The following is a 72,089-nucleotide window of genomic DNA, read 5'->3' as shown; positions in this document are numbered from 1 at the left end:
TGACTTTTCCACTGTATCTTCTTAGAGATTTTGTTGAATCATCCATTACCTTGACAGAAATAGAAGACAGTGTTAAAAATAATCCAAAGAAATAATTCTAGACCATTTTTAATTCTAAATGATTCATAGAGCAAGTATCAGCTAATGTGAATGAAAACATAGTTGTGCAATCCAAGTAAGAGAATGTCAAGAATAACAACTTTGTAACTAGATTTGGAAAAATAAACAATGCTTTCCTTTTTTTTACATAATAAATATGATGTGGGTAGTTAAAAATATAATTTTAAAAATGCTGTAATGTGTTTTTATTTCTACTCGTTCAAAACAGCATTTGTTTCTTGAAATTAAATGGAATCTGATTGAGGTTCTGTCCTTTCAGAGACTTGTCTGATATAAGGTAATGCATTGACTACCCTATTGATATTGTAATTTTTCTAGTATACATAGAAATTCTCATATTGCAAGTTGCTGAGGCCCTTGATATTTCACAAATTTGGGATCATTAAGAATGTTTTCCATGTCAGAACTATACTAATTGTGACTGTGTTGATGACATTCACCATTCTACTTAAATTGAAAATAGCTACTTACTAAAGAAGTTGGGCTCTGAGCTTAAGTCCTTGGTGACTGATTTGATTAGTCCATTTGAGTGAGAATAGGGCAACACAGGGGCTATGTTAATGGAACTTAAACAATAGGCCATCACTAATCAGAGACCTCAAGGTTGAAGTGAGGTTAATTGTTATGCGGGTGGTATTTGAAAAGAAGTGTTGACTGGTGTAATGCACTATGGGACTGTAGCATTTGAACATGCAGCCCTAAGGCCAGAGGTTTTGTTTAGTTTCCCAATGAAATTTAAAGCTACATTATGTACATCTCTAAACAACAGCCTATATGCTACTGCCTTTTGATACATCACAAGAGCAACTACTAATTGATAACAGAAATGAGCCCCCAGGCACGAAATTCAGATCCAAATCTGGTACTGGATTGAAATCCCTTTCTAAACTTGGCGAGGTGGGAATTGATTGAGTTTTGATTAAGCCCTTCATGAAATACACATACAAGATTCAAATGACTGCTCCTTCCCCCTAAAGTTTAGGAAATTCTAAATTCACTTTCAGTTTAGTTCTAGAGTGCACATTTGGTGGAAACGCATGAGCCAACAACTACAATGTCAATGAAAAAACGTTTTGGCATAATGGAGAAAAACTGTTATTGATAATGCTGTGCAGACATGGATTTATATCTCAATATGAATGGCAGAGGTTTTAGCTAGTTTTCTGAGGAAATGCAGCTTGTGTGATAATACTGGTCTTTCATCCATCCAGAAACTGTGAACCTGTAGAGACGAAAGTTTCAAACTTTGTGAAAATAGCCTTAGAGAAGACAGAGGTTGTTAGTAATCCAGCTGAAAGGGAGGCTGAAAGGGAGACTTGGCAGACTTTAGATGTAATATATACATTACATGAGCCTGCAATTCAATGCAATAGAAACAGATCTTGTAAACTGGATTGATACGTGCTTAGGCTCCTTACAGCTTCATTTCATGTGGTTCACAGGACTTATTTTTAATTAAATAGAGTTTGGACCTCTGGGTTGAACGCCTCCACTGCACATGTGATGTAAAACTTTCTGTAAGGGATGTATTAGCTGTGCACTGGAAGACTGGCCGATGGTGCAGTCCTCCTGGTTGTTTCTCAAGTATCACTTTGGTGGTGGAGCATGGCTATAGGCTTAGTTTTCTCCATTTTCTCTAAAAGAATCTGGTTTGCAACCACAGACTAGCGGATGAAGCCCCTCTGGTGTGAATGCTTTCAAGGAAATGAATGAGATGAGAAAGAAAACCAGCCAAACTGGGCAAGGGACGGGAGGGGAGGGAAGACGAACAACTCCAGAATCACTCAGGAATAAATATGACCACTGTTTCTTCCAAAATATGGAAAATTATGACAAAGACAAGGGGACAAGAGGTGGTATAGGTGGTAACAAGAGACTTTCCCCCTCTTTTCCTATCAGTCAACCATTGTTTTTCAAAATGCAATTTTTTTTAGGAAGACAAATTTTCCATTTCCATGGATGTATAGTGGTATAGGAGCAGGGTCAGGGAGAACATGCTGGCACACATAAAAATCTAGAATGAGCATGGGAAACACAAGGACATTTTTACACAATCACATATGGAATTTACAAGGTCCTAAGTCATGAATAAGTGCCTTATTCACAGGAAGCCAATATTTTGATGTATTCCCACAGCAGAAACAAAATGATGGGCAAGAAATGGATAGACACATAATACACACTCCAGTTGTCCTTTGCAGTCAGTGCCTTTCCCTAGAAAGAATCCTTTCTCTATTTTCATTTCTTCTATCTAAATAATCAGTCCTCCCAAGCATACCCAATATTAGCAAAGTCTTCCCAACGTGATCAGAAGAGTCACTGGATGCTGTAGATAGAGCAGCTGGGGGCCTTACAAAAACCAGTGATTCAAAGTATTTTAGCATAGTATCCCACACACCAAATGACTACTTAAATGAAAGTTTAATTGCAACCCCTAGGGAAGGATGGAGGAAGGGTCAAACTGTTAGACACATGTGCTTTGTTCTTTGTAACAAAAGCCTTTGAGTGTAAGTAAATGAACTCTGAAAAATAAAATGAAATTGTGTTTTGATGTTTGGGATATCGACTATATGGGAGCAGGGGCACACAAAAGGAAACAAAGAACACGTTAAAAAAAGCAGTTTGTTATCTACTGCATCATGTATATTTCCTTTAAAAATCCCAGCAGTGTTCAAACTACCTGCTTATATTGTACTCTGGGTAAATTCAGGGCTCAGGGTAAACTTGGCAGGGATTTGTTTACTCGCCTGTTTATTAATGCAGCTATTGCAATGTTTAAAAAAATTCACATGTTTTGGGTAGTGTCTAAAGCTCCACACTTCCACTAGGATAGAATGTGCTCAGGGCTGTACAGATGCAGAAATAGAGTCCTATTCTCAAAGAGCTGAATGTTCACAAAAGGACCCGGCAGCCGACAGGTGGTTGCAGACTGGTTTTCTCAACGAGCATCCAGCCCAGCCAAGCGTGCCCTACTGAAGAGTTGTCCCATTGAAGTCAAATGAGAGTATTTTCAAGTTCAAATGAGCTTGAAAATTGCAAGGGACATTTCTCACTGTGTGGAGGCACTTTCTTTCTGAAAAAAAAGGAGAGCAGAACTGAGTCCTCTTCTTCCTGAAGGCATGAAATCCTTCTCCCCTGCATAAGACAAGTGGTAAGAGGAATGAGGAGGGAATGCATGTGGCAGAACAGGTGGCTTGTTCTCATTGGGATTAAATCTTTCAGGTCCACCTTTTTCTCTGGAAACCACCCTTGCTTTCCATTCTCACAGCCTCAGGGTGAGTCTGTCTTCTCTCTGTTGTGCTGTGAATGATCAATTATTCTAAATGTCTTTAGTGCTGGAGTTTCCTCCACACCTTTTCATTCTGCCCATAAGTCACTGAGCTGACTTACAAGTCATGGGGGCATTCAGGAGGACTTAGACGAGCTTGGTTATCCGATCAAGTGCCACTAATTGAACGATTATGGAGATGCCAATTACATCTGTTTGGAAAGTATTCTGAATTCCAGTCCCTCTATTTATGCAGTTCCACTTCTTTGGCTTTAAAGATGTATACAAACAAGTGTTATCCATGGCAACTAGTGGAATAAATAGACTTTTTCTGGAACTCGGAACTTTCTCAACTTTAGAACACACAACAGCTACAATGCCAGAACTTGAATTCAGAAAGCCCTCTATAAATAAGAAATACTTATGGCTGCCCTCTCTAGGGCTCCCAATTTGGGTTCTAAGTTTCTGTCCCTGTTTCTGTTTTACCAATTTTCCCCTGGCAATGAGGTACAAGCCATCTGCCATTTTTATGCACCATGGCTGTTTTCACTACAGCCCATGTCATTCCAGCCTTTAGTCTCACTCAGCATTCATATCTGGGGATACCCATCTCTTTGCCAGGAAAGGCTCTTGGAGTTGTCAATTCATTATCTAGATCCATCTCATTACACTGTGACCTCCAGCCTCAGCCAAAACTCCCATGGGATTCAGGGGGAGATCTGATAGTGCTGAAAAACTACATGGCTGGGCCCATGTGCTCATGCTGGAAAGGGTGACAAAAGAGGCATTACTTTTAACACCCTTACATGAAAGAGGAACACTGTAGTGCATATGAGCCATGCCAGAAGTTGTGGTCCTCTTTCTACGTTATTTTCCTTTGCAAAAAGCTTGAAAATACATTCGTTTAAATCTTACAGACATCAGAAGTTTATTTAAGGATTTACTATTATTTGGGGATAATCAAAACTTTCAGTAGTGCTACATCTTTTAAAAAACAACAGTAACTTAAGAAAGATCCTTCTGATTCACAGCTGAGCCTTAAGTTTCCTCAGCACACCACTCACCAGAGCTTTGATTCATTGTCTAATGTCAGTAAAAGCTTTCAGATGTTTAACTAACTAAATATAAAAGTTATTCTCTCTGATCTAGATACCTTTTGTGAGGCTGGTTTCAGCTAAATCATCTTATTTTTATACCAAAATCAGCACAAGCCCAGTAATGAAATAATTTTTTTCTGCTGAACTGTATTTGTTGTTACTTTCTTCTGTCTCATCTGTCTGTGTTTCCAGGTAGTACAAAACCCCTCACACTACACTAAGCAAGCCAAGTTTAAAAATCCCCCGAAAACTACAGAGTGCACTCTGTATGATGATTTAGGGTTTTCAAATCAACCTTCAAAGATACAGTTTATATCCCCACATTGCAATCTGCAAATTAAACAAATTTTCCCTGAGGTGAAGTAAACTTACACTGGACAGCAGACATTGCTTAACATGCCAGTGTGCCTGCTATATGGCCAAAGTGTTTATTCAACAGAAGCTTGGACGACAGCCACCACATCAATGTCACAGCCTCTCAGCACATGCGAAGAAAATACATGTGATACATAGCAAATTAGGTGTCCTGCTCTAGAAGGAGTGGAATGGGATTGATTTGCCACTTTTAGCAATGCTCTTTTACTGTCAGCTTGGCTTTGAGAAAAGCATTAAAGATTCTTGTCACAGATGTTTCTTTCATAAACTGTTGTGGGAGAATGACATTCTGCAAAAATGGTTTACTACTCTGCTTTCTTCTCCTGGGAAAACAAAGTGCGCTAGTCAGCCCAGCCAAATGGGCTCAAGGAACGCTCTTCAGTTATACCACAATAGCATTAAGGATCATGACATTTACAGAGCTGATCTTAGAAGCTCTCTTGGCAAATGTACAGTGTAGAGGTATTTATCCAGAGTGTGTGCCATTGAGGTTTTGTTGTTTTTTTTTTTTTTTTTTTTTTTTTTTTTTTTTTTTTTTTTTTTTGTTTTGTTTTGCATTAGTTCAGTGGGGTAAAATTGGCCAGTTGGGTGTTCAAAACAGAGAAGATAAAAAGGATTGAGCTTACACACCGTGTATTAAGTGAATGGTTCACACTGCATTTGAGTAATTAATCACCTTTAAACAAAACAGAAAAAAAGAGGGAAAGCAAAAAAAGAGGGAAATCTAGTACAGTAGTTAACATATGAAGCCTCATTTGTGTTTACTCGAAGTTACTGGATTGCATAAAATGTAGTTTTGAGGTGAAATCACTCTTTAGATCACAGAGTAAGTCTTTGATCAAGGAAGCATAATTTTAATTGCTTACATCTAGCTAGGAAAGATGGGAGAAGGGAAAGACAATGAATCTATTATTTTTAGGTCATCAACTTTACTTGAAAACATTTTGAGAATACAAATTTTCTTACTAAAAGTCAAAAGGTTTTGTATGAGCATTTGCCATGCCGTAAAAAAGAGTTACTATAGCAACAGCAACATCATATAGAATCTATGACTTGTAAAGCACATTGTGGAGAGAAGAAGTTATCCACATGTCACATTAATTTTCATACTTTACATAAAGTTAAATAATCAAAAAATTCCTATAATGTCTAGGTTTTTCTCATTTTGGAATGTTTACTTAAAGCAATATTTTTTCACTATGCAGGCCTATATTTGCAAAATAGTTTAAAATCTAAGATTTTGATGCTTCAAATGCACCCCTTGTTGTCCTCCATACAGCTCTCTGAGTTACTGAACTAATTCCTGCCAGAATAAAACACCACTAGGAGAATATGAAAGAAATTCCAAGTTTGCTGTGATTATGAGCAGGATGAGTATTTTGCAGAAAGGGACATCTCTTTGTGTTTGAACAGCATCTAGCACAAACCTCAATATGTGATCCTGGGCTGCCCAGAAATGCTGCTGCTGGCCAGGGGAGGTTGCTGGAGTGGGTGTGCAGGGGGAGAGGGAGCAGAGGTTCACAGCTCCTGTTTCTCTTTTCCTGAAGCAGTGCTTAAATAACATCATTGTTAATGGTGCCAAAGTGCATGCGGCTTGATAGATAAAGAAATGTTTACTGAAATAAGGGTGTCATTTTGGCAAAAGAAATCTATGGTAGCTGCAGGCCTAGCTGCAAGGTGAATGCTTAGAGGTGGGGTGTTAGCAACGTGTTGTACAGGTTTAGTGCAGTGTTGTACAAGTATGTAATGAGTTGATGAGACTTGGTTTTTCCAGTAAGACAGACTAGCACACATCCATTAAAAAAAGAATGGCTAAGTAAAGGTGATGCAGAGTTTGCAGAAGTGAAAAATTGTTGGATTTACCGCCCCACCAGGTGGAAGTCCCACAGGAACCTCTCTGTGCTCCAGCTTCCAGCACTGTACAGGCCTCCATCACCAGCTCTCTCAAAGAGTATCTTTCTTTCTACTAACTGATGTGGTTTGTCTTGTTTTGAAAGGTACTGCCCGGTGTCCTAGAAATAGGACAGTAAGAGACAGATCTTATTTAATTTGAAGCTGTGACCATGTGGTCCTGTCATTATGAACACAGTTATACTGAAAATATATGTTTTAGTTTCTAAGCTGGCTTGATTCCCAGATTGCAATGTGGTAAGACTTTTGATTTGAGATATTAATCAAATGACAAGAATTTCATGCAAGATTTGCTTCTATAGAGGGCCCATGTAATCTATATCTTTCTTTTCTACACTGTTAATATATTCAGGGGAGCCTTTTTTTTTCCCTCCATCTAAATGTCAACAAGTCTGATTAAGTGTAAGCAAGAAATCAGTGTTCCTTCTTCAGTAGTATCTCAGCACAGAGAGGACTTTCCAGAGAAGACGATGTCATCATTTTTAGACAGACTGTTCCCCAAAACCAGCATTTCTGGAATTCTGTGGCAGCTCAAGACCGACTTTCTGACTGGGGGAAGGATAATTCCCTGGCCGTAACCCACAAAACATACCCTTGGTGAAAGTATTCTCCAGTCAGAAAATCAGTCCATAACCACTTGTGAAATAGTTTCAGTGCACACTGACATGGCTCCTGGGGAGGAACAGCAAACAATAGCCTGCATCCTCCCCGTGTCTGCACGGGGGGAGAAAGAGCCAAGCGAGCGTGTTCATTACTCATGACACACACACGCATGAGATGGCAGCTGACAGTATCTGACAAGCTACAGTCACAAGCACCCCCCAGCACATTGATCAGGTCCTGTGTGACTTTGCCATGTGAGGACAGACACCACCACTCCCCAGCTTGTGAGCTGGGTGTACCTGGTGTCACATGTGGCACTGGGTACCTACTTTTGGGCTTTACCCCATCGCCTGAGCATGGGGCATGGGACCTTTAATAAAAAAATTCCCAGTGAAGTGCTGGTTAAAATATGTTCCACGTGTTTCTGTAGAAAAAAAAATAAAGTGGAAAGGATAAGACTAGAGGCTACTGAGCAGACCTATCTGGTGACATGAAAGTGATTTCTCCATGAACATCAGGAGTAACACCAGGCTTTAAAAACCAAGCAACGGAGTGCTAACATACTGCTGTTGACAAACATGAAAGGAAGTGGATCACCATTCAGAAGTCCTTTTTCTTACCCCATTTTTTGATTTTATATACAGTCTCCCCTTATCTATACACTGCTATTTCCTCCAAAAAATGTGGGGCTGTCTATCTTAAAATATTCTTGAAAGGATTTTGTTAAATTTGTGATTCAACACAGACACTGTCTGAAATTCCTTTCTTGGTGCTGCTATTTTGTTAGGTAACAAAAAGGGGAGAAAACAGCTATTTAAAGACTTTTAAATTATGTCACCACTGAAAATAATGTGGGAACATCTAAAAGAATCTCGGTTATAATATCTGTCTGGTTGCTTTGCTTTTATTAGTTTATTCCATACCACCATTTTGTCTTAATATTTATATTTGGTTACCACTTAACATAAAACATGATGCTGATAGAAAATTTTGATCCTTCATTTAGAAAAAAGCGGGGCCTGGTTTTAAATAAAGTAAAATGAAATCTGCAAAAACATTGAAAATGTCCACAGATGTTGTAAATTGTCTTTAATGAAGTTCATAAACTTGAATTAAAGTCCCAAATGGCTGTGTAGTTTGACTACAGCCATCCCTCTTTCTGTCTCTAAATGCTTATTTAGGCAGGATTGTCCTGAAGGTAATATTCCAGAACAAGTATTCTTTAGCTGAAGGTCCAGGCTCTCTCCTATTGGCCTGAAGATCATGTCTTGTAACCAATTACTCTTTATTAGACGTTAATTATTTATTCATTTTCACAACTTCCCTTCTTACAGTCTGCCTACACAAACAGCAGAATGTGAATTTAAAAAAATACATGATGAAACAGGTACAGATACCTGGCGGTTGAACTTTGAAAGCTATGCAGTTGTTTACATATTTACTGCTGAGTCAGTGAAGAAGAGACTAGGGGAAAAATCGTCTGTGCATGAATTTTCTTTCAAAACAGAAAGAAAAAGGGATGAATATAGCTGATAAATTGTTCACAGTGAATGATGTAATATACATCTACCTCAATTTGTAATATTTTCATTGTTAATGAAAGCAGATTTCAGGTCCTTGTGTCAGTATGTGTGTCTTTTGCTTTCCATAAAGCACTACGTAGCTGTTGAGTCTAATGGTAGCTGGAAAACTAGCATAAACTCATAAATGATAGACATCTATATTGTAATGAAAAGGTCCAACCAATTGATGAGTGGGCATAATGCCATCCAAGCAGATGGGTCTGAACAGCAGCATCCAAAACATCAAGTAAGTCCATCAAATGGAGATGTTGAGGATGGGTACATTTCACAGCCAGGAACATCGACTGTTAAGACTGTGTAATTAGCAGAATATGACACTATTAAACCAGCTCTGGGCTAGATTAATTCTGAAAAATCTAATAAATACCTTCCACATTATAGAAGGGAGAACCTGAAAAGATGCCCGCCTTTACCAGGATATGACAGATGGAAGTCAGGATTTCCAAGCTAGGAATTTGAGGTTTCCCTTTCAAGCAGATTCATAGCACAGTGCTGTATTTAGGTATTTCCAAGGCTATATAAGGGCAAACCCTTGCTTGCCTAAAATGAATGGCATGCTACTGCTATGGAAGAGGCTGCTTTCCACAGGAAGGTCCCACCTAACAAAAACAAAGCTCTTCCTCCTGGCTAGCACTTGCAGAATAGCACAGTGTCTGAACACAGCTTTTAGTGATTAAAGGCTAATTTACTATACATCATAATTTAGTCATCCAATAAGAGAGTTAAAACAAGAAAATGTGACTTTAACTAAATGAATTGTGAAGATTATATCTGATAAACCCTACAGGAATTCAAATTATATTTCAATTCCATAAATTTGCTGCCCCAGAAACTGTGAATTACTCTGATTTTCTAACACAAAACATATTTTCTTTGAGATTAATGGGAAATGTGCATTGTTTATAATAACTCAGATTTCATAAATTAGCAATGATCATATTCTGGTTTCCATTTGCATGCTTAGATTTTATGCCTCACAGGGACACAGAGAAAACTACTGCTCAGATACCAGCTAAAATGGCAAAGAGATGCACAGTTGCTTTCCAAGTGCCACCCTGGCAGGGTTCTTTCTTGGAATAGGAGCTTTGAACTTTGCTTGTGGCACAAGAGGAGCTTTCCTGGAGAGGCAGTAGGAAGTCTAAATGATACCTCCCTCCCTTACACTGTCTATTGCCTAGCAAAAAATCCCAAGGCCTTAACAAGTGAGTTATAGTGAAACCCTGTGGAAAATCACATGAGCGGTGAACTGAACAGTGCTTTGAAGAAGAAATTTAGTGCCCAGAGAGTGTATTGGTCAAGCTGGAGGAACCAGAGCTTTGTGTGTAGTCACAGAGCTTCACCATTGTTGGAATGGCTGAGGCGTGATGGAGAAGTTGCGTAGGTGCAGCGATGTGATGGATGCTCACAAGCTCTTCAGAATGAGCACCAGGACAGGGGTTTGCCTTGATGGGAAGCAATGTGTCAGCTGAACAGATATCCTCTGTGGGATAGGCAACAGATTGGGTGACAGTTTGAGGGTCAGGAGGAGAAGAGAGGGCAGTGAGGGTGCCATCATGGTGGTAGTGAGTTGCAGACCAAACAGTCATGGTGAAGTTGTGAATGGAGCCTCCTTTAAACAAGTCATGAAAGTCTTTGTATCCCAGACTCTGGTTCTTAGGGCTGACTTCAAGCTTGATGACATCTGATGGAAGGCTGATAGTCAGATTTCTGGAGGGTGTCAGGGATCGCTTAGTACAAGGAAAAATCTTCTACCTTTTGAGAACAGTTAACCATTGGAACAGATTGACCAGAGGAGTGGTGTTGTCCCAGGATGTTTCCAAGATGCGACTGGAAAAAATTCTGAGGCAACCTGGTAACTGCTACTTCTTTGAGCTGGGATGTGGGCTAGAGACCTCTTGATGTCCCTTTCAACTGATGTCCCTTTGCAGTCTGAATTACTCAGTTTTAAATTTTAATGTGGCAATAAGGGTGGTGGACCCTGTCTGTGTGCAGTGGATCATGTATTTCAGCAGGGCTGAGACAAGGTCATGGCAGACCACGAGCTCAGAGTACAACCCTCCTTGGCAGCTATCCAGCTGTATGTGTGATATGACCAAGATAGCCAGGAAGAAGGTATGATAACACACGAATGTGAGCGCATGGCACAAGGGTTTGGAAGTGCGGGTCAGAATCCAACATTTTCTACAAATCCAGGAGATCTTTGTGGTGCTACATGGAAAGGAAAGAGGTCTCAGGCACTCTGAGATATAGAGCAGACCTCCTTTTCCCTCTAGGACCACTTCCTTACAGAAAGTGTCCTCTGGCTAGAATATAGCCAAACCAAAAGGTGAGTCTTCAAGAGGCTTATTGCAATGGATGCTTGTTCTGGCTGCCCAGAGAATTTGTTAAAGAGTGAGGGACATGAGATAGAGTGAGAAATAAAAACATATCATCACAGAGAACAGGAGCAAAAAAAAAAAAAAAAGAAAAGAAGTTTATTCCTCTTTGTGTTTTAATGCCTTCCTCCTCCACCCCGAACATTTATGTATATCCTTAGTCATTTAATAGGCTTATAATGTCACCATGGGAAAGCAAGATGATATAGCCACAGTGCACATTAATAGACCACTAATCAAAAAGCAGCAAGAGATTGGTTGACCTGAGGATATTCCAGCAAATGGTGAATATTTACATTTTTCCTTATTTGTATGGCATTATATTCACATGTAATTTTCAGAAGCAAAAGCCAAATCCTGGTCTGGCCCTAGATGACCTGTTGAAAATGAGTTACAAAGGCTGCTCTCAAAGGTGGTTTACAATTTAAGGTGGGATGTGACAAAAACAAACCTAGCACAGCATGGTGCAGTCTTTATGGATGATGGTATGTTAATATTAGTTTTTCTAGAAACTGGAAGCTTGAGAAACCACAGCAAATTGATATTTTTTTTTTTAATTTACATTTTGCTTAATTTTTCATTGCTTAATTTGAACTACTTTGTGGGTGGAGCTGAGGTGGTGAGGGTAAACCGCTCTTAATTTTTTCATCCACTAAACCAATCTAAAATATCATGACAAAAGCCTAGTATCATTACTGTAACCATACTGAAGGATATTTAACCTATGGCTTTCTATTTCACAACCTACCCTAGGTGTAGTGATATTTTCATGGTGTCATGTTAGCCAAATTTATCTTCTTAATAGTTGTAAAGCTTCATCCCATCCATTGGAAGTTATGCTAATCATGTGGCTTCTTCAAAATATGTTTCAGCTGAGTTTTGTGAAGGAGGCCAAATAAGGCAGAAGGCTAATTCAGAGAAATTTGGAGAAAAGGGGAAAACTAATACTAAAAAGACTAAATATATAACATATTCAAGATAGCTTTAGCAAGTGTACTTGGAATAACCTTGTTTTTTGGCAGAGTGATATATGTTTTCAACTGAAATGTTGATAAGGCCAGCTTTTATTTTGAATAATCAAGATGCAAGACTAAACCCCACAATTTCAGTCTTCTCAAGACCTGAAACACACAGTTTGCAAAAGGTGGCCTAAGGTCTTCTCTGTGTTATACTGCCACATTTCTCTTGAAATCAGCAGTGGTGTTTCTATACAGACTGTTTAATATTTGGCTTGTGAAAAGTTCTCACCGCCCTTCATTTTTTTTTTCATTAAAAAAATATCTGGCTGAAACATGCAAGTCATGTTGTTCGTTGATCTTTGTGGGCTTGGGAGCATTACCTTACCAGCTATAATCATGGCACCTGGCTGCATCCCTGGGGGCAATCCCAGGGTTAAAACCACTGTACTGCTTTGGTTTGCTTACCCCTGCCCTCGCCTCCCTCTGGCTCACCTGCCTTGCCGAAATGCGCTTTTCAGGACACAGCTACTTGTAATGACACAGCAACATCTCCTCAAAGACTGTCTTTTGTAAATGTTTAGCCACAAGCACACATAGCTGCTCTGTCACTTCAGTCTTTAACACAGAAAGTGCCTGGTTTGTATTAATGGACCTACAACAAGCATGAAGTATTGTACGAGCAGAGAAACTGTTTTCTGTGTCTCCGTCTTATTATTTCATTTGTGCTAAATAAGAATAGGGCTAGCAGATGAGTTATTCATGTGAAGGTTGGAAGAAACATCACTTTTAGTTCCAGAACCCCTGCAGATATTCACGAATTTTACCAAAATATTTTTGTAGATTCCAATTGTTTTTTTACTTAAAAATATGGCAGAACTGAATGAAATGGATAGGTCTCTTTCAAGAATAAAAAAAATTCAATTTCGTTGCCCAGCATGTAACATTTTTCTCTGTGTTTCAAATATGCTGTAAAACTAGATCTCCATGTCTTTTTAATAGAGAAACTTAGCACTTTGAAAAATCACAATAAAATATGAGAAGACTGTTGATGATTCAGCTTTCCATAGTTATACTATTATGATATTTTTCTACTTTGTTTGCATTGTTTTGTTTTCAGCAAGTTTTGTTTTAGCTGTAGAGAAAAGACAGGCTCTCCAGAATTAGCTTGTGCTTTAAATCAAATATGGAATAAAAGCCACATATACGAGGATGTAGGTATAGATGGCTGTTAAGCAGATAAATCCCTTCTTCCTTATGTGGTCCAGAGCTTCAGGCCAGGATGACTTTACATTTCCTGTAAAGGTTATTTAGGCTTACTAACACTTTTATCTGAGATCTGATATATCTCCTAACAGGAAACAGCAACAAGCAGGGAGAAAAACTCCCGAAATTATTGATTTCCTTTGTTGGATACTCTGCTTTAGGAATACCCCGATAAGACCTCGTGTATCAGAATCTGCTCAGAGTTCACCAGTGGTCCATGTTAGGAGCTGCGTTTGGACACTGTCCTAGCTCAGCTTGTTATGGTCTTTCTGTCTAAAGCACACTTTATACAGTAGTCTGAGGAGAGGGAAAACATGCTGTTTGTACCATGAAGCAGCAGCTGTTCTGTTAACCTTGAATATACCTCAAATTAGCAATACCTTCAGGTCTAAGTCCATGTAATAATAATCTAGTATCTAGGGAAAATTAAGAATAATCACATTTCTTTTTAAAATTTAAGCGTTTTTGAAAGTAAAAGTAATTTTGCTAAAAACATTATGTTTTTACAGCCATACTTAAAATTGTTTTTCCCAATCCATGTTTTATTTAGTGGGAGGCACCTATTATCTACTGCATTTTGATCTAAAATTTAGTAAGTGGCATTAAAGAAAAAGCATCTGCCTTCACACTTCTCAGGAAGTTTCTTTGAACATGAACTCTGTGCTTACAAGGGGTAAAGATGACATTCAGTGAATTTTCTATGCAAAACAAAAAGACTCACTTCAAAACATATTTAGTCCTTCATAGAGCCATGTCTTGTTTAAAAATAAAATAAAATGAAAAATCTGTTTTCGGTTTAGCTTTTAAAAGGGGTAGTTAAAGCAATCGCCTGGATGCTGTAGTCCTTCCTTAACTGAGGCTGGGTAACAGTAAACACAAACCCCACCTCATTATCCCTGCAGCGTCTTCTGAGCTAACAAAATATTATCCAGCAAAATGTGGGCAACCTCTAGACCCACTGTGTCCTTGTCTCAGCTCTGCCTGCCAAGGAGAAAGGCAGCTCTTGCCAGCAGTGGTATGAGAGGCCCTTTGGGAAACGATCTGAGACCGCTGAACTTGTTTTCTTTTGGCTGTTCCAAACTTTACAACCATACCAAAACACAGATTCTTAACTCGTCTGGTCTCTCGCTCCAACAGCGATTGAAGGACAAATAAGATGCTCTGTTTCTTGTTTTTTTTGAGGTGAATCTTGTGGTGGGTGCTTAGTTAAGAGTTTGTTTTACCTAAACAGCTGCTGATACTTAGCTGGCCTTCTAGCTATTTTTTTTAGCAGTCTGCCAAAAAGGTTTACTGTAGGCTGTGTGTTTTCTTTTTGGTGGGCTCTGAGATATCTGCCCGCCCAGGCATTGGACAGTGTGGGTCTCTCCAGCCCTGGAAATCTGAGCTGGCCCTCTTCTGTGAGCTGCCCGGTTGGCTTTGTGCTGCTTTTTGTAGGACTTGCTCTGACTGACCATCTGCTCCACCTCCCTCCATCAGCAGCTAATTTATTCCAATCTGAAGTAAACCTTATTTTGCTTGTAGTTTCTTTTCCATTGTTTCCATCTCCTCTCATCCCTGCACTAATTATTACTAATCATTGCACTAGCGATTGAGAAAATGGAAAGATGCTGTTCTTTCAGTGTCCAGTAAGAAGCAGAGGTTGGTTCCCACTGCTTTAAAGAAGAAGCACACAGGACATGTTTCTAGATAACATCAGACATCTTCCACTCCCCAAGAATTTCTACTTGTTAGGGTGTAGTAGCTCCAAAAGGTACAGTTTGGATTAGATTCCTATACCAGAACCCAATGCCAATAGGGAAACATCAAGGGGACAAAAAAAAAAAAAAGAGTCAAATTTTATATGGTGTTTTTGTGGGGTTTAAAAGTCTGCTGGTAGCTCCTAAGGTATAATATTCCATGGTGTATTTTACTGATTACCTTGATGATTTTACAGAGAAAACCACACTGCTAAGTAAACCTGGTGAAGCAGTGAACCTGCTCTTGATTCAAACCCACAGTCTATGAGCTGAGAGGTAATGACTCGGGGAGTATTTGTACACATCAGCGCTTGACTTGCTCTGGAGCAAAGGAAAACTCAAAAGCATGAATTTCAAAGTGATTGGATGCCAGTTCTCACATCTAGGACCAAAGATTTCCAGGGTGGCAAACTCTGCCTTGGAAGGCAGTGACAGTGAGAGACTTGAGGCCCAGAAAACCACCTCCCCATGACATTCAGTGCCACGTACCACAGCCATGGCCTGAGGTATATAGGTCAGACTAAATGACTGCAATTCTCCTTTTTGTCTTAGGTTCTGTTAACTTGCTACTTGCAATGTTAATCTGTTATTGAAATCAAAGGACATTAAATGTTAGCAGCAATGAATAGAGAGAGGGGTCAGAACTGTGAAATGTGTTGGGAAAGAACTAAAGGACATTTTCTAAATTTTAATTGAGAGGTCTCTATAATGTGGGCCCATATATCTTTTACTGTACAGATCAACTTCCTTCCCTTCTTGCAATAAATTTCCAACATCTTACAGATACAGAAAAGCCATACTGTATATACATATACGGATTTTCTTCCTGGATACAGTGCTTTATTTTTTCTACCATTGATCAGATGGCTAAGATTATGTGAAGATCCACAAAGGTAACATGAAGATATGAATGCCACATCCTAGACCTGAAATAGAGTACAGTCTTTTTTTCTTGTTAATTGTTTTCCTGTATTTTTTATTTTCTCACAGGAAGTGGTTTCATTTGAAGTAGGTATTTTTTATGTCTTGATTTGAAAATCTGACTACAGTGATAAATCAGGAGACAAAAGGAAATTTTGAACAGAGGTGCTCAATGTTTTTGTTCATAGTTTGAACTATGCATGAGTGCACAGACCTTCCCCTTATTTTAAATCAGATAATATTCTTGTACTGGGTGCACCAACTACTTCCATTGCACTGCAACACAGTGTAAGGAAGCATCTGTATATATACTTATTTCCAGCTTCTAAATGCCACGCAATCTAAAGAAACAACCATGACAAGGAAGTCTTTTTTTGAACAGACAGTGGCCCCAGACTGCAAACAGAAGAAGCTTTTACAGTATACATTTAGTTTTGTGTGTAAACTTTTCAAGACCATTTCAGACTAATAGTCTGCGCTGCATTACCTCGGAGGGTATTGTCGTTAAGACTTAACGCGTTCTGCTAATAAATTACAGTGATGTAGCAGCTTTTATGTCAAAGGATCCCGAAGTGCTTTACAAACTTTACAGTCCATACATGCATGAATCACTTCACCCACTATTGAAGTATGGCCAGGCCAGGGATGAATTGTGGCAGCTGTTTAACAGCACACAGCAGTGTGACACAATGGGTTTAGGAGAGCAAAGACAACATGCTCTCCCAGCGCCAGTCCAAGTAATTCAGAGGGACAGTAGAGAACACCTTGTGAGAGAAGGGGAGGGATTTCTCCCTCATGGACTAATGCAAGGCATTGTTACTTGACTTTAGTGTCTGGGGTTGTCTCTCTCATCTTGTACCAAACCTGTTGCCAGAAAGTCCCTGATTCTAGCTAAAAAGTCTGTAAACACACATGTAAGCATGTAGGCTCTTGAAACCATCTAGGAAATTTGAGTAGGTAGAGTTTTAATAGCCAAACAGGAGTTAATCAGGGTTTAATGCTGCCTCAGTATGGAAAATACTAAAAATGTGCAGTCTTTGTTTAGGCTGTTTTTGCAATTGGGACACTGAAGGAAAAACATCAGTTGTACTTACAGACCATATCTGTACATCTACTTGAACAGAACCCAGATCTTTAAAGAGTTAGATAGGAAATTAATTTAATTCCCACTCCCTTTCTGGTTACCAGCTGTCTCCTAACATAAAGTGATGGTCCCCATAAAGACCTTCTGAAGAAACAAGCAATTTCCTGAATAAATCAAGTTATCCTTTCCTCCTTCCCTTTTTTTCTCCCTTTCAGTGACTGGTATCTTTGGTGACGATCCTGAGCAGTCTTGTTACCAGCTGCTCTAATCTAGGGGTTTTTGTCATTTCACCTTGATATTTCCTTCTTCATTGTTTTGCCTAAGTGTGCAAAACAAAGCCTATGAGTGCGGGGTGCAGGGCTCAGAGCAGAGGGAGAATTGTTTCCAGTGACACACATCAAACTAAGGTTGGCTTCTTCCACAGGAATGGATTTATTTGTTCCTTGGAAAAATACCTTTGAGCTTTTAACTTCTGCAAAAAAGTGTTACTTGAAGAATTTATTGTTTCATTTTCCTTTTTCCATATAAATCTGTGGAGACTAGTGAAAGCAAATGTGTGTGTGGGGGGTGAAAATAGTAGTGACTATTGACTTATACAGGGTTGTGCAGGTTGGGTACTTTAAAAAGCTGCTAATTCTTCCTGCTTAATAATGTAATATTTGTGTGATTGGAGACCCTTAATGTATAGTGTTATGAATTTCTATCTAACAGTTCATTGCAGAAATAGTAATTAAGAGGCCTCTACCTTCACTGTTAGTGTCTAAGTGTAAACCCTCCCCTTCCCCCATGGAGGTTTCTAATGCAATTGCTCATATGAGTTCATGCTACTCACAACCACAGAGCCAGACCCTTGCAGTCCTGAAACAGACCACTATAAGTAAGAAGCAAATACTTGAGAGAAGAAAGTGCACTGATTTCTTTAAGCTGTGAATCAAGCCCACAAAGATTTAAAAATAAATAGGCATCATAGAGAACTATCCTACTTATTTTCTAAGGATTGCCAAAATTAATTCTAAAACAGAATATCTAAATGGAATTTTACATATAAAATACTCTAGGTATTGGACCTAGTTTTTGTGCATCAATCCTGTGCTGAATGGAGTCTTTTGCTTGTAAATGCACTGAGCCTTAAAAGCAATTTCTGTCACATCACCCTTCATATTCCTATCTCTTTCATCACCATCCAAAAGGAAACACTTTAACTTCAGGCAATAAGGAGCTTTTAATTCAGATGTAAGTTTATATGAACTATCTTCATTACAGTGTAAAATGTAAAAAAAATGAGAAAATTTTAAATCATATTTAAAAATTTAATTAGATCATTTTGGTCATTTTGCCTGTTTTAAAATATATAATCAATCTTCAATAAATTGTATTCTGGGTCATATCAGCTTCTTCTCAAGAAAATGAAGTTAAATCTTTGTAGTAACCAGCAGCTTAATTTTCATTAGGCTAGCTATTCGATAATTAGTCATGCACCATAAATCAAGTCCCCAAGTCTTCTCCAGGTTTCTTAATTGAAAATTATTGTTTCTTGGCTCTGTGGCTAAATGTGCAGCAAGTCTGAGGAGTGATAGATGCTGAATCTAGCACAAACAGTTTGAAACAGTCAGAACTTGATAGATCATTGCCCTGAAGGGGCTTGTAATGGTGGAGAGACTGTGAGTTTCAAAATTAAAGGTTTGTTCTTAAAAATCAGAAGTGTAAAAGCTAACTGTAATTTACCAAATATGTACTAACCTTCAGACACTTTTCTTTTCATTGCTATCTGGATTTCAGTTGCTTTTCTAGTGACAATTGTAATGTGTTTGTGTGGATATGTTTGAAAAGTTAAAATGCTGGCTCGGGAAGACCCAGACTAAGATTATTTTTACTCTCTTTTGTTGATGGTGTTCTTTCTCTGGTAAATCTCATTAACAAATAGGGAAGTTGTTTCATTTTTGGTGTTTTCAAATGCTGAATGAAATGGTGGCAGTCCTCTCAGAGCTAATATGAGAGAACAGATGGGCCTGCTACGTATGCCCCAGGTCATAAAATAATTTGAGATATGATGCAATTGTGGCTAAGTAAAAGACTTTTGCAAAGTCAGAAATATATTACTTCACTGAAAGAAGTGACTCCTTTGTAATTTTTCTTTTGACAGCCTAGCAGACTTTGCACAGAGCTCAGCTTGTGTTTGCCATTCTGTAGATAAGGACAGCCACAGGGTTTTCTGCCATTCATGGCTTGCTTCCTTGTGATCCGACGGCCAAGACCTGATGATGACCACAGTGGGAAACAGTGTAAAATGCTCCATAAATTTAAAAGTGGGAATCAATTGATGCTAAAAAAAAAAGGGAACCCAAGATTTTTAGCTGAGAATTTCCAAACTGTGTTGGTAAATTCATGCTGAAAACCTTCTCACACTTTATCTACATTGATGAACGAATGCAGACTTGGAGCTGATCAGGGCATTTATGTGTTGCCAGATACACTGCGACTTGTGTTGCAGTTGTTATACCTGTGGAGCCCATGACAAAACAAAGCAACATGTTGGCTTCAGGGGCAGAGACTGCAGCCCAAACAATGTGTGTTGGTCCTGAGCAGTGGCTGCTCAGGGCTCTTCTCCTGGGACACACGGCTTGCAGTACGAGGTACTGAGCTGATGGGTGCAGCACTCAGCAGGTGCTCTCCATGGATGTCCTGTACAGATGCACTGTCATGCATTACAGATGTATTTCTGCTGTCAAGGTTCATCTCCTTTCAAGATCAGCTTTATAGTGCCAGTTCCAGGAATTTCGTGTGTGCATAATAGCTTTCTAAATGTGCTACTCATATACATCCTAGGAAAAATTCCTCAGAAAAGTCAGGGGTGGATGATGAGTAATTAAACTCCAAGGGAGGAGGGACTTAAAAGGCTGTGCTGTCAACTGGAAGAGAGTTTATTAAAATATCTAATCAAATAATTATTGTATTTGTGGACCATGTTCTTTTTGGGGCCCTGAAATGACTGTGCGTAATCTTATTTTTGTAAAGATTTATTCTTGGAAGGGAAAGTCATTTGCCTAAGGGATATATTGATTTCATTCAGCTGTCACCATCCCTTCATAAGATGTTACAGACAGAAAGCCAAATTCAGGCCCAGATTTATTCAACTTTATTTTTGTGTTATACCAAATCTAAATATGGTGCTGCAATTACAAATGAGAATTGTTTTCCCATCGATTGTTCCAGTTTCACAGTGGACTAGATTGCAGCACCAGCTGGGTGAGGAGCAATGGAGGATGGGGTGACAGCAGAGGACAAGGGAGTGAGCTGTGCCCGAGCGCGCTTTTGAAGCCTCTCTCCAGGGAGGTAACTCCCTCCTGGTGGGCAGTGCAGGTGAGGGGCTTCACACAACACTTGGGGGGGGAATGCAAGGGAGCCAAAGCCAGTGTAGGCTGAGCTTTCCATAAACTGCCCCTTCACTTGCAGGCAGAGTTGTGGTGCAGAGAGCAGGCTTTGCACTGGGCTGTGTCCTGGTGCACAGAGACTCGGTCTGCAGCTCCTGGCAGTGCAGGGTTTGTGGTGTCGTGGATTACAAGCTCAGAAGAGACTCTGCAGTGCAACTGTTGTGTAAAACAGGCTGTGGTGCTTGCCTGGGTTAGTCAGTGAGAGCTGATATGTCAGTGGTGACATCCAGTCTCCACCAGCACTGAGACGTGGGTGTGCACCGAAGCCACATGCTCTTGCCTGGCCATGGCTGCTCCTTGATCAGGGCCATGTGGCTTGGTGCCTTCCTGCTTGCGATCTTTTAGGACTGAAGGCCCTTTGTGCCCCTGTAGCCTGGCAGGAGCAGCTGTATATTTCATCTGAGGGATGGACAGATCAGAATTTACTCTATGGATACCTGGGCTGAGCTGAAAGTGTGGAGATCAGGAACCTGATTCCACTGAGGTTTATGAACAACTTGTGGATTTGTTTTTACACAAAATCATGGGCAGAGTCTGTGGCTGGATTCCTTGTGAAATAAAATCCAGCAAGCTGTTTTTATCAGATTTTGATAAAAAATTGTAGAAATATCACACCATCAGTTCTTAACCTGTTTTTCATTTACATTTATGATGAGTTTTCTTAGCTACTGTGACTTACACCTGTTAAACATTAAAATACTTGCATTTTCAGTCCATCTTTTAGAACTGGCACAAATAGAGCCAAATTCAGAACTGAAATGCCCCCCACGCTCCCATCCTTATTACACACACGCACACACACACACAAATAAAATGGAAAGACTGGTGTTTGAGATTATATTTTAGTTGATTGTCAGTTGCTATGAACTTTATCTCCATGAGACTAAAACTTCAGATTCCCAATCATATTTTCTTAAGGCACAAAGTGCGAACACACTGTGGAATTTTTATTGTAGGGTTTTATTTATTTTCAGGATGTAGAGTGTGTATATTCTATTTCACTAACATTTTACTCCACTATATGTAGATTCAAATAAAATAAAAACCCTTTTTCTCTCTCATTCTTCTTCCCACAGTCGGAATCTTAGCTTGCAAACCAGAAAGGCGTGTGACTGAAACGGTAGGCTTACACCATTAAAATGAAAAAGGTCGTAAAATAAAAATACTGTAGCTGTTGTTTCTCACAAGATGTGAGCTCATTGTCAATCTGTACATCTAGGTAGAATTCGTGTAATATATATGATGTGAGCAGCAACTAGTGGATAGATGAATTTGAATGGGGCTGTGTTCACCATGTAAGGAAGAGGCAGTGCTTACTCAAATGCTGTTAAAACTCCCTCATTTACAGCTCCTGGAGATGAAACATACAGCAGATTGCCTGTAACCATAGCAATTGGCTCCGACATGAAAGATCTCCAGCACAGAGGTAGTGGTAATGGCAGAAGCAGTGTGGAAGATAAAGGTGTATAGATAGAGACAGTACCAGGTGGAAGTGAACTACTAAATAAGTGAAGGCGAGGTGCCCTAAATGGATTTGGGCAGATAGGTGAGTTTTATGGGCAGGTTTGGGCTGGCGAGGTGTGTTGAGGGGAAGGCAGGGAAAGCTGAAGAGAAAGCTGAGGTTTTGGTGCTAATCTGGTGTAGAGGACGAAATCAGAGTAGGGCTGGTACAGAGTACAGGGAAGATTATGCTGCTAGGGACTGCTGCCTCTCAGGTTCTTGCCTTTCAGCAAGGATTTAGCTGGATTTCAGGGATCTTCATGAGTCAAAGTGTCCTGCTCAACTCATGGAAGGAGGCCACACAAGTTGTTAGTTCTTGATGATGGGTCATGGTGTGATTCCTGGTGTCAAGGTGCCACAGAAAGATGTAGATTTTCCCTATCCCAAAGCAGTGCCAGAGATTTGGACCTGTGGTTTTGAGACGTGGAAGGAAAATGCCCAGAGAAAACCCTGCTACTAAGAGGCGGGGAGTTCAATTGAGTTGTGAGCACTGGAATAAATAAAATATCTGAGATATTTATGTTAATATTTTGTTTGGTTTCAATTTTTTGAGCTTTTTTTGTTTTGTTTTTTTTTTTTTTTTTAAATATATAAAAGTTCTTTCCTCTTACTATTTCTGTCAAACTTAAAGGGAACCAGTTCAAAGAACGAAGGCCCTTGTAACCCATAGAATCATACATGTAAATAGTTTTTATATAATAATAATAATGATGATTGAATTGGCTTATGAATCCCAGAGAGAAAGAATCCATTTACAAGAAGCAAACCATATCCATGAGCTAGGAACTGTAGATCAGGGCTCTTTAGCTTCATATATACAATTTACATCTGTACAAAATGAATTTATGGAATCGTTACAAAGATTGGGACCAAACCTCTAAAGACTTCTTGCCATCCAGGTCCTTGCTTTCATCATTTTGTCATAAAGTCTTGTTCAGTTTTTATTGTCAAAAAATCTCAGTAAAAAGTCTTCAAAATGTTATTGGCCAAATTGATCTTATTAGGGATAATTTCATTCGAAGAACTGGAATTACACTTGGGTAAGAGGACAGAATCCATCAGTGAGAGTCCCTGGTTGCAGTAGTGTACTCCAGGGCTGAGATGGCTTCCTGAGGAAGAGGCTCAGCTCCCACACCACAGCCTGTAAATCTACCACACCGTGCAGAACACATAACCCTCTTGGTCTCCCTCACCCTGCCTTTTCACTACTTTTCCTTTGCTGCTAAAAGTTATTTTTGGTCAGCCAGGCACTTCTTTACAGAAGGCGTAGTAAATATAAGATTTATACAGCTGTGTGTCATCTTTAAATCCACTCAACTCCCCAGGTAAAAAACAGGATTACAGCAGTGAACATTTTAATAAACAAGCAAAGACATTGTGCAAAAAACCCCAGAACAGACAGAAAAAAGATGTTACAGTTCAGTGCCTCCTATCCAGGCTGTAGAAATAAAGCTAAAGCTTGTATACACGTTGTCATTCTGGAATATTTTCTGCCAGTGTTTGGTCCTGAATTAGAGCTGTAGGTGATTAGCTCTAATTCATTGTTTCACTCTGATTTTGAAGCAATCAGAAACTCGTGGAGCCAGCTGACCTTGCAGGATTTGGAAGCTAAAATCTGATTAAACAAGGTTGCTGGATATTATCCACTGTCAAATCACTGGTTCATCTTTTCAGTATGTCTTTAGGAACGTATGATTGCCCTATCTGCTGAGAGAGGGAGATTCTTTTATGTCTAAGAATTAGCTGGCACTGTTATTGCTAGTATCTGGCAAAGTTTCACTTTCTGCTATGATTTGTGCTTCTAAATTAAATTTACTGTGGTGCTAGCAGCTTGGGATAAGCACCAATTAAAAGTTCTGATAAAAAACCGAAACCAAAACAAAAAACAACTAGAAATCTAAAACACAGTCTGGACTACCAGCTAAATATTTATTCCAAAGTTTATCTACACGCAAAATGTACCTCAGCCCCAGACAACACCTTTTTACATTGTCACTTTGCAAACCTAGATGGTCCTCAGATGCTTAAATTTTAACATCTGCTAAATAGGGTTATCATCACTGTCAAATTGGAATGAGTCTTCAGTGAGTGGGTCCAAGTCTGCAATCATCAGCTGTCTAATTTGGTAATGGCAACTTCAGCAGAAGCAGAATCAAGACTGATAATTTCTTCCATATCAAATTTATGTACGTTGTAATGTAATGAAAACATTCCCCAAGGAGATTTCCTTTGCTGTGTATAGCACACAGTACCAGTTGAACCCTTTTCTTACTCCTTTTTGTGTTTTATCTACTGATATTACAGTGTCATTGGGAAATGCCCTGACATATAGGTGCAAGGTGCCTTGAAGGTCTTTTACTGCCTTGTAAAAAGTAAATATATGTTTAATCTTAATTATTTGAAATATTATACCAATCTTCTCCCCCCTCCCCCAGAAACTTTGCTATAAAAATGCATTCTATCTGGAACACTATAAGCTAAACTAAAATTTTTCATTTAAATACTGTGAATCCACTCGTATATGAAACACATTCAAATTCCTTCAAGGTGTTTAGGAAAGCAGTATTTAGAGATTAGACATCTGCTAGAAACTGCAGCTTTCTGGTAGAAGAGGTAACTTCCAATGGGGAAAAAAATCCTAAGCTTTTCTGCAAGATATAGGTTACTTTTAAAATCTGTGGGGGCATCAATTTTCCACTCTCAGGTCAAACTGTAGTCAACACTGATGTCAGCCCATGCAAGCACATATCAATAATGACAGTATGGCTCAACCAGCAGTGCTCTTACCTCTTGGCTAGAAGGTCACAAGTTTAAGTCTCCCTCCAGGACTTGGGCTGATTCTTAATGCTGACGCGGCAGTACAACACCAGGGAGGTGTTGAACTGTTTGAGGTGCCGTCCTTCATGAGACGAGTTGTTAATCCAAAATCCCTTTCTCCTGTCCCTGCTGCCTGTCTAGGCAATATTACCATGGCACTTTTGTGAAAAGAGGCTGGCTAAGCCTCCTTCCCAGCCAAAACTCTCTGTCACTACGACAGGCTCGGCCATCCAAGGCAGAGCACAGGCCATTGTGTTGTTGCACCACCATTACTGTACTTAGTTAAATACAATGGAAACATTGTTAAGCATTTTAGGATACACAGGATATGAAGGGCCTAATGCAAAAGCCAAAATCTAATGCAGTTTTCTAAATTCTATTGTTTATCATGTCTCTGTACGCAGGAACACAAACACATTATATGTATATTTAGAAAGTGGGGCTCTGTTAAAAATTACATTCAGCTTGCACCCATTCCATTTATATTATGTTGAGCAATTATACTCCTTCCCTCAAACTGATTTTTTACCATTTTGAAATAAGAACTCTGCATTTAATATCACACAATCGTTATTAAAGAACCATATTGTTTAGCTTGTCATGATATAGAGTTGCCTTTCCATAAGTGTGTTAAACATGGGTACTCAGGGGATATTTTCTTCAAGGCAAGTGGAAATTCTGGGAAGAAACGTGTTATAAAAACTGTCTATGGTTAAGAATGAGAAATAGTAGAAAGCTTGGATGTTCTCTGAGGAATAGGGTGCTATATGTAGCTCTGTGGAAATGTCATCTGAGGATTGTTAAGAAGACTGCATGCTCCATTTTATTTTATTTAATTTCATTTTATCTTATTTTACTTTATTTCCCCTGACACATTAGCTAGAACTAGAGTATTAAATGTTCATTTTATTTACAGTACACTATTGATAAATGCATGTGTATGTGACCTAGACCGTAGGAACGACATATAAAGAATTAATATGGAAGAGATTATTAGGCAGCTACAAGTTTGTGCATATTACAATAATGTAAGAATTTTCCTTCCTCCTCAAATTAGAAGCTCTATGATCTTCAGAAATCAAAGTATCTATTTCAAAAAAAAGTAAACTGGAGAGTAGAACTTCAAAATAATGGAATCTCCTTTTTTTTTTTAACCACTTTGCATAATATAAAGTCCTAAACTCTTTTTGCAGCAGTCCTGCTGGCTTTCTCTTGCTTGATATTCTGACCATTTTTGAACCCTTGAACTCTGACAGAGAGGAGGGACTTGGAGAGGTTGTCATCTGATCTATGTAAGAAGGCAAAAGGAATAGCTTTCTCTTTAATAGCACTCTTTTCTGCTTAACAGTTGGTGGGAGATTAAAATGATCTAGGTGGATAAGGCAGGTTAAAGGTCAAGGGACACCACAACTCCCCCTCTCCCCCACATGTCAAAATACAGACAGGTCGTTAGAAGTTAAAATTTTATGCCCCTTTCCCAAATATTTCAGTCTATTTATGCACTAATTTTTATTGTAAATTCCAATTCTTGAGGGGGACTGGACCCCTACTAGGCTACTGTCCAGCCTGTTATAGTCGTCAGGTGCTGACATTCTGAGTTTCAGCCATATTAATTGCTGGATAAAGGCTATAATCCCCTCTCTTTGAAGCCCAAGACTGATTTTTAGGCAGTACTTCAAAAGCAGCACACAACTGAAGAGGCATATTTCCTACTAGCACTGAATCAACATGATTTACTCTGTTTGCATTCGTCTACATACGCCTTGCATATTTGGCTGCACAACAAAAAGGTGTGAGTTGGCTGTAATATAGTCTGAGGAGAGGTTTTTACTCTCCTGAAGTTGATGTATGACCTCATCTGAGACATACCATTCCAGGTCTTTTCTTTAAGCATCATTAAGAAAGTATAAACTCCTGTATCATGCTTTTGTTACCGATGAAAAATCTTGCCTTACATGCTAGCACTTTTTTTTCCCCCACAACATCATATTAAAACTATAATTTAGAGTGTGGTTGATCCTTAAGCCGCGAATAAATAAGGCCCGTGTTTTGTAAAAGCAAACCTTTTTCGAAACATGGATTTTAATATCTTAAATACTGCAGCTTCTTAATTAAATGAAGCTGTGATCCAGCAGCAAATATCCGTTATTAAGAATAAATAAACATATTGTTTAGCTTATTTTCTGGAAAAGGAAATGGGAGAAGAGGTCTTTGAATCATAAATAAATTTCTAGCAATTGCAGAGCTCGTGGCTCAGTGTCAGTGTGTACATCTCTCCTGGCTGTGCCTCTTTTTGTGGCAGGGTGTGCTTGGCTTCTGGCTGGCTGTCCACAGAGCTGCACTATAGGGACTTTCTCATCCAGGATTTGCCAAGTATACTTAGTGTTATGTTTGAGAAAGATTAACAATATTTCAGATCAAAGGAGAATCCTGCTGCACAGCCTTACGAGATTGTCATTCACTTCCATTATGGCTCATTTGCACAAGATTTTCATGTAATATGAACCATTGTTTTGATGGCAGTGATTTGACATAAAGACAGGGCCAAAATGCATCTCGGAGCCCCACTCTGTCAGGCTGGGGGGTAGCTGGGGCGCAAAGAACTTGCCAATCATAAAATGCAACTTTGTCTTAGTTATATTAAGGTCTTTTTCAGGTGGAAAACTTTTGAATGAGCATTGATTCGAGGAGAAAAACTAACAATGGCCATTTTTATTAGACTGTAGGCACTTTTAGCCAGGTAAAGTTTTAGTTAATGTGAAATGCAAACCTCACATTTGGAGCAATTTTGGTCAGTCATATATTCTGATGGTTTTGTTTATTACTTTGAAATATGGAATTTGTATTAATATGTTTTGCAAAAGTTGGAGAGGTCCATGTCAGGAGTGACACATGAGAAATTTATTTCTCCCAATATTTATTGTTTAACCTAGTAGCTTCATTTTAAGGATCAAATTTCCCATATGGGTGCTTTGCAGACACTTCAAAATGCAGATGCATTACACTGTAGTGCAAAACAGGATTCAATAAAGTTTATTAGAGAAGAAAAGTCATGTGTATCAAATAATTTTCTTCAATTCCTTTCTTTCAAGTAATAACTTTTTAGGTAAGGTCAGATTTTATGAGTAAATAAGTGCTGAACTTCATAAAGTTGCTGGAGCAGTTTTTTAGTTTGATTTAAGTTTTTAAGTTTGTCAGAACTGGACAAAGCCTGTTGCTTTGGCTTTAATACACCCTATTGGGCTTAGGTAGCACAGGAAACTCAGTGCAGGAGTTGATCCAGAATGTCTGAGGCCCGATCCTGTAATTCTCACTGAGGTCGAACTTCCATTGTCTTCAGACAAGGACTGCAGGATGAGCATTATTTCCTGTCCAGCTAAACACCTTAGGTATAATTATTCAAGTTAAAACCAAAATTTCAGCTGCTACTGTAGGTTTCCTGGGTTTCTGTGGGTCTAAATTGTCATTAAGATTTTTGCCTATGTTTTTTTTTTCTCTCTGTTTTTAGGCATGGTAGTTCTTTTTCCATCAGTGGGGAGAAAAGAGAAAATTATTAATAATGTGAATGCATGAGATGATGTAGTACATTATATAGGGATTTAGAAAACAATTTACTTCAAAGAACTAACAGTGTCTTTAAAGCTTTACTTATTTGTGTGGAGGTATAATGCTAATAAATGCATACATGCAGCTTAAAAGAAAAGTTACTGTGTGGAAATTTGTTTGAGGATGGAAATGATTTATTCCTCTCTTTACTGTTTTTTTGTGGGTATAATTAGTTAATACTTTCTTACTGGCAAAACACCTCAAATAATTAGTTATGAATTGCAAAGAGTATTTTAGAAAGAAAGAAATGTTGAAGAATACCACTGCAGTGATGTTTCAAATTGTTTTCACACTTTATATTGCAAGTTACACTGAAATACATCTGGTGTGCTTTTAAAATGAAAACAACTAAAATGTCCTTATATGAAAGTGTTTGGTGGAAGGAACCTTGTGGCTGGGTTATAAAATTTTGGTAAATAGACTGTAAAGTGGAAACACTGAAAAACATTTCACTTGTGTGACGATAGCTGGCATCTCCCTTCTAGACTGCCATGAAAAGGATTTACTTCAGGAAACTCGTCACATACTGTGGAAGGTAGCATCTATATGTCAGCAATTCCACTGACATTTTATGGAAAGCTTAAAAATATAAACATTAAACTATTGGATCAATGTTTTTATCCCTGCTCAGGAAATGCTTGCAGAATACACGAACAACAGCGCCCTCTGCACCTGAAACCCCTCCGGTTATTAAACCCAGACGTTCCTACGTGCTGGAGGAGCCTTTTAATTTCAATTACTGCTTTTTTCAGCTGCTGGTAGGTATAGCTGGGCAGCGGGGGAGGGGTGAGAATGTTCGGATATATTTTTAAGTGCTATTCAACTTTACCATATAACCTGATAGCTTCAGCATCCTTAGCTAAAAATTTACAGTAATACATATTTTAAAGTAGAAAAAACCAAGCACAAAGTAGCAGGAAAGATGTTGCACTTTTGCATTACCTACAGCATAATTTAGATCCCCAGTGCTGCACTTTTGCCTTCCCTATAGCATAATTTAGTTCCCCAGTGTGTCATTAACAGGGAAGAACATCACAATCTGGAGTTTTGTTTTAGTACAGGTTGGCTGTGTTTTTTTAATAATTTTTTACTCTTCAAATATTAGATACAAAATTGGAATTATCTGTTGCTTTTATTGCTTAAAGATTTATTCTGTGGAGTTTCCAAAAACCAGTAGTAAAGGTAGAGACTGATGAATGACAGTATTTCAGGATTTGTTAGACATAATGATGCATTTAATATTGGAGAACTAGATATTTTTTCAAGGCTCAAAATAGAATTCTCCAAGAAAATAATTAGTATAAAAATGCATTAATTTTAAATAAGTATTTTATGTTCCTACAATAATACATGTAAAGAAATGGTCCTGTTTGAAAAGTTCTTGCATAATATTTCTTGATGATCAAAACCAACAAAAATTAATTTCTATGTGCTATTTATATAAGCAATTAGTACAGCTGAGATGCTAATTAAACCCATAATATACTTTGCTTATTCCTATAAAAGGCATTAGATGAGCTGTCCAAAAAACTCACAGCATAAACATTTTCATTAAATTAAAGCAGCAATTTTAGATACTTTCCACTGACAGTTTTTTTTCAAACCAGAAACAGTGAAATATTAGAGCTATATATATTATATATATATCCATGAAGTAGAGAAATGTAGCCAGATACTTTGATTTTTTTAAAAAATAGATTATCTTTTTTCAGTTCTTTGCTGGGGATAATTTAATTCTTTGCTATTTCTCATCCCTTCCTTAGTCAATAATTCCTTATCTTTAATATGAAAGTAGCTCCTAATAACAAGTTTTATGTTTGAAATATGAATTTTAAAAATGTTCAGGGTTATTTCTACATAGATTACAGTTTATGGTTTGAAAGAAAAAAATGAATGAATTGTATGGAAACTGTTATAAAAGACTTATATAAAATTAAAGTAGTAAAATTAACATCAAAGTGGTACTCTCTTACTTTAGTAGAATGGAAGTAGATCTACATGTACAACATAATATTAATGTGACAAAATATACTTCTAAAATTTACTAATTTAAGAAAGGCAAACTGTCTTTGTCACAGAAATTAAGAAATAGAGAACTAGAAAGTCTAAAATCATATCACTTCTGCACATGAACCAAATACTTTCTAAGGAAATTCAAAGACATATCTGACTGCTAATGTAAGCTTAGATTATTGATGTGAAAGGGATTTAACAATCAGAAAACAATAGTTCTTTGTTATATTTCTACTTTTAAGCAATTTAAGATGCTGCTTGGAAAGATATGAAGTCTCACAAAATTTTCAAAGACAAAGCACTAATGGCTCTTAATATCACTGTGTTCATTTTAAGAGCAAATTAAAAGAGTGAAAGAACGGTGCAAATAATTGTTTCGTATGTTCTTTGCTTGTGACTGCTGTAATCATCCAGGCTGATTTACAAATGTAGACTTGAAGGTTTCTCAGCTTCCTGCAGTGTAGAAGACTGTTACTTTGGCACTCACACTCATGCCCTTGTAATCACCACTCAAAACTGTGCCCTGGTACTTCCAATTCCCAGTGTCTTGATTGAACACCTCATTCTGTGCTAACAAGGTGTCCAAGGTATTTGAACAGGGGCTGCAGTCAGAAAATTGTTAATGGTTTCACTCATTAAGAGTTGCTGCACTAGTTTTGGTAATTTGGTAACTGTCTAAATTGCAAGTTGATTTTTTCCTTCATTTTAAATAATGATGCTAAAATTTGAGACCAGGAACAGTAACAGCTACAAAACCCCAGAAGGGTGCTTAAATCACTATATTTGTATTAAAGCAAAGGATTTTCATAGCAGAAAGGGTATGATTTTATTTTTGACGTTAGGTTTTAAAACTATCGAGAAATGCATAAACAAGTATTAAATGGAAATCTAAGGACAGAAAATGCATAAAAAGGAATAGTAAACTGTAAAACAGTCTGGAGATCTTAAAGAAATTATTTAGGAAGCTAAGTTAATATTAAAATTAAAAATGAAAGAGTCAGAAAGAATTTGCCTTGGGCCTGGATGTACTTTTTTGGGGTAATTCAGATGAAATTTTTTAAAACAAAAGGATTTATAGCTGCAGGAAACTGCAGTATATGTATGTGAAAAAGGCCTTAGGAGTCTTAAATATTTTTTACAGTATTGCAAGCTAAGCAGAAAGAAAGCCAAGATCAGTGGGCCTGATCCTGCAATTCATACTCAAATAAGAATATGTTCATGTCTGTCTCACCGAGTGCAACATTTAAAAAGTAATGCATTCTTTGCAAAAATGCAACAAAGTATTATTAAAATTTATTAAAAAAAATGACGTGAGAGGCATTTTCCTAGTTGTATCTACCCTGTAATCTGGAATCAGTGAGTTTCTTGAGCTATAAAATGTTACAGAAGGGAGTAGGTTCTGTTTTCAAACAACAATTTACACCTGAAGCAAATTTTCCCCATGGAAATTTAATTTTTGAAGTGAAAAGAAAGACCTTTCTTAAATAAAAGGTGGAAAAGAATGGTTTGCAAGTTTTTATTTAATCCACTAAAAGTTTAAGCCACCGTAAAAACTTGCAATCGACTTGTTTAAAAAGGGGATTAAAACTCAGCGAGTCACTATATGCGGCATCTTTTGGCCAGGTTTTGTGGTTTTTCAATTATATATATCTATCTTTAAAAATAATCTCTCTGTGGCTGTGAAAGATGCATGCCCAAACGAAGGGAAATTAAAGGAAACGCTGACACCGGCCACACAGAAAGCACTGTCAAAAGCATACTATAAACAAACCGAGGAGAGATTTTTTTTCCCCTGTTGTTTTTTTTCCATTAATTTTAAATATTCTTTGTAACTTTAGAAAGCAAACTACTTTCCAGCACAAGTGGGGATAATATCCTTGTGGTAGGTGGTTTGATCTTGTTCTTTACCAAACAAGGATACACGTTAATAAAAATCACATAAGAAAATGTAAAAATAATATTGTAAATGTTTTGCCAGATTTGAAATATGACATGATTTGGCTTTCACAAAAATATTCTAACCAGCTAGCAATATTCATCTGATTTTGTTTGAGCAGAATGTCTCATACAGCTCCTTTAACCACTGTACTTTCACAAAGTTATGCTAACCACATAATTTGTCTCTCAGCTGGCTGGGATATCTCTCCAAGGTACACAGATCTTATGTTCGATGGAAAAAAGATTTCAAACAAAAGAGCAAGATGAAAGCATTATTTACAATGCTAGTATAGTTTGCTTAGTAATATGCTCTGAACAAACAAGTAAATGTGAGCTGTTGAACTGAACATAGTTTTTCAACATTACAGAAGCACAGCACATCTCTGTGGTTTACATTAATTCCTATCTTTACTTAAGAATCATGCTTTGAAAAACTTGTCATTTATATTTATTCAATAATGGAAATTATACTGATGTTTAAGAAACAAAGGGCCTATTAATATATCTATGTATAAGTTTTCTTCTGTGTGCCTATTTTACCCTTCTCTGATTGCACTTGCACAGGGAGTGGATAAATAATTTTTAGGAGTATTTTGGAATTTTGATGTGCGGTCAGTGCATTTCTGAGCTAGGCAGAAGGTTTTTTTCCTTCTAGTAGTTGTAATTCCTCTGGAACTGATTGTGAAGATAAAACCCTATCTGTATAAATTGAAAACTTTTATTTTTGAACTGGAAGTTGAATACAGACCATGACTTTTCCTTGGAAAAATTACAGCAATAACGGCCCCTGGCTGTGGAGGCATTTTTTGTGTTTTGTGAATCAGGCACAAAGTTATTTAAATTAATTCTGGTCTCAGCACTCTAATAGAATATCATTACTGATCTTTATAAAAAATATCAGGAATCAGCAGTGTGTGTATGCCATAGCAATAGCTGTTTGACCAACTTCCCCAAACAATTTTTTCTTTATTGAAAAGCAAGACTACTGATGCCAACATTCACTCATGATACACATGCTTCATGCATTTCACACATTATCTTTTTATGTTAATTGCACAGATCAAAAGTACTAACTACTCTATTGCTTCATGATCATTAGAGGCTAATTTATTTACTGTCTTTTGAAAGCAGTCATTAAAGAAAAATTCAGAAGAAGAAACTCTATCAATATTTCCATGTAATTAAAAAATATATGACAAAATAAAAATGTTACCACACAAGCTCAGTCTACAGCTATGCCCAACCCAAAGTGTTCTGCTCTTCTGATTGAATCCACTACGTAATTTGTACTGAGGTATGTTTAGATGGACTGCAAGGAAACAGATTTAATTTCTCTGTGACTGTGCTGCCTAACAGAATGCAGGATCAGGTACCACAGCTACAGCATTTTACATGCTAATAGTTAATTAAATGTGGATATTTTAGTAATAGTTCCCTTCCCCCTCCCCAACATTGTCACTTCTGTACTGACACTTCTGTACTTCACCAGTTCCTGTTTCAAATGTGTGGAATGTCTCTGAAATCAGGACCCTTCCCTGAGTTTTCTGGATTGGTCCCTTTGACAAGGGAGGAAAAAGCTTGGGGTTGTGTGAACCCATGGATCCACCACAGATCTGGGGTGACCTGTTTCCGTCTACCAGTTACTGTGCATAGGCTTCCCACGTGGCTCCTCTCTGCCTTGATTAGGGGAATGACAGACTTTGGTGGTCCCAGGCGCATCCTGACCCAAGCAGATACTCTAATCTAAAGTCAGGGCAGAATCTATGCTTTAAAGATACTCCTGAATGAAAAGCACTACCAAAAGACAGGACATTCTTTCTGACAGCCATCAATTCTACAGAAGATTTTCACTAACTGGAGCAGGAAGGGAATTGAGATATTCTTCAGGGGCTCCACTCATCTTCTTGTCCCGCCGCTCAGCACCATGCTCCTCCCATCCAGCTCTGCCAGCGATGAGAGTGCTGAGAAGGGAGCACATTTCCCAGGCAGAGGCGCAATGAAGGAGCAGGGACAATGAGAAAGCTTCTTGACACTAAGAGGAAGCACATTTCAAAACTTCCCCATACCTCCTCTGCAGCACAAGGTAGGAAGGGCTGAGGAGAATAGTGAGAAGGAGAGCTCCAGTGGAGAGTAGATGGTTCTAATGAGGCTAAGCCCAATTCTTAATAAAGAAGTAGAGTAAGCATTTAGGTTCAGTATTTTCCTTATTTCCTTATTTCCTTCAACCTTCCCTTCTTTCCAATATCAGATTTCTCTGCACTGCCTGACCTTCTTATCACTTTGTCTCTGATGGTTCGTACACAACGCTCGGTGAATGCTTTGTGAAAATGGATCACACAAGATGATGTGGATTTAAACAGGTGCAGTGACTTTTTCAACCATTGATGGATTCTTCTTGACTGTGTTTGAAACCTCCATTTCCCAGCTGGAGTTAATGGTGGCATTGGAATTAACTACTGGGAAAATTCTTACATGAATGCTTTTCAAAACTACCTGTGTTTTCCATTTTGATTGTTTATTTCTGATAGGTTTTTTTCTCCCCCTTGTAATAGCAAAGATGTGGGCATGATATTTCAGCACAGGAGCACCTACCTAGTCCATCAAGAGTATTCATAAAAATATTTCCAGAAACTTGCTGAGCCATGGTAATTTCTTTGATCCCTACCACAGTGACTGGAAAGTTCAACATAATATGTAAGCAATGAGTTATCCGCATGGAATTGGAAAAACACCAGTTGGATAGATAGGAAATAGCTCAACACTGTCATAGTCCATTGTTTTTTCCCCCCATGCAGTTCTTAAGCTATGTACATTTTACACAAGCAATCCCTGATGAGTCCATCTTCAAACTTAGGAGAAAAAGAGCTGTGGGTGTTTTTGAAGCTTTTGGGGAGTCAGGACCACTTCATCTTTACTGACAGGTTTCATTGGCTGTCAGGGGGATGAGTATCAGCATAATGATTTGCTATAACCAGAGGAAATGAGGTTCTGAGTGATGTGGGCAGTGGTGTCATTCATGAGGTCTCTGAAGTGGCTCAGAGATCCACATTCCTGTCGATCCACCCCAGATCCCTACTCAGATCAGAGGTACACCACTGTCTATCTGAAGAATATCTACCAGAAAGACTTAGCCTTGTTCCAGAGGGAGTAGGGAGAGGTAAAGGATATCTTTGGTATTGATGGATGTACTGACTGAAAATATTAGAAGTTCTACTGACTTTCCTGGATGTTTCTAAAGGCACTTCTATGGTTCCTCAGGTTTTGTCTCTATGTTCTTAACATTACTCTCTTCTAGTTTTAATCAGTATCTGGTTTGGGTTAAAAATGTGCCTCACTTTCCTCTGAGGTAGCAAACCAGAGCTTGAGTACTAACTGGATCTGCCTGCTTGCTCTTGGTTTTCCCAAAGTGCATGCAGGAACAAACACAAGATCAGTGTTTGTTCCTTCGTGAAGCTGTGTGCATGCCACAGGTCTTTGGACTTCCACCAGCTTAGGACTGGTTCTGGGCAAAGAAGCAGTTGTGCTGGGTATTGCTGTGGGGAACAAAAGAAGGGCTGTGATGCTGGGACACACAGTGATGACGGTGTAGAGAGCCAGCTCTGGGAATGGGTTAGGGTAGTTTCTGCCTTGGCATCAGCAGGTACAAGAAGTCCATGCCTTCCCTCATTCCCCTCCCTCTCTGCTTTTGAAACATTTCCTTTTCTTGGATCAAGCCCTGTTTGTGTTGCTAAACCACCATGAACTGAACCTGCCTGTGCTCCTGATTGAGTGTGGACTAAACATCTTCAGTAACCCTGAAATCTTACTGCTAGAATGATGTATCATTTGCTTTGAATACAAGTCTGGTTTGCCATTCCACAGGCAGCAGTGGGGTCAAAGAAGTATACAGCACTGGACACAATTCTCACCTTTTCATTTGCATGCAGCACAGTTTGTGGGGAGCACTGCCACATCTCCCCTGTGGCTGTGTCTTCAAGGTCTAGATGAGCCCTAAGTGCTTGGAGTTCATTCTTGATGCACGATATGAAAGCTACAGGGTCAAAGGTTTCTAACCAAACATCAGTTGCTTCTAACATTGTTACAGTCCTCCACATGTATAGCAGAGAGTACAGAATCACCACTATTTTACTTTCACAGTTTAAAAGATCTCAGTGTTACAATTTTTTCTATTGATGCTCTGTCAATTTTTTTGTTTACTAAGTTTGATACCATCGTTACTCTGACTCTCCTTAATGTATAAACCCTTCAATTTCATTCCACTACTTGCTAGTCCATCTTAGGCCTACGTGTACCTAAGATTTTTTTAAAGTAAGTTTTCTCACTATTGTGAAATAGAATAACAGAAAACTTCCATGAAATGATTGCTTTCTATCTGAAATCAATGACAGAGCTTCCAGTTGTAGTTAGTTAAGATCTTTTGTTGATCTCCTCTTCTGGTAGTGTGAGCGATGTGTTTTTTCATCAGCACATTCTTTTTTAATGAGGATGGTTTTATGTGCTATATCTGAAAGGAATAAAAGGAAAGACAATATCATTTAGAAAAAGTGCGATGATGTGGGTACAGAAAAATGTTTGCATTTTTACAATCTTGAGAAGAAATAAACCTGGAACATATTTATTGATGCATCCCAGATAAGCAATTTCTATTGTGATGTGTTCTCTCAGAGACTGTACTATGGAAAATTGAGAATAATGGGCCGTGTCATGCCTTCAGTCCATGTGCAGAACTCACACTGATGTCAATAGGAGCTCCCTTCACAAACCAAGGCCTATATATGACCCATAGAGTCACTAGTAGATCTTTCCCATACATAACTACAAAATTAATGGAGCATTGTAATCCATTTTGAGATCTAATGAAATACACCATGATTTAAATTGCAATTAAACAGAGAGATGTCAATAGGCATTGATGAGTTTCCACATGAAGACAGCAACATTCCTACTACAGACTTAGAGCTTTTGAGGGGTAATGGCTCATAGACTTTAAAAACATGTGTACTCAGAGAATTATTGATTAAACATCTCAGAGCCTTAAACATCTGAATTATATCTTTATTGTAAGACATAATTTGTACACCCAAGACTTGATCCATTCTGGAAAAATCACAGAATCCCATGTGATGAAATTCAGCATTCTTAATTGCCTTACATTTAAAAATAGAAGATCATAATATTAAGTGATGTTTTTCTAGCAGGGGGATGTTGGAAGGTTGTAGAGTTCAGGTGATTCACAAAGATGTTGTTTAAAGTTCATACAGTTGATGGTGTTTCATGTGTCCATGACTTTTTAAATTATTTAATGTGATAAAATATTCTGGGGTTGTGTTTGTTTGAGAAATGTCAGGAAATAATTAGGGCCTGTGTATTTCACAGCATAGAGAGACCAAATTTCATTACAACAGTGTTTAAACTCTACACCAGAACTTTTGAATCCCACAGCAATATTAATCTGCTAGTGCTCTGAAATATTTCATTCCCTGCTTCCTACCCTCATAAAAATACACACAGAGCTGTGGCTTATCTTTGAAATTACCCATTGACATAAAATATGAGGACTATTATTTTCAACTGTGTTTCAAGGAAGTGTTTCTCAGTATGCTTACCAAGCAGAACAGTTCTGGTCTTCAGGCAGGAGCTCCTGTTATCCTGCCCAGAAATCGACCTCCCTGCTTGCCCTCGCCCCACGGACTCCTGCTCACCAGGGGCTTGTTCTTCAGCCCGTGCCGTCTGCCAACACCTGGCTACTGTGAACTGACCTTCTTATTTCTCCAAACAGTAGCTCATCCTCCTATTTTGCATACTTGTGCAAAATAATGAGGAAATAATTATCTGTTGTAATGTAATTATCTCTTACTTGAATATGACAAGTCCTGGTCAGAATGTTAAAGACTTGAGCCTTCAGCAAATCCACAGTGTCCTGAAGAAATGCAATTTCCCAGTGAAGGAAGAGCAGAGTTTGCTGGACTTCAAATAAATTAAATGAAGAATCCATTTTCCTAAGACTATCTGCAAACTCTGGCAGAACCCAAAATTTCCCTTGGCTTTCATAGTTTTTTGGGGTGCAATTATATGGACTAGACATTATATATATTCCTTTTATAAATAAAGTAGAATATATTAGAGTGATATGACTAAAAGTGGAAGTATGAAATACATTTCTCATTACAGGACCAGTTATTTAAAAAAGAAATCACATAGAAAAGTCCAAAAGAATTTAATATTGGTAATGATAAAATAGAATTTTTGAGGAATTTTGAGATTGACCAAGTAATTTTACCTTTTTTTTTTTTTTTTTTTTTTGACATCTGGTGGATGGTTTTTGTTTGGGATTTTCTTTTTTTACTGTGACACTGTGACTTCTTTAGTAGTTATCTTGCCAGAAGTCTTATCTGTGAGAAGGCTGGGCAGCTATTTTTTGATGTTCTCACAAAGCAGTGAGGCACTGGCACTAAGTAAAAAATATACAGGTCTCATCTACTCTATAGCAACACCTCCATTTCGTATCCCACCTTAGCAGAGAGATAGGTACTTTGCAACTGTCTCTCTCTTGCTGAAGTTTATCTCTAGACAACATATAAACATGATCCCTGGAAACTATTTAAGCCAGGAGCACATCTAAAAGCTGTTTTTTCTCATTGTTTCCTGACTTTCTGGACACTAACCAAGACCAGCAAATTCTTAAATCCTACAAATGTTTTCAGCCATCTGTAAGTTATAAAAGAACTCTGTTCAACCTCAAATACCTGAGCTGATTTCTGTTCCTATTGCAGGGTGCTCCACTGTTGAGCTCTCTTTGGTCTGAAATAGGCTTTGTGGATTTTTTTTCCTCTTCCTTTGTCTGCTTTTTCAGCTTACACCTTCTCTATGAGAATAGTCTGAGATGACAAGAAAAGGTGTCTGAGCTCACCATCCCATGCACTGCATTTGGAGGAGTAGTATATAAAACTTCACCAGCACAATCTGGACACTGACATCCCATAAAGTCTACAGGGAAAAAGAACCAGGAGCTTAGGTTTACTGCTTACATTTTCTTTTTTGACTCTTTCCCCCTGCCCCCGGAACAGACAGGTGATCTTTCATCTTACCTTTCTCCTTTGATCAAGGTGCAGCCGTCTGCATAATAGAACAAAATTTTGGTCTAGTAAACTGTGAAGCTCGACTTTGGAAGATCTGCTGCTTTCTAATTAATGAAGAAACCCTTCTTCCTCACCACAATCAGTAGATTTTTTTTTCCAGAGTCAAGCTTGCTAAGAACATTTTAAATAATGTTCTTCTGGACTGAAACTCTCAGTTCCCAGACTCTTCTTCTTTTTACTCCTGTGAACATAGTGCTATACTGTGTGTCAATTTGGTCTTGTTTGTGGGTTCATTTTCCCCTCCATTAGAACAGCATTTCTCTCTTTTTTTTTCCTTCTTGTGATATTGTTCAAAGGCTTCTTGTGATGCCTTGAAAAAAGTTATTGATTGTTAGATCATTTCTCTCATTCATTCAGATGTTTTCTGGTCCCCAGATGGAAACATCACAGCTGCTGCTCTGGAATTCACAATCGACTTTTGTCTCTGGATTATCAGAGCCCTTAGCAAAAGAGCCTGAATCCAGGCACCCCTTTTCCCTCTGTTGAGACTTAAAGCTGTTATGCTTCCAGCATAAGGAAGTCCCAGTGCCTGTATATGGCCAGAGTCTGGAGCAGTAAGGTCCTATGATTGCTTTCTTTGAGCTATTTTTCTAGTGCTGCTTTTTTTAGTTTCTGTATAATTTTTCAGCTCTTCAGTAGGAACACCAGATCTCAGAGACCAGTTTGCTTTCCTGCCTCCCTCTGCTGTTTTTATATCTGCACTGGTCATTTGTTATAGTTTTGAGGGCCAGAATCAACCTGACAAATTAGTATTTTTCAAATTTAGCCTTTTCTGACCGGCAGCCATCTGCTCAGACAAAAAAGAAAGTGGGAAGGATTGCCCTGTTTTAAATGCTTTTCACCCAATCCCTCAAGGAAAGCCTCTTTTTTAAATTCAAAGAGTTGTTATGATTCAAAGAAAATGCTTATTCTACAGACTGTTTCCTTTCCATTAAAGTTTATTTATACCACCCTCCTTGTCTGAGGGTATAATTATGAATGATCTAAGCTTGTACTGAAAATCCTAAATTAAAAAATACATCTGTTGCAAGGATTCTCTCACCAGAAACCTTGAAAATGTTATCCTGTCTGTGCATCCATATATCTGTCTGTCTCTCTCTAAGTTTATGGCTATCCTTTATATGTTCCAGAAGTAAACGGGATTATATCACTTGGTTCATACTTTAACTGCTGTATGCATTCATGAAAGGAATAAAACTATGTGGAAAATTGAATAAATTTTATATTTATTTATATTCGCCTTTCAATCACATTTTCTCTTGTTAAAAACTGAGGGGATTAGATTGTATTGTTCTTTCCCTTCTTGATTTAGAAATAATCATCTGTGTAAGAAAACATTATGTAAATGGAAAAAATTATGTTTAAAAAGAAAAGAGAACTATATTATAAAAGATATAAACTGCAACAGTGTTCATTCAAAGGTAGGTGTTTTCCTGACAACAAAGTGCCCAACTTTTCAGCATACCTCAGGAAGCATCAGTGAAACACATTTATTTTTAATTAAGGCCAACTCTGTCCCAACATTTGCTTTAAATATGAGGACCAAAGAGCATCAGAAAAGGACATTATTTCTTCAGTCCTTTGAAGCTGCTGCCTCCTGATATGTAGCTCCAGGGAGGGCAACACCACACGGACAGTGGATTCATAGCAAAATCTCCACTTGGCAGCAGATATCCAGACAGCACTTTTCTCAGTTGGATTTTACCTGATTAATAATCTTATTTTTCATTTTTTAAACATTACAGTGGAATGAGTCCATTAAGATGCCATAATGTTAATTAACATTGTCATAAGTTCTTCTTTCATTTCACTTGCATGCATTTTTGAAAGGTACATTCTGGCAATGATTCTTTTACCCTGCCATTTGCCTATATATCATCTCATGCTAGTACTGAAAGGTTAAATGTTATAATTTATGCTAATTTTAATTTTCCCTAGTGCCATAGGCAGTACAAATCAAGCAGCAGCAATTGATTATACATCACTGACAGTATAAAATAGAACAAACATACAGTTCTGTCAGTGAAAGGCCTGTGCCAGGTTAGTCATAGTTAGGTTGTTATGGCCTCCTGAGAACAGCAGTCAAAGCCAAGCAATAATGATTATATGAATATTTATTTTGTGCATAATTTTGGATCCAAGCCATTTTAATAAATAATTTTCCATGGTACTTTTGTACCTCAAGAAATGTGATAGAAGGGCTGTTTGCCTCCTGAAGAATTTTGTGCAATAAATACCAGGTATGAATTTGGGCTTTGACTTTTCAGAGAAAGGCTGAAGTTAGAGCAGTCAAGCAGAGTTTCACCGAAGCATGTGCTTGTACAAAAATATGTAAGTTATAATTTCAGGAGGAAGAAGAACTCAAATTCTGGCTTAGGCCATCAAAAAGCAGAAACATATCACCAGCTGGCAGCTAATTTTGTTCCTCTGTCACTATCATAAAGAGCATGTTTGGAACTGAGGAATGATAGTCAGATTCTCAGACAGAGCTTTTCAAATAGCCAGGAAAAACACCCATGTTGTTCATTTTCCCTGGTCTTAAACCCTTCCCTCCTCACAGTACAGAGAAGGTAACACTCACCCCGGCTTATACCTCTTTGGAGCATCTCTTTGCTGTTACTCTGCTCCTCCAAAACTAGCATTGTCTTCACAAATGTAGCTTTGTGCTAGACAGCAGGCACTTATTTTCATAGATTAATGGATCATCCCCTGCTCTGCAACCTACCTTGTAAGCTAATGAAACAGAAGAGAGACATGAGGTCACAGAAGTAGGAAGTATAGGGTAGAAACTGGTATTTTAACAATATCATATGAAAGGGGTCTAATCTCTTGAAAGACAGGCTGAGGTGACTCAAAGCTTTTTGAGACAGAAGAAAACACTATTTGGAGGCAAACAGAAGTGACCTTTGTGGCTGATGGCAGTACAGGCAGGCTCAGTCTGGGCTGGGAATTGTGATTAAGTGTCTCAAGAGCTTTTCTGCTCCTGAGTGTTCTCCTGAGTGTGTATAAGACATGGAACCTTGCTAGAAGGATACTCCTGGAAGGGATGAGCTACGGAGAAGGTTGCAGTCTTGCTGGTACGTGTAAGAGGACAGTCAATGCCACATTGCTTATGGTAGAAGGAAATGGAGCATTGACAATGGGATTAGGAAATTATTGCCTGACTGGAGGCCAAGTGGGTAACCCTATGAGACAAGACCAGGACAATTACACACTTATACAGATCACAGAAGATGGAAAGAAGATTCTTGCAACAAGGCAACAACAACTGAAAGGCAAATTCTCCAATAAAACTTTTTCAAAAATGCTTGATAAATTTCAGCGTAAAAATCTTGTTGACTTTTAATTGGAAGTCAGTTTGAGTGGTTTCAGCACTGTAACTACAATAGCCATTCTTGCTGATTTTTATGTGTCCAAAACTTAGTTGATGTCTGTGTGACAAAGTTTAAAATAGAAATAAGGATTTAGCTTGTCCACACATCAGCTTTGCATTACAATATGACTTTTTTTAGAGACATATTTGTGAACAAAGCCATTGTACCAAAAGGTTAGAATACTCATTTTCAAATTCAGTGCTTTAATTTAAAGAAGACAAATTTTTTTTTTTCATGTAGTTATTGCTTCTTGATTTAGAATTAGTGAAACACGGACTGGTTACTTTAACCCAGATGGTTTCTTCCCCACCCATAAAGATTGGTTACTTTAGCACAGATGTCTCTTTTTCTTCCATAAGGCATATTAGAAGGAAAACAAAGATTCACATTTAAGCAATAAATAATAACAACTAACACTCCTATTGGCTTAGATATGTCCAAATCCAAAACCACAGCTTAAAGTTACTTTAAAGTGTGGTGGACCACAGCTTATAGTTCTTTCATTTAGCTTTCTTTAAAAGATTTGACTCTGTTGACATTTTTTTGCACAGTTTCAATTGATCTTTATTGAAAAAGAATAAGGATGGAGCAGACTGACAATTTTATTTGACAGATGATTAATAACTTTGCTTAGATCTGACCTGAAGTGTAACCACAAAGTGTTTGATAAGGGATGGATAAAATATGGTTTGCAGGCAGTTGAGAGTTTAAGGGACATAAAATGGCTGAATGGCAATCTTAAAGAATGCAAGGTAGAGAACCATGAGGTCATGTTAGCACTCTTCTAGTGCCCTTTCATCCTAGTGTTATTCTGACTTTTCTTCTGGTTGCTCTTGGTGTGGTGGATGAGTCTCTATCAGTACATGTGCAGAAACATCTATTTATGAACAGGTATCTCCCTTTGCACATAGGATAGTGGCTCAGCCTCATTTCCCAGAGTGTACAAGTTAGTCTCAAAGCATCAGTTCTGGGTCTGAGATCAGCACAGGCTTTATCTGGCCTCCTTAGGGTCCTTTGGGCTTTCCCTTGCCATAAGGAAGCTGTTCTCCCATTTCCTGTCTAGCACCACACCAAAATGGTTTCCTTGCAACTGAAACTCCCCAAAGGTTTCAGCTCTTTGCCTTTCTCCAAAAGGAGCGTGACCTGGCCCAAAGTAAGCTCAAGCGCAATTGAAAACAAAATTCTTCTATAACATTTTTTCTCAGTCTTTTTAGCCCAGTCCAGATTTTGCTACTGCAGGGAAAACTTGGTTGTAAGGATTTATATTATGTTTATTTAATTACTAATTTCTGTAAAAGAAAAATTAATTCTGTTACTTGTGGTGATGTGTCATGCCAGGAATAATATTTAGCATCTATGGCTTAACACAATACGCCATTTTTAAAGGACTTTTCCCTAAAATTTAATTTTAGATTTGGGACTGTGGAGCATTTAACTTACCTTCAGGAGGATATTTTGAATAAAAATAACAAGAAACTGCTTTACTAGAATATCAACCATGCTTGACTGATATTAACCATATGAAAAAATGTATGAAACATATAAAATTCACATAAGAGCTACAGTTAAGCACACTCATATTTTTCTTTTAAAATAGGTGTTCAAACTTTAAAAGTCCGTATGTTATTCTTCTTAAGATCCAAATGTATTTTTGGAGACTGAGATCCTACTGTTTGTAATAATGAACACCTCATGGATGGCGGGGGAAAAAATCAACTTTCCTTAATGCCACTGTTGGCCAAAGGAAGAGTGAAAAAAATTTTAAAACAAGATACGCCCTTTAGTAGAACTACACTTTTTTCCCCCCATCTCTGGATGGAGAAAGAAAAGTTTCAGGGAAGCCTCCTCACCTTCAGCCCCTCTTTTCTTGCCCTATATCCTGGAGGTTTGCCCCAGGGCAAACCCCATGTGACCCAGTGTGGTGTTAAGGCTGAGGAAGATGCTACAAGCAGCTGCTTTCTCCCCGAGCGCTGGGGAACAAGGACTGACCAGAGTCAATGACAAGGTTCCTCAGGACTTCAATGGGTGTTGGATCTTGCCCAAGCAGTCAGTCCAGGACATACTGCCTGGTAGAGCCTGTTGAACCTGAGGACAGCACACATAACTAATCTGATACTGGTCTGACAGCTCCTCACAGCACAGTGTACCAGCACCCCAGGATATACTCTGCCTCGTTAGCTGTCCTGTATTGTCTTCTGTAAATATAGTGAGTAATGCAAAAAGCATTTACTAATGAGGCTTAAAATTTTCCTTCAAATGATATTCTTGCATATTTACATGCTTGTGGTTTGCTGCTATTATACGCACCATTTTTCGGCCTATCCCCTTAATTCATGCTCTCTGGGAAATGTGCTCCTTTGAGAGAGTTGCGGATAATTTTGTTCCCTTCGCTTTAACAGGATGCTTCACTAGTTCTGTGCCAGTTATCTTAGAAATACCTTGTTTAACTGGCTGAGCAGTCAGAGGGTTCTTTAGAGCTGGGGCCTCTCACACTGGCACGTGCATCTTGTGTGCATCTGAGGGTGAACGTGATGCCTGAAGACAGACTGTTTTAGACCTCGGTGATCGGCTCCATACTCCTCCGAAAGTCAGAGGTTACATTTCAAGGACCGGCTCCACTCCTCAGGTTGCCGACCCCTGGTGCTAAGAAGTCTGCTTGGAGCAAGGTCACAGCAGCACAAACCACCTGCCCATTGCCCAGTGCCAGGGGCTGGGAGCCAGGCGAGCCTGTGCCAAAAGTGCAGGAGCCAGGAGGGGAGCGGGAGGGGAGAGGCCCAGGCAGAGGCTGGCTGCAGCCCTGCCCCTGGCCAGCCTCTGCTGGCAGTGGTCCTTGGGAACCAGGATGAGGTTTGCAGAGCTGCCTTTCCCCTTCACTGGACTCCCTGCAAGAGTCTGAGGACACAAGGGCTACAGCTGCCTGCATGGGTGAACTTGCTCTCTCCAGGGGTCTGGTATCTAACATGTCATAAAGACAGGCTTAAGTCCTAAAGGATTAAGGAAAAAGTTAGATAAGATTCTCGGAACAGCAGCAGAGGACGGAGCTAACAACTGTCTGAACCTGATGAGACATGGCACAACTGACTGGGAGGTGCTGAAGAAGGAGCTGAAGTTGGTGATCCAGCCTACCTAGAGATGACCATCAGCCAACCTGAGGGTAGCACATCCTCCCCCTCTTCAGTATTTTGGGGACCAAGCTGTGACCTGACAGAGGAGCTGTTTCTACAGAGTTCAGAACTGCTTCTTTTCCTTGTTTTGCTTCTGCTTTGTACTTGGTCCCCAAGAAGGGAGAGGACTTTTTTGCAAATAATACAAATGGAGTGCAAATATTAGAAGAATCAGCTTCAATTGCAACAAATATAGGTTAGCTTAGAAATAGCTACAGGTCAAACATTTCTCTTATCTCCATATCTAATTTTTATTGATATATAGTTGCCAAATCTGAATTATTTGATACGAAATGATAATGGACATCCAGAATAACACATCTAAGCAAATGTCATACAAAGGCAAGTTCCAGAAAAAATTGCCAGAGAAATCATTCTTCAGAAATCCTAGTTGTAAAATATTACTTCCCAGCTCATGAGACAACTGCAAGAAGCATGCATGTCTTTACTCAAGAACAAGGTTCCTCAAGGAACTTTAACTTTCATTTAAGATCTGGAATCTGTCTATCTGTAAGAAGCTATATGTAAAATACTTCTTTGAAACAGAAGGGTTTTAAACGACTTAATTAATTCTGGCTTTAACATGGATGATGATATCCGTACATTAGTTTCATGTACTCCAGGTGATGTACTGAGTTTATTTAGGAGCCTCTCAGTTTATGTGAGCCAAGATAGTCCTATGGCTGTGCTGATATAACTCTGCCCAGATACCACATGCAGATTGCTTTTTTAGTGACTTTGAATATTTATTTGAAGCTTTAATTTCAAGAAATTTGGGTGAAGTGATTCTGCCTGATGAATAGAGTTACGGATTTTTTTTCCTGATGTAAAAGGGTTTGCTTCCCCCATCTGGTCATGTATCCATTGTGTCGATTTCTGCAGTTCTGTTGCTCCAAAAAAAGCACATAGACTCATGTGGTTGAAGTAATCTGACTTCCAGCCATCTATTGGCATAGCTTTACTCACCCGAATACAAACCTACCTCATGCTCTCTCACATTCAATCCCCCAAATCAGATTTTGCTGCCTGTCCTTTCCTAAAGTGATTCCCAGTTTAGACCTGTATTTTTTTCTTTGCCCTTTCCTGCATTATTCCCCCTGCTTCCACTACCCATAGTCTTTTCCATGACCCTATGGATCTCTTGCCTTCTGCACCCAGAAGCGTCTCCCACAGCTCTTCTGAAGTGGCCAGTGAAAGCCATGAGGCACATCTGAACATCAGTCCTGTGTTCAACACCCTCTTACATATTTTGCCTCAGTATCTAAATGACCTTTAAAAAAAGATTTGAGAAGAACTATAAAAGATCATAGGAGGAAAGCAACAAAATAAATATATTTATAGTTAATATCTCCAAGAGAAACATCTGTTTATTCCTTTAAGTAACCAAAGGGAAATACATGTGTGCAGAACATGCTACAAACTAATGCCTACAGTTGACAAAATGAACTTTCTGTGCAGTGTCATTAATAGTGGATCCAAACCAATTTTTTGGTAGTACACTTTTAGTTTTATTAGAGAGGTAATAGTACTTTTAAATTGTTTTTCTTTAGGTATACATTTTAGCATTTAGACTGCCCATAACTTTGAATTACAGAAGCTTCAGTAGATGACTATTATCTTGAGAAGACTTTTCTCACAGGGAGTTCACTTTTGGGACTTCACTGGAACAGTCTTCTAATTAGTAACAAAATTAATGTTTAAAAAAAAAGAATCAGAAAAAATATGCACATTGGAGTGTGTGAGTATTAAATACATGCAGTAGAAGACACCGCTGATCAAAGTATTGCTTGAGTACCTCTTGGGTTACACTGGTTTCTGCAGGGTTGGGAACATGGCCAGGCCACACCCTGTCCCCCACGGAGGAGAGAAAGAGCTACACACAACCCTCTTCCTCAGGAGAAGGGAAGATGAAGAGCTAGCAGGAAGCTGCTGATTTTCCAGTGGAATCCTCATTTCTGGGCTCCCAGACGAGCCATGGAGGATGGCTGTAGTCCCCAAGACCCAGCAGAATGCCTTAGCACATGAGGGCGATTTCTTCTCATCTTGCTGGATGTAGGTGAAAAATCTGGCCCCAGGGCTCGATCTGAATCAATGGGGATTGAGAAACTGAGGGAGTACTCAGTTTCTTTAAAAGAAATATTCTGTTACTGCAATTCAGCTTTTGCTTCTTGGAGTGTGTGTGTGGCCACACATATGCAAGCATCTCACCCAGAAGAGATATGTTTGTGTACTTTGTGATTGTAAACATCTTTGCAGAGTGAAACAGTTGTGCTCCTTATATAGTGCCCTTCTGTATGCTTCAGCAATTTTTCACTTGTCTAGACAGCAATGTAATTTCTAACTTTCCCAGGGTAGCAGTAACCTCCACTCTTCATTTTTGTAATATGTTCAGTATGTTTCCTGATGATCACACACACGATGCATCACAGAGTCTGTATGACTATCCAACATCCATCCCCTTCTGCATGGTACCTCTCCTTGAAGAGGGGAGATAAGTTCAGTACATTAACATACAGGGAATGCCAACACCCATCTAATAGATGTCACAGAAAAATACAGTGTAGGGGAAAGCATCCCACACTTCCCATGATTAAAGAGAACATGAATGGGAAAGGAATTTCCTCAACAGGTTTAGTTTCCTGAAGTGTGGGTGAAGCTCTAAATGAGATCTCCCACATACACAGGCAATGCTCCAGCATGCAGATGAAGTGAGATCTGACATTCTTAATGCAGCAGTTAATGATTTGTTGATTAAATACTGCATTAGAATTTATTTATAAAATAGAAGACATATTTTATTATATTTTTTCTCAGATTTAAATTTCTGACATCTCCTTCTGGCAACAAATCTAGCTTGGATCCATTGAAGTTATCTTTCTGTGATGACACAAACAAAAGAAAAGAATATTGATTTCGGTGGGATGTTGAGATATAGCCATCTGTTTGCCAAGCATGATTACTTTCAATTAGTTCCCAATAAAGCCCAGGAAAGTCACCAAAAATAGTCACTTTTAGATGTTACAGACAGCTTAGACTTTTAAAAGAACACAATTTCAAGTTGCTCTCTGCTTACTTTCTGAACAGTTGACCCTGCGACATTTGGCCATCCAAAAAAATAAGCATAATTTTCAATGGCCTCCTTGCACCATCTACAGGATTTGGTAGGACATTTTGGAGGTCATGATTTTAAAAACAGAAGTTCTTACCTCAGAAGCAGTGCCAACAGAGACAGCAAGCAGAGAAGAAAGGTCCCTGTCCTAGTTGGGAAGATAGGTTCAGAGAAAAGGAAATCTGTGTATATGAAACAGTAACAAGTCACAAGTGCCCATCTCCTGTAGTCTGTAGCAAGAGGGATAAGCCTGACTCTATTATCCACCCTGGAAATTAGAGTGTTACTTGGGAAAGGCACCAAAGCTAGCAGAAATTACTCCTATATGCCTTAGAAAATCAACTGTGTGGCTACCAGGCACTTTCTGTAACTTAAATGACTGTGAGTAATTTGGCATTGTGATTTGAAAATAGAAATTTTATCCATCACAAAGACATTAAGAAAAATCCTTTGTACTTTCATTTTACAAATGCTCTATATTGCTTTTCATATTTTTTTAAAAGTTATTTAAATTTTTCCCTCCTAGCAAGTGGTGTCAAATTGTATTTTATGTCATTCTCCTACAGTGAGGGAGGTGCATCTTTTCAGTGGATAGTAAAGCAAAACTGCCTATGGAAGATGTAGGGTAATATAAAACTCTACAGCATATGCTGCTTCACCAGGGAAAGGAAGCTTGTCACTTCACTCAATAAAAGACATAGGAATAGCATGGGATTTTTTGCCCCTCCAATTGGGCCCCAAATGTTCTCATGGTATACTTGTAATGTGCATTACTAGCTGATTAGAAGTGACATCAATTAGTCACATGTCTGTTTCTGATGGAAATAAAAATGAGCTTCTGTACACAAAAATCTCAAATTCATCTCTGCATTGCCTAGGGATTTTTTCTTCTGCAATATCAGTTATCGGTTTAATATAATATTGTTGACTTAACAATGATATATTTCAGGCTGAAGGCAGAAATGCATTTTGCATTAATAAATTGTTTTGAGATGGGCTTAAAGAATATTTCATTATATAAGAGAGGCAGCTATAAAACCTATTTGGTGGTCGTTCAATCACTGCTACCTGTGGCCTATTTATGTGGATGGCATTCATCAGTATGGCAGGAAATATTAAACAAGTGCTAGACAGTTATTAGCTCTCCTCAAGCAGAAGTCCTCATACCTTCTATTCGTATACCATGGGAAAAATTCATTTGGTATTTTCTTTCTCGCAACTGTTCTACTGTTCATAATTTGATGGAAAATTGATTAATCACACATTTAACTGAATGCAAGATCTTCTGCACTGTAATAAATTATGGCCATTAATCAATAAGTACAAAGTAATTCCAGGAGTCTGGAGACATGCTGGTTTCTAATAGAAAAACTTGTGCTTAGGCCTTCTTGCCAGTGACCACTTCATCTGAGGTATTTTGCACCTGCCTCAATCCAATTAGATGACATAATTAATGAATCTTGGTGCAGTTGATAATTTGTTATACAAAAGGAAGAATGTTTTGGCACATCTATTAAGTCCTGATGTACAAATCTTTGCAGAGGGGGGAATACTAGGAACCCAAGAGGGGAACCTACAACGTTTACTACAGCAGAAGAAAGGTCTGTTTATTCCAGGGCACTGAGTATGCAAATTCCACTGAACTTTAAAATCTGCATGTTTCCTTCTCCCATGTTTAAAGGGAAACTAGCTGTGTGCAGAAGCCTTCCATGCCATCTTGCTTCTTTTATGACAAATTAAATGGTATGATTAGAGCAAGTATTCAGGAAGTGCTGTTTCCCAGGCAATCTAATCAATGTGTCCTTGGTCACATATCAGTTACAGTTTTACATATCCCAATCCATTTGCACCTGTTATATACAGCTAACTTATAGACACTCAATAGATTTTAGTGAGAGAAAGAGTGTGAAGATAAAAAGAACCAGTCTGCTGCTAATTCTGTCACTAGGAGACGCCATGAGCAGATTTTATTTAGAGACTTTGAAAAACAATTAGCTGAGGATTATAGGACTAAAAGGCCTTTACTAGCTGTACCTGGAAAATACTTTGCCCATTTAATGCCTTCTAAGCTGTCATTGTGCTTGAACTTCAGTCCCAGTGATTAATGAAAAGCTGCAGGGCACAGCTAGAAGCTAAAGTCTCAATTATGGAAAAGCAGTAACTAGTTTAATGTGCTGATGCTTTTATACTTAAACTGACAGCTGTGAAAAATGGCAATATTTCCAATCATGCTTTAATAATTTATCATTAATTTATTGGCATGTCCAACACACTTTAGTCCTACTGTTCTTTTTCTCCTTTTAGGCTCATGGCATTTCAATACCGAAGAGCAAAATCTGTTGCAAATCTCTAAGGACGAACCTCCTTATGGTGCCTGAGTGATTACTGTTTGCAGGCAGTCAGTGTTATCAAGTAGTCCACAGTTTATCAGCATAGATACAGCATGAAAATTTTTGTGGGCTATGATATGTGAACATGTTTCATTAGCTGCTGCTAAATTGCTGTAACTCCATCCACTTCAGTGGAGTTAGAGCAACTGAGAACATAGATGGCTTTGTGGGACTGAGGGCAGTCAGCCTCACGCAGGCAGTTTTCGTTCGTCAGCCCAGCAAGATCCCTGGATGGAGAACAGGAGCTGTCTAACTGCTCTAAATCAAAAATTAAATTTGGAAAGTGTCCTTTTTGAAGAATGCAGGCACAGTCTCACCTGCTATGATATCTGTAGAAACATTATTATGTTTAATGCTGAACAATTGAATCAGTGCAGCTAAGTCAATTCGAACCAGCTGAAGACCTACAGTCCATTTATTTTTGAAATATTTTGAATTTTTTCTTTGCTGTTTTGGTGCTCTCTTCTTACTCAGTTTCTCCTGACTTGGTGTATGAACAAAGGGAGAGGAACAAAGTCAAATAATAAAACCTTGTTTCAGTACAATTTCCACGCTGAATTTAGTTTGTCATGGTTCATGGCTGTTCCCAGGTCTGCTGTGGACTGGACAAAAACTCACAAAGACCAACAATTATGAATTTCAGAGTTCATTACTGGTTTTTTTGATAGCAGTAGTTAACCTTATTTTATTTTTCATCTGATACTCCTGTCATTTACAAAATCTTCGTCATTCAAGCAGGAGTGCCTCTGAATACTTTCTTTTTTACACACAACCTGATTCTTATTTATGCTTTTGCATATATTTCTTTTTGTGCAATGTCTGACACTGTTAAGGTCTGGGTGGAACTCGCTGCAATTTTTTATTGGACCTGATGACTCCTGAGCTTTTTTTGCAAAGCTTATGTAACTCTAAATGGTAGCTGAGATCTTGACAGCCTGGCTGTGCTGATGGTTGTCAGTTCCTGGACTGAAAAGCAGGCTGACCAAACAGTGGGGAAAGTTATTCTGAACTGTTTGATGTAAACTACTACAAAATTACTATCTGACTGTCATTCATGAACTGACTGAATAGGACAGACATGGCTATGAAACAGTATTAATACCAATTGATGTAATGGTCTAACAAGTATATTATATTGCTGGACTGTTCACAAAAAGCTGCAGTGCATCCAATTTGAATTGACATGATGGAAAAGACCTGTCAAGTGGTTTTCTCCATAGGATGAGAATTTGCTGTTTCCTGTCAAAAAAAAAAAAAAAAGAAAAAAAGAAAAAAAGAAAAAAAAGAGATATTTTTGCCTTTGTTTATATTTGCTTTAGGGATTTTTTGTTTGAAATTTTGATCATTTTGATCATTCTTTTCCATGCAGACAGAGTTTATACTAATTAGTTAACAGTTCAATTATTATCAAAGGGAGTTTTGAATGAAAAGGAACCAAGTTCCCAGCCCTGCTCTATGTGTTTGAGCACTGAGTGTGGCACTTCATTAGGAATCCTGCAAATGGGCTAAGGAAAGTGAGTCATTAGTAACACTTATGTCTACTACTGTTCCTTAAAGGAATAGAGTATCTCTTTTGGGAATTGCTACCTGGAAAAGAAGGCTTATTCTAATCCATATTACCTGTCATGCTGTAGACCTAGTACTTCTTTTAGCAACATGTGAAAGAGTGGAGAAATACAACACACCATATACAAGCTGGCTGGGATGCAAAAGGTATGTCTGGATTTGTGAGGTGCAGGTCTGGCTATTGCTGTGTGTCGAGCCAGTCACCAACAATCACTCTATTACCACTTTGTTACCCTCTATTTTTCAGGCGTCTAGTTTGAGGCTTGATTACAGCAATTTGGAGGATGTATGCAAACCAATTCCAGCTGCTAATTGAAGGAACTCTACTAATTAGAAAAGGCTATGGAACAAATAACAATTAACAACAAGTATGGGGTCATTTTTTGTATGGAACACCCTTTGGAAAGTGACTTCTATCTTGAACAAATTTACATTAGATTTTATGGATCGGAGACAGACTTTGAAAAACATTGTTCAAGTTTATATTAATGCATATTGAAGAATATTTGGTGTTTTCCTTAAAACCCCAACTGTTAAAGTTATGTGATTATTTAAGTCTTAGTTTCCATTAAGAAAAACAAAAATTAATTTTCAGTTCTTTTTGATTGAGAAGACTTGAAAGCATGTATTGCAAAGACCCAACTTGAAAAGAGAAATAAAAAAAGAAAAGATGAAATTTTTTATTTAAATTTAAAAGTAATCTTCCTCAAAAGTGTCAATGTCTATGGGGAATGAGAGTGATTTTTGAATTTTCAAAATTAACAATGCTTTGGCGCAAATATGAATTTAAGTGTTACCATAGATTAAGTTATTCTTTTTAGTGCAACTAAATGAAAAAATTTGCAACATCCAACTACTGGATCTAGTCCCTCTATAGCACTTTTTAGTTGACATATGCTCCCCATAGATTGGTTCAAGTCTTTGCTGAGACAATAATTTAAAACATGGAGAAATCAGTTTTGCAAGACATTCCTTTAAGATACCTGGTCAGAAAAGGTCAATGCTTTCTTAAATTGATTTCTAAAGAGGGAGTTGTGTAGTTGGGTGGACACTGATTACCTAGTCATTGGCTCAACACCCCAGATCTTCTCTCTCTGAGAGCAAGGCTGGTAGCTGGATGCTGGAGGACCACATCTCAGGATCCTATTTGTGGGACGGATGACTGTAATGGAACTTCCCATGGTACTTCCAGTGTAAGGTCCAGATGAAACGATACCATTTCTGTTACAGTAACCTTCTGTGTGTGCTAATGCGTGCAGGTTTACAGGAATGCATGTGTACATTTTTACAGGAACACATCTAATTTATATATGATATTTCCTGTGTTTGCATTAGTTTTCAAGTTATAAAATAAAAAAAAGCATTAATTTCATGTTTGTCATCTTAAATGCACTCTGTTAATAAGCTTAAACCTCTTACACTTATACCTGTGCTTTATCTCTTCACAAGCGGCCCCATGCTTCCTAAAAATAGTTCCTTTCCACTATGAGAGAATATCTCTTCCTCTGCTGCTAAATTGGATAAGAATATTGTCCATTCTGCAATAGAGGGATTTGTCTCACTTTCCTACTGCCTTAGTGAAGTATTTTTAGCAGCTATTAATGTTCGCTTAATCCAAATATTATTTACAGTAGAAGCACCAGATATCTTAGTAATGTCATTTAATACATATAAGTCTAGAAAATGCTGAAAATTCAGTCCTATTACCACTTTGATAAGGTCAAGTATTTTCTATCAAAATTCTGCGGCTCTGGGATTCAATACCAGATGTTGAGTGTCTCAGGTGCAGTGCAGGTACAGAAGGAAAGATATTTAATTGGTGTGATCCTCCACAAAGTAATTGTGACAAAAATAAGAAAAAATTAACATACAGTCAAGGCTTCTCAGCACCCTCACTGGCAGAGACTGCTTTAGGACCTAGTTTAACCATGGTCTTTGTCTACCACAGGTAGCACTGAGTGTTCCTGTGGGCATTGCTGCCTGACTGCAGTATTTCCATGAAGAAGCATTCAAACTACTGGAAGTGTTGTCTTGATGGACTCTTTAGATTGGCCAAAGCTATAGAATAATATCATGACAAAGTACCAGTTTGTTGCTGTCTTCTCAGTGTATCTAAGTACCTTACAACACAGACAACATACTCTGCAACTTGTGCCAAATATTGCCAGGTTTCCTAGTGACCTACTTTCACTGAAAATCAAAACTACTTAGACACTTTCTCAGACTGTTATGTCACAGTGGGGTTGGACATATACACCTGTAGTTGTGCTGGGGAGTCATGCTTCGGACTAAAATACCAGAGAAAATATAACAGAGTGGAGGTATTCCAATTAATTTCAACAGATCAAGTTCAGGTCCACTACATGAGATGTGAGAAAGTCAGATTCAACAAACAATGGAAAGCAAAGGACTTTGTAGTGAGTGAGGGGTGCTGCAGGTGGGAGTCAATGCATCAGAAAGCTCCAACTCACTAAAGGCACGCTGCAGTTCAGCCTCATGTCACACACAGCTTGGTTTGGAACACCACTTACGAAGTAGCAAACCAAAATGCCATTTATATAAGGAAAATCAGATCTTCCATTTTTCTTCAGATGTGTCATTCCTCATTCATTACACTATTTGACCAAACTCTGTCTCTAGAGCTCAGGTAGAAGTTGGACTTTGGTGCCCTACTGGAAAGCAACATCTAACCTTTCCAAACTCCAGGGGACACTGGTGGTAAGAATAACTGGAGACTCTTCTCCTTCTGACTGCCAGTCATGGACTTCCCAGCTTCTTCTTTGTAGCCCAACAGCTTGTCCCCCTCCCTGGAGTGGTTGCATTACCTGTACATTGCCTTGGTGTAACCATAATGTAACCTTACTCTTTGCCCAGATTTTCAGTAGGGGATGGTGGAGACTGCTTTCTCCTGAGCCCTGACCTGTGAATCTTATACAGGTATTATTTTGTGGCAGGAAGTGAAGGAGCAGCCAATTATTCTTCACCTTTTCTTGCCCCCTTGCCCTTCCCTTAAAAGTGAATCTAGCCTAGAATAGTTCACTAAAAGTCACATTTTATAAAATAGGTGTTCAGAGAATCTTTTTCTTTTGTGCAAGCTAAAGTCATGTTTGGCCACGCTGTGACACTGAAGCCCATCCCAGACGAATAAAAGTGATCAAGTCTCTGGCCCATGTGTCCCTTGGGGTGCTACATGCTGGCTCTACAAGGAAGGGTCTTGCATGGTTTACATTGCCAGAAAACATTTACTACATGATAGAGAAAGGAATACTTTTTTGTTTTTAAAATAAAAAGATAGCATCAAATCTGCACAATAAGTCAGAGGGCTCACTGCTAGACCCTGCAGTTGAGGGATGCACTCTTAATTGAAACAGCAATGGTGGAAAGTGAAAATTGTCTTCAATAAAGACAACCTAAATACTCAGAAGTCTGGATATAATATGTGCTCTGATTGATGTATTGAAGGCACACTCACAGTACCAGGGTAGTGCAATGGGAAAGTTCAATTTCAGATGTCTAGGGCAGGAGCAGATCGTTTGATAGACCCTCTTTAGGTGTATAACAACTTGGAAAGTTATCTCCAAGTTTTGATAATCACTTTGCCTTCTGAGACTGCCAATCTATTTCTTAACTGTTCTTTTTAGTGTGAAAAAGTCTCCCATTTCTATTCTCTGCCCTACATACTTGGGTCAGGAAGCGAACATCCTATTTTTACAGCTTTGAAGCAAAATGGATATATAAGCAGCTGATTTCTTCACAGAATCCTTCTCAGACATTCTTTTATTATTTTTTTTTTCAAGAGGAGCCCTCACTATTTCCCCAGTCTCTACCTTAAAAGAAATAGGGCAACACAACTAAGAAGATTCACAGTTTCACCTGCTGAAGGGCACAGTAGTCAATGGTATTTAGCCCTGCCAAGAGCTACTAATGTTATTTAAACTGTGGCCCAATTAGAAAAAATGGATCTTTAATTTTTTTTTTTTTGAATAGCAGATAAGAGAGTAAAAAGACATATTAATGAAATGTTCTGAATTTCCCACTAACTGTGAATGCAACTCTTTTTGTTTGAGGGCCACATTTTTTTTGACAGATGAATAAGGTTTTGTTTGTTTTGAACAGTCTTGCTTCAAGAACTCATGGAAAGCACGTTTTGAATCTGTCTTATTACAACTTCAGGCTCGGTTTTGTCTTAGGAAGAATTCTGGAGAAATAAGATTACAGGGACTAACTCCTGTCTGGGGCAAAGGCAACCAGCTCTGGGTGCACATTTTGTTCTTATGGGATCTTATTAGCACAGATTCTGTTTCTTTGGTAAAATGAGTTGCTCATTCAGCTTCAAGGTACATTTTTATAAATGTCAAAGCAGAAGATTTCTTCCAAGCAGTTATTTTGGGGAAAGAATAGCAAGGAGTCATTTTGGGAAGGAAATTAGGGGAGATAGTTAAATGCATACAAACGAAACATATGACAGTAGCATTGCACTGCTGTGTAAAACAAGTAATTCAGATTTATATATTGAATTCTCTGTTAGTAGTTAATCTGCTTCTGGCTGCCTGCAGAGGAGGAATGGAAAAGGTTCCTTTTGATCTCTTTTTTGAAATGACCTTCAAGGGTGAAAAAATATAAAAGAAAATAAATGTGAATGAACCTTAAAAGGGTTGGGACAAATATTCTGTTGGGAACTGTTTGGTCCTTTAAAAAGATGTCCATACAGGACATAAGTATGAAAGAGAGTAACATCTGTGTTTTAGGTCAAGTAGGCTCATCAACCATTAATGTAACTCAGCTAACTTCTTACAGGTCACCGAGACATGGTGTTTAGTCTAGTAGATTACTTTGTGAGTGAATTGTGTCTCAGCTGAGAAGTACAGCTTTGAATATGGAAATGAAGGTGGGAAGGATAGAAATTTAAACTCTGCTGTGCAATACATCTCTTCTTGACAAGGGTTATCATTCAGGTGCAGTGTTTCTGTGACCCCTATGTGGATTATGCATCCCCGTGCCTGAACTTGTGGTCTTTGTACCCGACTGTTGGTTTGGATCCATGCCACTGGTAGGAATACAGCTTTAACCATGATTTATACCCATTTCAGTGGAAGGGCCAAAGCAAATCTCCTTCAATCTTCCCCGAATCAGTAAACATTAAAGAATCTCCCATGCATGGAAATAAAACTGAGCATTTGCACCTTGATTATCTTTCTGTGTAAATGAGGCTAAATGTCTGAAAATCATGCTCATGACCTCTGAGTGGGCAAAGATAATTCTGCCTATTATATCTCTCCACTTTTCTGTGATGCTGAATTTCTCAAACTGTCTGTAAAAGCCCAGGTTCTCCTCTGACCCTTGCACATACCCAGACACCAGGAAGACATATGTCTTAACAGATAATGGCTCCATTGTGTGAATACTGTCAGTATCATATCAATGTGACATAAATATAGCAAATTAGCCGTATGTTACTTACATCAGAACTGCTTCAGCTCTTTGTGTGGAATGGAAAAGGTGCAAGTGAAAGCTCTCTGAAGCAGCATGAGTCTTTTCCTTTTTTTAATGATGCTTCTGTGAGAAACTGCACCAAGTTTTAGATTTGGTACTAATTCAAGGCTATTTTTTCTCTCCAAAGAAAGAACTAAGATTCATAATTCACCTTAGCACTGGGAAATTGGTTCTTTGGCAAAATTTTCCTTAAGGAATGTTATTGCCAGTCTTGACCAGGCACATGTGAAAATGAGACATTTCTTGTGCATATCACTTTGTGCTTCTATCCCTGCCACTATCATAAAATAGCATCTTTCACAACTAAATGACAGATTAGTTAAGAGAACTCTTTGCAAATGCATTTAGTTTTGGAGACTCAGATTCATTGAATTCCTTCTTACTCTGTCTTCATAGATTTAAAAAAATAGATGTATTTAGTCTCCTGAAAAAGAAAATTTTAATTGTGTCTGTTTTTCTCTTCTAGGCATTTGCAAGGTGGTAGAGCCATTGCTAAGGGTTAATACTTGTTTTGTTACTCAAGAAGTATTGCAAACTGATTTTCTGAGAAGTGTTAGAAAAAAAAACCCCAAACATTTTTTTTGGACCAGATGAACTTTCCAGTTCCAAATAAATAATACCGTTTTATTATTATCAAAACATATGAACAATAAGAAGTTATGAAATAACTTTTGAAACTAAATGTGCTTTGGAATTTGTAAATTTTTACTGGAGTGTGGAGGTAAAAAGTGTTATGAAAAAAAGTTCATAAATTTTTCAGAACTCATATCCTCCCCTTAAAGCACAATTCATTAAAACCAGGAATGTGCTGATATCTGCTTGTGTGTAATCAAAAATGACACATTACTGGAAATTAAATGTAGGCAATATTTTTACAGAAAATATAAAATAGTGAATACATGTGCTTTGTTTTTTTGGAAACACTCAAATGTTCATTTCATAAGCTTGTGTTAGTTCTCTCCCTGCCCCCCTTTCCTGGGAACATCTTTAAACAATGGTTTTCAACAAGTCAGTTTTTTAAATTTTCAGCTGCAAGGTATCAAATTGCACCAGTCTGATTGCATGTGTGTTTTTCTATAACAAGTCAACACAATGCATGAACAAATTACTAGGATGTGTGTTTAAAATCTAAAGGATAGAAATAAAACTTCGCAAAAATATTATCCAGTAGTGATCAGTAGACTATATTGTCCTCTAGAATTGTAAATACACTTCTGTTTTCAGAGCAGCTATGTTATGATGATGTAATTTCTGTGAATTTTGCCAGAGGAGAACTTTGAACAAATATGTTGTGGATTAGTCCAGTGACTTTTTCAATATGTAAGATTATCCATGGAAGTGTTTTGGGAAAGGGCAGAACTTCACAGAGCCATTCTTCCCTTCCAAAATAGTAGAGATGTTATACAAACATTACACTGACATGAGGCTTTATTCTTACTCTTGTCCTATTATACCTTAACTCTTCAGTCATCTCTGACTCATAGCAGTGATTACACTGACTTTGGTGTTATGTTGAAGTTATTGAATTAAAAGCATATTTGGTACATACTAGAGGTCTGTATTTCTGTGATGGCTTGACTTCAGATTTACAGGAACAGTGTGACACTATGAAGAAATATAAAACTGGTTAGCCAAAAGCATCAGTCTTCTCATCTCAGAAATTATGGCAACCAGAATTTGTGTGTTTGTGTTAGACCAACAGTACCTGTATCTTCTTACTAGTAATGGGAGCACAAAACTCCTGTATATCCCTTGGTTTTCCACCAGCTTCTTCACAGAAGTTATCAAGAGCCTCTGTATCTATTTGTAAATATATCGAATGCTGACAGCACCAATCTGCTTAGAAAAAGAGAGGGCTTTGTTTTGACAAATCCTGACTCACTGGATAGTGGATAAACCCTACAACTAACAGGATGGCTCCTTGCTGCAGGAGCATGCCAAATGCTCAGAAGGAAAACTGGGTTGTTGAGTTCTGTGGTGCTGAGGGGAATTGGGAGTTGTGCAGCCGTAATGAAGGAAACAAGTTTCTCAGTCTTGTGTGAGAGAACATCATCTTAGTCCCATCTTTTTCTAAGTATAATTGCATATGGTTTAATTCTTAGGTGTCTTTAAGTGACTAGAATTATGGCAGCATTAAAAACCTGTGCTTGCAGGTTATCCTATGGTGTCAGGTGTGCAGCTACCTGAGCAGCATAACCAGTGCTCTGCCTAATGCCCTATCCTGAGACAATTCTGATGATACTTGAAATGATAATTGAAATGATGCCAATGTCTCTGAAGCCTCTGTTAGAACATCAAAATAGAATGGAGGATGCTGAAAAGATGAAAAAGGAGCACGGATAATCTGGCTCTTGCACTTTGCAGAATATAGTATTGAATTTAAATATGAATCTTAACTACTGTGTGGACTGACTGGTTGTTCAATAATTGCACAGCTTCTGACCCCAGGGCTTCCTGAGCCATAACATGGGATGTCTACACTTCAAATGATAATAAAAATGCTAATAATAATCAGGACAATAATAAATTATCAGTAGTATGTGAAGAGATTATTTATTGGAATTTTAAGGCTTGTCTTATTTTATTGCTGAGAAAAAGCAAAAGTCAATTTATAGCCCATTTGCGTTTTCCCTTCTCAAGCCCATACTCAACCAATTGTACAGCTCCACTGTGGCTCAAAAGAAATTTTGCCCCTACTTTATTGGAAACAGAATTGGTGACCTAGAACCTGTTCCTCTCTGGCATTACTCGAACTGCATTCATTTGAAATCAGTTGCGTGGATACTGGTGTAAAACTGCAGTGACACCCTGGTGAAGCAGGTCTTTAATCCCCTGCATCCATGCAAATTGTGTAGAACCTCAGAGAACTGAATATTCAGACTTTGTATTTATGCTCAGAAAGGGGAAAACACGCCCATAGTTCATTCGCATAATAAATGTGATGGGAAAATAATTCTGTGGGAACAAACATTGTTTGGTTTGTCATGAGACATACTTGACAGTTACTGCTTTGTCCCTTTTGTGCCATTGCAATGCAGTTATATGATTGTGCCATAAATCTGAAAGACTGTTTTGCAAAGTTCGTATCTGTGCTTGCTACCTTTAATATTAATAGGAGAATATCTTTAAAGTGAGTAAATTGAGAAAGTGCCTGAAACTATAGTTTATAAAAGAAGATTAGTGGGTTTAATATGCACTGGAGAGTAAAAGAAAAATCTTATTACTGTATGGAGAAATTACCTCATAAAGAAGCTAATACAGCAGGCTAGGGAGTAATTTTTAACAAGGTTTTTATGATGCACAAGTGTAGGCAAGTTAATGAACTTATCTTTCTAGTTATTTTCAGATTGTAACAATGCATTTCTTTTCAGTTCCTGTGCTTTAAAAAGTAAAACACATTTAATCACTTACAATAAAACTAACTCATTAGTTTGATAAATCAAGTAAGATCCTATCCTGCTCCTGTTGTGGCAGTGCTGCTAAGAAACTAGATCAGGTGAAAACATTAAGTATAGAACAGAGAAAATGACCAGTTTTATTCATTATTGGAATTAAAAGGTGTCACACTGACAGGGAATGTTCATTTTTGGAAAGACCTGCTCTGGCCTCAGTAACAGAACTTAGGAAATAAAAACTAAAATAGGGATTCAGGCCAAGATTTTGCTTTAACAATTCCACTCTTTGCAAAATAGCCATGTGGTCTTTGACATTCATAAAACAGACATCTGAAGAATGTCACATCCAACAGCAAAGAAACCACAGGGGGGAGTTGGTAAATACAGAATGTCCATCTGTCAGCACCCCAGCATGGCATGCGTAGGTATTGTTTAGGAGGAGCATGTCCACATTTTTCTGCCCAAATGCAAAAGACAGACTGCTGAGTAAAACAGTTCAATCTTTATATTGATTAAAGAGATGTGCTTTCCTACCATACAACAATGACTGTACTTGAAATTAATTCAGCAGCACTCTAAAGGAAAGACTCAAGATTGTCAGACACTCACGGCAGGTTTTAATACAGACGTCCTAGAACAGAAATAATGTGGACATACCACAACAATTCGACACTTCAATAGGGCATTTCATCAACAGTTTATCAGAACCTCATCTAGACCACAATCATGTAAGCCACAGTCTTGTTAAATGTTAGTATTATTCACAGCTTCCTTCATGTCACGGGATGGGACAACCTTCGCAGAAGCACTTTGAAGGGGAGAGAGGAGTGTGCTGAGAAGACAAGTTACTGCTGATTGACTAATTGACATAAACGGATGGGGCAGCTGGATTTCTCCTTCGCTGATGAGAACATTCTCCCGCATAGATGTGGAAGAGCTGTCTGCAAAGAGCGGCAGCAGGAAGATTTCTGCTATTACAATACTCTGAGTGATGAGAAAGTTGCGTACTGCTCAAGGCATTCAAGTGTCTCCGCACCCTTGTTAAAGGTCACAGTCAGCAATCTTTACTGCGCTGAACCAATTAATCTAAAAACGCTTATGGTTGGTGGAAAACTGGAGCTGTAATTACCACAGTGTATTCACCTTGGAGTGAGGAAGTATTAGTTTTGCCAAGTCACATTTTATGGTTTGTACGCTGCTGATGAGCCAGTAGATACAGCTAAAATGACTAATTTGCTATCTAGGGTTCACTTTTTTGTTCAAAGTAAATAACCTCAAATAGTTCTGAGTTAAGGTGCACCTATGTACTGTAACAAGAAGAGATCTGAATCTGACTAGAGATATATAGAGAGGTCTATCCATCCATCTGTCTATAAGATCTTTGAAGGGCCTTTTGAAAGAATGTCTGACTGATTTTCCTACTTCCCCATTTTATGGCAGACTCTGCTTCTCTCTTTTTGGGGCCCAGCATAACACCATTTTTACTGAGTCCTCCTTTGAATCTTTTCTCTCTGCAGGTAATTTGGGCTTTGAGGGAAAAAATTCTTTCTTCCTTTCTTTGTCCTCAAGAAAATGTACTTTTTCCTCTGAGAAAATGCCATGAACTGCTAAAATGTGGTGTCTAAAAGTATTTGCAGGCTAAGGAATCCCATTTCCATCTTTCTGATTCTAAGATTCACTTTCCTCTGCCCCTATCCAACCTTAACCTAAACGTTTTGATGATACATATTTTGTCTTCAGAGCTGGCAATGGAGCCTAGTGTAGATGAACCTGAGCTTAAATTAAAATTTAAATTGCTTCTGAGTTCTGCCAAATTCAAGCCACTTTAGTCATTGTGGTTGGTGTGACCTTGACTCTGGTGTCTGGAGCTGACCTTTTCAGGTGTAGGCTTGTATCAAAACAGTATGATTCAGTCTAATCACTTCTTTAGAAAAAACTTAAATCAGAATTGACTGGAAACTGAAATAAACAGCTGAAGGAGAAGAATGGGAAGAGGATTGGTTTTTTATTCACTGGGATTTTGACTGTTACCTGATCGTAACAACCCAAATTTATGTCTTCTCAGTGACTGAATTGGTCTTTCAGTGAAAACTTTATATGAGGATGAGATCCCACCACCATCATTGTCTGGGGTACATCTGTACCCTTCATTTCATCTTGACAAAGACTGGCCTTCAAAACATTTACCACTACTTTAAAAAAGGAAATAAATTTTCAATTACTTTTTCCCCAAATTCAACAAACAAACAAAAAACCCCAGACAATGTGGACGCTGCAGAGTCAGAGACTGCTGATTAACTAAAAATGGACTTGCAAATATACAGCCTTGATCTCAACCAGCTCCTACATGACTCCTTGTTCTTTGAATTTGTTTCCAAAACAAATAAAGTGTTACAAAGTAAACTTTCTCAGTTTTCAAGAGAAAATTACCTATATAGATTTATTATTTATTATATTTATTATAATATATATATATACAATCTACTCTCTATAAAATAAGATTATTTTTACTGCAAAATGTAGGTATCTGCAGTGAGAAGGTAGCACATATTGATCATCTGTGATTTGAGAAACCCCCTCTGTCAGATGATGAATGACATACCTGTTTGCAACTCCAAAACCTTACTGAAAGATTTTAGCTGTTTTTCTATATATGTCATTGGAAACCAATAAAATGGCAACACTGGTGTGGCAGGAAACTAAAAATGTGTGAAGAGAATGGGCCAACCTCTGCTCTCAATAACCTTATGCAAATGTAAAGTAATTACAGTGCAGACCAAGAAGTTCCTCTAGATTTATGCCACTCCTTCTTCTTTAAATCAGAAGTACTGTTGAGGAGGACAGAATAATTCTACAACAGCATTTGCCCAGGAGCAAATATTTCATTAGACAAAACCTCACTGTACCATTTTTTTCCATGGTAGCTACTAAAGCAGTAGCAGGATCCTTGTTTAGACTGTACAGATTAATTACTTAAGACACAACTTTGAGAGAAACCTTAACAGCCCTGTTCCAAGACCAGCCACCCTTCCAACAAAGAAAAGCTGCATAATAAGATCAGGTAGAAATGGTACTTGAAGTATCATAAGAACATGCTTTTACTTTCCAGTTTAATTTATTGAACTTGGACAGAAATACTGAAAGCCAACCTTTTTTTTTGTTTGTTTGTCCTGGTTAATCTCAATGTTTCTCCTCCAGAAAACAATGGTGTGCAAATAACTCTTTGATAAACGAACTTATCATCCAGATAAACAACTGAAGCATAAAAGCTTTGCCTTACTTTTTTGAACCTGCAAAAAAATAAGACGTTCATTCTGGGAGGTGGGCAAAGCCTCTTCCAGTCATTATTTTGACCTGAAGTTTTGGCTGTCTGTGTTCAGAAGTGGATACTGGTCTCCCAGAAACAAACTGTCGAGAATAATGAAAAAATAGCAAACATTTTCCACCAAAGTTTGCTCATATTCTGAGAAGTGATTGCATCTGCTGGGCTTGCCTCATTTTTGCATATGTTTTGCATGAATAGCTCGGCTTCACTGGCTGAAACTTTCTCAGGAAATGAAATTCAAAGAGCTGTGTTAAAAGCTGTCATCGAAAATGTCAGGTCTCAGTTTGCAACAGGGGTGTATTTACTTGCCTGTGTTCCCAGTGCACATGCTGGGGGCCGGGGGGAAGTTGTTTGTAGCATAAATGGATAGTTTGTGGCCTTACACAGTGCAAGGAGGGGACAATGCCAGGCAGCTTCAGTGACCACTTATCTCTAAACAGCATTGTTTAGCTTGGAACATTAATGACCAAGACACAACAAAGAAAAACATGAAATGCTCTGATTTAATTTATTGTGTGCCCCCTCTAAACTTGCAGTCACTCCCATCTCAGTGATCCAAGCTTTCTGGTGTTGGTGGGGGTTACTAACAAGACTCTTCCAGGGAACAGTTGGGGGCACCACTTGTACTTGCCAATTAGCCATCTGTCACTCTGACTGATCACTTTGCAATAATGATATAGTAGTGATCAATTTAGTGATATTTCTGGTAGGGGAACTTGTTTGGTCTTTACCTTATAAGTCAAAGAGAAAACCAGCACCACATCTTGGGAGAATGCCATGGAAATTGTGTTTTGTGTTTCACGATGTCCTGCTGGAGTGCATTGTGTAGCAGGAAGAGCTGAGCTCACAGAGTCAGATGGTGAGCTCTAGATCTAATGTTATCAGGAATATGACTGCCAGAGGAAGGAATTTGTCGTGTCAACACAGTGCCCAGAATAAGGCTGTTAGAAACCAAATGTGGAGCAAGGATAAGAAAACTTTTAACATTGAGTGCTATAAAAGAATGGACATAAGCCAGGGAATAAAAGTACATACTCAGAAGAGGAACACAAAGCAAACTTGAACTCAGCTATTGTTAAAATGTAAGAGAACCTTCACTATAGAATAAATCTAACATGAGAATCAGAGAGAGAAAAGTGCGAATTGCAGAAAGTCAGAAACGAAATTATGACAGACGTTCACAGCTCTGAAATCTCACTCCACAGAAAGCAAAGGGAGACCTGCAAAGGACAGGTGGCCATGAAAAAATAAAACACTTTTATGGAAACTGTGCATCCATAGTAATGCAACATAAGGCAAGAACCATATTGTTCAGAGCAGGAGTGAGCACCGCACAGCCCAGCACACCCTCTCCCTTGGTATCTGAAGCCCTCCTAGGGTGGTGGGGTTTTAGCCAGCAGGCCCTGACAGATGCTGCGGGGGGATGGGGGAGCTGCTTTAGTGAAATCTGATTCTTTATCTTGTTCTCCAGCTTTTCCTGATAAAACCAGTTTGGATGCAAGGGACAGCTGAGTGCTCTTGCCCCTGCCAGTAGGACCATGGCCAGGGCTCATCTCACTGCGGGGCGACCATCTGCTGCCACTTAACAGCACAGGAAACCACCACTGAACAAAAGCATCCAGTCCTAGAGCATCCCACCTCCTGCAACAAAATGGAGGGGTAAAAGAAAAGCTACTATATCACATACAATTTATAATGAAGGGACATTGTAAGTCTATATGTTAGTTTTCCCCTTGGATGCCACCAACAGGTACAAGGATGTTATTTTGAGGCTTAATAGAGCCCAGGCGGATGAAGGGGAGCAAACAGCAACCACAGTGGTGGAAGGATGGAGGGAGGGAGCGTGGCCTCCCCCATCTGCAGAGAAACTCCTTTGCTGTGATTAGATTTGATGTTGAAAGAGGCTAAGCCTGGTGTAGGAGCAGACAGGGCAATGCCTTTCAACAGCGTCACTCCTCGACAGTGCAGAATTTCCTGGTGATCCTCTGCATGCCCTGCATGGTATTTTGGTGTTTCTGTCAGTCCATGTACACGTTCACATGCCATATTGTGTTGCTGCCTGAATAGGGGATAGTGAACACATACTGTGAACTTCACTCATCCAGAGATTTGCCTGATTACATACCTACCCACCATGAATTTGATTTCTGCAGGCTTCTCTTGCTTTTTTTTTTCCTACAAGGAAATTTGAAATCTTTATTTTGAATCAATGCCATGGGAAAAATGTCTTTTTTTTTTAATAGAAGATTTGAAGTGAATAAAAAGGTATGATATTTGGTTTATTAAACCCCCCCTATTTTAACATGAGAGATTTTTTTTAAAGGAAATGCTAAAAAATTTGAGCTGGTCAAAGCTGATCTAGGATGTATTCCCACAAAGAAATACATAGCTATGAAGTTGCCTGCTACACAAACATACCCATTTATTGCATTTTGACTTGACAGTCACTCAGAGAGAAAAACAAAGGCTTTATTGTGGAAAATTATTAAAGCATATAGAACTTCTAAAGGAGAGGGTAAAAGGATGCAGATGCACATCCTGAATGCAGGGGAGCAGTCTTCCTACCTATAGTGCCTGCTACCATCATGTTCACCCAAAAAAACAGACCCGCCTCAAGAACAGTCAGAGAATCTGAAACTTCTGGGAAGCAGACTGATCTGCCAGGGGTGCAGGAGATATTCCTGGGGAGGCCTTTCCAGAAATGAGTTCTTTTGAGTAGCAAAACTTAACCAGATGATCAGGGTGAAGAAAGGCTTTTCAGAACCATCTTTTGGGTATACTGGAGTATCATTTAGGTCAAGTTTGGATTTATGACTTCTGACATATTTTGGCTGTCCTCTGAGATGACCTCAAGGCATGATGTATCCTCAAATGCCATGTAGGTGTTCCACTGGCTGTGTAGAGCAGGGCTTTTGGATGGGGGCTTGAAAGTATTGTGCAGAAAAGAGAACACCTAAAGTGACTGGCTTACTTTTGGCTCTCTTGCAGAAAGGGCATAGTAGAAAGTCAAGGTCTTCGATTACCAGGTGTTTATTGTCTGTGAATCCATTGAGTCAGTTCTGCTTTTTGACTGTGACTTAATTTTATCAAACAGTAAGGGCAGGAGCACCCTGTTTAAAAGAAAAAAAAATGTTCTGAGATAGATATGCTGATAGTAAAACTCTAAGATCATTAAAGATCTCAACCAGGAGTTTATATTTAGCTGTTAACTTTATATTTAGCTGTTAGTTTTTAACTATTGTTGAAGACTCTCCTCCTCACCCCAGTTTGAAGTACAAACTGCTTGCTCATGTGCCATTCAGACCAGGGTGGGAACTCCACCTGCTCACAGCCTTGCTCTGTTAAAAGCTACTAATCCTCATAAAACCAACCTTTCTGCTTTTTTCCCCCCATCTCTAATTTCCTGCATTCCTCACACTCTGTTCTCTCTTTGTGTAGAAACTCATCTTGTTCTCTTTTGAACATACTGATTCATAAACATATGTTCTAAGTTACCTCTCTTGTCTTTGGTAACGTATTCCACATGTTTACATGCCATTTTATGAAATAGTTTTCTTTAACCTTTTTATTTGCCTCAATTTCCTAATGTTCAAACTATATTCTTTTCTTTCATGTTTTTTTCTTCATAAATATATTGTACAGCTAAACAAGGATGATTTTAATCAAAACCAAAACCACAGAAGGCCTAATCCTTCTTTGACACATGAAGCTCCTTAGTTACATTTGTGCAACACCAAAGTAGAAAAAGCTCTCCATTTTCACAGGGTTTTAATGCTGGCAAATCACTTTACTTTAAGGCTGAATCTTGGCTTATAAAGTATTCAGGGAAAGCTGAGAGATATATTAAAAGAAACTTAGGTTTTTTTTCTAAAATGACAAATTTAAAAATTATGTTCTGATATAGTCTAGTGGGTATTGTGTCTGTGTGTGCAACTGTGCACGTGTCTATGAACATGTGTTGTTGTATCTAGGGATAACCATGCAAGATGAATATCCCAAACACAAAGTACCCTGCAGCTGAATTCTTGTCTTTTTTCATTAGTAAGTTATTCAACTTTAATAATAAATGCACTTGGAATTGCAATAGGCAGAAAAATGCACAATATAGAATTTCATAAAAGCTTCATTAAAAAATAAATAAAAAGCAGCAGCAAAATAACCCAAATGAAATAGATGCAGCATTTAAACACCCTGCACAAATATGCTGCAGAGGGAGAGACATGCAAAGGAGAACAGAAAAAGGCCACTCCACATCTCAAATATTAACAGAAGATGGTAGAGTATGATTGTTGCTGAAGGTGGAACCTGGTGTATTTATTTGCTGGTAAAACAGGAGTTAAATTTATCCTGAAAAGAGAGACACTCTGTAACTCCAAGGGCTAGCCACCTTTGACTTAGAAGACTTGAGGACCAACAGATTATTAAATAAGTTTATCAAGATTCAGTTAGCCTGTTTTGCTGAACTTTGCTGAGGGAGGTAGTCCAGCACCTTTATAGCCTACTGTCTGCTTACTCCAGTAACACGGACATTAATACCCTAAACTGGTCCTGTTGTCAAAAGTAACACTCAAGCAGATAAACTACACAGCAGTAATTGTGTATTAAATGTCAATTGAAGTAACTTACACGAATTTCTGTTAAGGAACACATGGGTTGCAACCTATGCTTCCATTTATCCAAATCCTATGTGGAACCATTCTGAAATCCAATTAAATGAATATCTGATAAGAGAATGAAGCTATTAAATTCATAAAAATCTGCCAAAACGCAATGATTGCCTTACCAGGGAAATAAGATGTTCTGAAAGGATAAACTTGTGGCAAACCAATTCATGGCATGTACTACTCATGTTGTGGAACCCTCTCAAATGAATATGTGACAAAGGAATAAACATGAAAGAAATACACTGATTGTACACTAAGGCTCTGCATTTTAGAGAGATTCACCGTATTATCTTCCTTATTCATGTGGATAACAGGCTTACTTATGTCTTCAAAAATAATTCTTTCTATCACACTGCAACAATTCTAAGCATACTGATAAATAGAAAGTATGAAAATGCTAATGTATAAGAGCTGGAGGAATTTTAAAGGATCAGAACTGAGCCAAATTTTTAGATGAGATTGCTTGACATGGAAAAACCTCACTGAACTAAAAAATGAACACAATAATATGTGTATTGCATATTTATAGTTCAGTAATTTGACTCTGAGATTTATAAAAATCTCTATCAGAGGTTTTATCTCTTTTTTTTTTTACCAGATTACATGGTTTTGGCATCCTTTGCAACTTATGAGCAACAGTATATAACAGATTCATAGTTTGCTTCCTTTTTTTTTTTAAACTTTAGTGTAACAAATTTAAAAGTGAAAGTTGAAGCTTCAGCTGGAACAACCTGCTCTTCATCAGTCAAGTACAAAACCAACTAATATTCTCAGCTTCTGTGTAGCACAAAAATTGTCTGCAGATATATCTGAGTAGCCCCCTCCCTTGCCCCCTGTGGCCCTCCAGATCATACTTCTAATGCATCATTTTTTCATGATGAACATGAAGTCCCTGGGACTCTATAAGACTTAAGGGTTGGATCTGCTGGCCATGCCTGTGTGGAGCCATGAACCAGAAAAAGCCTTATCTCATGGTATGTTTCCACGACCCTCACACTGCATCCCAGCTGAAGTTCTGAGAGAAACCTGATGAACAAACCATGCATGAAGAGCTGCGCTATAGAAATAGGCAATGTCAGGTGGAGTGCCATGAGTTTCTGCTAGTTTGGCAATGTCAGAGTAGGCAAATGTTCTTGGACACATGAGTAGATCACAGGATGACTATGTGCCACAAATACGATACAGTCAATTCCTTTCTTGTGTGTCAGGCAAGATATTTCCATAGGAAAGGCAAGCATTGTGCAGAGCTCTGGTGAGAACTCAGCTGTGCCACCATTTGTTTAAGAAAGATAAATTCCATTTGGATGGGGGCAAACAAAGACTAAGGTGATTAGGGCCTTTAAAAGGAGATGACTAGGAGGACCAAAGGACCAACCATCACTTTCAAGAAAGATAGCAAGGATGAGCATCAAAGGAAGAAAAGAGCTACTGAAGCACAAGGAAAAAGGTGATCAAGAACACAAGCCAATTCAGTGCTTTTTTCCAAGATGAAGACCTCACCATCATCAGTGTAGCAGCAAATGTCACTTGGTGCTTTGTAGGAAATGGTGAGGAAATCTCACATGCTCTCTGTGTCTCTGCAAAGTTCACATAGAGAAGCAAACCCTTTATTGCACCTCCGACATCCCCACAACCAAATGAAAATCTGTGCTATAAATGCCCTTATACGCCTGGCCTGAACATACAGACGAATCTACAGAGATGTGCAGCAGCTCTGTCCAGGGCATGGCCACCAAGGGCCAAGGCTGGGAGCTGCATGAGGCTGCTGGACATGAGAAGAACCACCAACACCTGGAGGTGCCTGAGGTTATGAGGCCTTTTCAGCTGCATGGCAGTGGCAAGACCAAGGGAATGTGAGAATCACTGCAGA

This window comes from Manacus vitellinus, unplaced genomic scaffold (genome assembly GCF_001715985.3).
Source record: "Manacus vitellinus isolate BGI_N305 unplaced genomic scaffold, ASM171598v3 scaffold_29_pilon, whole genome shotgun sequence".
NCBI lineage: Eukaryota > Metazoa > Chordata > Aves > Passeriformes > Pipridae > Manacus > Manacus vitellinus.
The sequence above is the reverse complement of the archived record's forward strand: the minus strand, read 5'-3'. Positions refer to the sequence as shown.